The sequence below is a fragment of the Cucumis sativus genome, chromosome 5 (genome assembly GCF_000004075.3).
Source record: "Cucumis sativus cultivar 9930 chromosome 5, Cucumber_9930_V3, whole genome shotgun sequence".
NCBI lineage: Eukaryota > Viridiplantae > Streptophyta > Magnoliopsida > Cucurbitales > Cucurbitaceae > Cucumis > Cucumis sativus.
Genome location: NC_026659.2, coordinates 9,796,313 through 9,862,043, shown reverse-complemented (window position 1 = coordinate 9,862,043; position 65,731 = coordinate 9,796,313). Strand labels below are relative to the sequence as shown.

At 32.8% G+C, this 65,731-nt stretch overlaps 2 protein-coding genes and 1 non-coding gene across 3 annotated transcripts; all 3 read right to left on the bottom strand.

The window, feature by feature from the left end:
• Positions 1-8,715: 8,715 nt before the first annotated feature.
• LOC101207827 (SEC12-like protein 2) lies at positions 8,716-24,788 on the bottom strand. The gene is made up of 10 exons (XM_004140383.3): positions 24,381-24,788; positions 22,688-22,782; positions 21,906-22,056; positions 21,372-21,463; positions 21,143-21,236; positions 11,097-11,172; positions 10,902-11,022; positions 10,175-10,291; positions 10,019-10,086; positions 8,716-9,155 (listed from the first exon to the last, which is right to left on the bottom strand). The coding sequence occupies exons 1-10, from the start codon at positions 24,672-24,674 to the stop codon at positions 9,082-9,084; spliced, it is 1,182 nt and encodes a 393-aa protein (XP_004140431.1). The 5' UTR covers positions 24,675-24,788; the 3' UTR covers positions 8,716-9,081.
• Positions 24,789-42,766: 17,978 nt separating this feature from the next.
• TRNAS-AGA lies at positions 42,767-42,848 on the bottom strand. Its single transcript has one exon. It is a non-coding gene; the product is annotated as a tRNA-Ser (tRNA).
• An 18,880-nt stretch (positions 42,849-61,728) lies between these two features.
• LOC101219637 (ABC transporter G family member 34) lies at positions 61,729-64,031 on the bottom strand. Its single transcript, XM_011657892.1, has 4 exons — positions 63,923-64,031; positions 62,854-62,915; positions 62,086-62,340; positions 61,729-61,998 (listed from the first exon to the last, which is right to left on the bottom strand). The coding sequence occupies exons 1-4, from the start codon at positions 64,029-64,031 to the stop codon at positions 61,729-61,731; spliced, it is 696 nt and encodes a 231-aa protein (XP_011656194.1).
• Positions 64,032-65,731: the final 1,700 nt, after the last annotated feature.

The following is a 65,731-nucleotide window of genomic DNA, read 5'->3' as shown; positions in this document are numbered from 1 at the left end:
CATTTGAGAAGTCTATCATTATTTATCACTTAAAAAATGATAGAAAACTATCAATATCTACGATTGGCAATTTGTTGTTTAGGATTATCATTTTAATTACTATTTCGGTAACTTGCTTCTATAACTGTAATGACAAAAGTGTATAACTTTTCATCGGTCATAGACAATAATGGAATTAATACTAATGTCTACCAATCATTAGTATTATTTTTCATCGGTAGGATTAATACTAATGATTTACACATAAACATTACAAACAATCATTACGCATAGAACTTTACTTGAACCATAGCACAAGCTTCTTTTCTTTGTGATTATATGTTTATGAGATACCTTTGTTACTCTGTGATAGGAGTAAGCTATGAGTTAATACTCCATTGTTTTTAACTGTGTGGTTTGTGATTTGTGGTGTTGATTTATTGCAAGACGATGATGAAAATCCCAAGTAACTTGTATGATGTTGGTTAAGTGTGAATCCCAGGTTTAATTAGGTGAGGGGAGAACCTCATATCGGGACAAGTTGCGATGATGTTCTTGATGCTAGACACTCGTGGAAGTCCCAGGTAACTCACATGACGTTCGTTGAGTGTGAATCCTAGGTCTTGACGAGGGAAGAATTCTAAGTCCAAGCAAGTTGGTGATGAGACGCTGGTTGAATATGAATCCCTGCTCTAAGAAAGTTTGAATGTGACGAGGTGTTGGTGGAAATCCCAGGTAACTCGCGTGGCGCTGGTTGAGTGTGAATCTCACATCTAGGCGAGGGGAAAATCCCAGGTCTTCGTGATGAACTTGGTTGCGAGATGACTTAAGCACACGGTGCTTGTTATGTTGGTTATTTATTTGTTGTAGCTTGATGTGGTATGATTTATTTGATGCGGTTTGACTTTACTTGTGATTCCATGTGTTTTTCCCAAAAAGGTTTTCTCAAACCTATCACTCACTAAGTTTGTTTGACTTATGTTTTAAGTTTTTCCCTCTCCAGGTTGCCAGACATTGAAGCCATGCGAAAGATGGTTCTCAGACATTGTATCCTAGTTACGGAGGGAAGATAGAGTAACTTTGTTGTCTTACATGTGCTAGCCATGGCATGTCATCATGCATTTAAGGAGCTAGTTGGTAAGTGCATCACTCCTTAGCGCGGATTACACGACTCGAAAGAAAGGTGAGAGCAATACCCAAATTGGTGAGGTCAAACCCAATAAGCTAGAGTGCCAAGGAATCGAGTCAGGTAAATGATAGCCCGAAATGCGGTCAGCTAGCTAAGAGAGGTGGTTGGGCAATCGCGAAGGGTGAGGTTACACCTTTAGCCTCCAAGTACCAACCACAAAGAGCAACGTTTAGCAGGGAAGAAAGAAAAGTAAGACCTTAAAGGATGTCCTTGGGTTGGATTGAAGGTGACAAAAAGGAAAAAGAACAAGGATCAAAAGTCTTATACACCCAAACATCTTGGCGCGAAGAACAACACCTTGGTGAGAAGAGGAACGTGAGAAGATCAAACTTGGTTTTATTTCATGCAAATTTCTAATATATGAATTATGTAAGTGTTAAGTTAATAAAGACATGAAGTTAAGTTATTTCGCTGTTTTATTGTATCTCTTTGAGTTTGTCGACTAAGAGTGAAAGTTAAGTCATGCTTGTAAAAGTAGTAGGTAACAGAGTAAGGTTTAAAAAGTTATTATTTTTCGTTGTGTTTATCTTGTGCTTATCGCCTAAGTTGGATTAAGTAATAAGAGTAAGCGACAAAGCTATGTTGAAAAATTGTTTTCCGCTGCAAAAGTTGTGAATGTTTCTAAGGTTCAATGGAAGAGCTTTGCAAAGAGACAAGAAGAAGAGTTGTTCCGCTTACTAGGCATTTAGTGCGCAATGGATGTCTAGGTGGCACGCCCTCATCTGGTAGCGTGGTGTGACATTTGGGACGGGGCGTGACATTTAATATCCTAATTTTTACACAAAACGGACAATGGGCTTCAATTTTTGGTTCAAAAGCTCTATTTGGGTTTTTGTTGTTCTCTTATTGGAACAACATACAAATGTTATTTGGGACTTGGTCTTAGTAATCTAACATCAACGCAACTGCAATAATTACTAAGTAGGTTCACTACCCATAATGCACTCTCCATGTCACTACACATAATGCACTCTCCATGTCTTTCTGTATTGTGTGGTTCATTCTAAGCGATACGTCATGGGTCATGACATAGCATAAAGTGCTCACTATGTACCTCTTTATCACATGAAGCCTAAGTCATCGTTGAATCTAAACTTTTTTACTGTTTGTCCAAGTGCAAGTAAAGTCGTAGGTTTACCTGGGTGATCTAGGATTGAACACGAGGAATTTTTTCAAGATATTAGTTCTAGGGTGTTACTCATCCTTCGGGCATTATGCTGATTACGGTAAAAGAATATATATAAAGTAAAACTAAAGTTATTTACACTCACCTATAGACTCATGCACTGGGGGGGGAGATAAAGTATAATAAAACGGAAGAATACGTGAACTAACTTGCATGCGAGAAAAAGTGGAAGGAAAGTCTACGCACTATTAGGCAATTAAGCAATTGGATAACCTCAATGCGATTTAACTTACGTAAAATGCTCATGATTTAGGCGACCCTCTCTCGAAGTGTTTAGATGCCACACTTGCTAACCTTTCAGGATGCAAATGACTGCGCTTGATTAAGCAAGATATATTTAAAAGGTGTCACTTATAGAACTTCTCGTTTAAGGACAACAATCTCTCAGTGCCTAATGTTCGCACTTGTTCGCCTTTTGGAATATAAATGTTGGAAGTTATGTCACTAAGGTGGGGTTCGTTACCAGAAGATATATGGTGCAGTTTTTTTTTTTTTTTTTTTTTTTTTTTTTTTTTTTTTTTGCAAAGATTTTAGACTCAACTCATACATGACTTAAAATATTCATACATATTTTATAATTTTTTTCATATTACCGTTGTACTTGAGGTAGACAAAATACTCTTATTTTATATTGATAGTACCTAAGTGTGCTATTTGTTTAGTTTAATTTGGGATCATTTATTGGTTTTACATGTTTATTTCATAACTTTACAAGTTTCAAGCGTAATTGAGGTAAAACAAGCTTTAGACTTGCATGTGGACCAAATCGAAATCTCAAAGCATGAGTTAGGGTAAAAAAAAAAAAAAGAGTAAAAAATTCCTCAAGGGCTACTAATATGCATCTTAGCGTGGTGCAACTGGCAAAATGCAAACAAGGTAAGGATAACTACAACGTGATGTCATTCACAAAATAGAGATAAACCATGAAGAGTCGAAGCTCCACAATGTTCGTGTGGCACAATGCAAGTCAAGTGGACAATGTTGTGGTGCAACCCTACTTGAAGGAAGCGTTGTGGAACTCAAAGTTGAAGGTTGGATGTGCGTGCAAAAAGCCATGTAGAGCGATGCTACAGTTCAAGTGTATAAGCATCGCAACACTAATGCGATTATCTATTTAACTGCCATATTTGTCGTATCAATATGATACTATCATTTTTCTTCATTCTCCCTATGCATCTTCCTCCACCGGTCTTTACTCAATCAGACTTGTATCAAAGAATTTTAAGTCTAGGGGACGATCGTTATGAAGAACAAAAAAATTTCTCAAAATTGCAACTTTAGTAATTAAGAGAGAATTTGATTTGGATTTTTTTTTGGGAAGAAAATTAATTTGACAAAAAAGTTTTTAAAAAATTAGGGATTCTGTTATTGAAAGTAAAATTAGCCTAATATGAAAACCTCTAACTTAATTAACTCAATTTCAAGGTCCAATGAAGATGGATATGATGAAGACGAAGATCATGAGCTCGAGGGAGATGGCAGCTTTTTTTTAGTAACTTAATCATTATGTCTATGATGATGTAAAGTTTGGGAAAGACATATTCATGAGCAAATAAGAGTACTATGTCTACGACACATTTTTCTATGGTTACAGTGAATACTAACTTTGAGCTTGATTCCAAAAAGGGGTCTTTACAATTGACAAATCCAAATGGAGGGTTTCAAATTGAAGGCATGTGATCTATTTAGGATTTCAAAATACTCCAACATTCGTTTACATATATTATGCAAGTATGAACAATGTTGAGTCATGAATGTAGACACTAGCCTAGCTAGAATATAACTTCTCAACGTACGTCCTCACATTTCATACTTTGTATCGTTATGTTATCTTAGTGTACGTCGTTTCTCTAAATCTATTGCTCACAATATTTATTCTAATTGAATTTAATTGTGTGTCTAACACTTGTGATAGTTAAGGTCATCGACAAATTTAGTATAGGTCCAAGGGAGCTCGAGCGCCTCTCAACTTTACGTTTTATAGATTTAATTGAAAAAATGCTAAGAAGTTAGCCTAACAATAAAACACTCATATAGCTCTCTCTAACCTCATGTTTATGCGTCACTTTTTTGAATTCGACCCCTATTAAGGCCAAGCTCTCTCTTACCAAATGAGCATTTTTATTAAACAATTGAAAACTATTTACATTTAATTTTCTCTGCTCTTAGTGAATTTGTAAGAAAGCAATTTGTTATTAAATATTATGATTGTATGGGCTAACCAAAGTATAAAGACACAATATGTCTAAATATATGTAATTTGATAGAGTTTTAATTTGTTTGAACCTTAATATATGGTTTTACGTAGTTGAGGACAACATATCAATGCAAAAGGACAGGCCTTGCTAGCGTGCCTCACGCATCCCGCTTGGCCATCTTGCACGCGCCCAATGCATCTCGCACAGCCTTTGCGCACGCGCAGGGCTTGCCTTGTGTGTAGGTCGTGCGTCCAACACATGCTCAACTACCCTCGTTAACCTCTTCCAACCACATTCCACGCCCATCTTGCCAAACACAACACACTTCTCGACCAACAATCTCCACTGTCCATAAATCACTGTTTCGGCGAGAGCCTTACCTCCACTTTAAAGTTTAATATCTTAATCTTCATAACTCAAATAAAAATAATTTCTTCTACAAAATTGTTGCAAGTTTTCTTAGCTTTCTTGCCTCAAAATTTCAGCTAAAAACGTCTCGTGATGAATTTCGTAGCCTCGTTGTATTGAAGAATGCCCATATTTCTCATAGGAGTGACCTTTCGTCCTTCTTTCAACTCAAACCCAATCTTCCTCTCACCCAGTTGAACCGGAAGCTCCAACTTAAAAAATAGACTTCATTTTTGAACATTTGAGAGCAATTTGAGCAAAACTACACGAGTACTTTGGGTAAAATTTCAATCTAAAGTGACCTATTTATATTGAGCCTTGCATGAATCTTTATTGACAGCTCCTGTTTACTGAAATTTAACTTATGCATGCACAACCAAAACACCTCCACCTCTTCATCACCTTGCCTAACCAAAACGCCTAACCCTAAAACAAGGAAAACACCCTGCTAACCTTTTGTCATGGTCGTGGGCTCCCAATCGCATGCCCATGCCAAACTAACCTCTAAGAAAGTATTCTCACCAAGCCAAAAACATCCCAAGATAACTGTTGGTGATATATAATTAAATTTGCCTTCAACCACAAGCTTAAGCTTTTGGATGAATTGGTGGTTTAATATGGTATCAGAGCAGGTGGTCCAGGGAGGTCCTGTGTTCAAGCCCTTGCATTGTCGTTTCCTTCCCAATTAAAATCAATTTCCACTTGTTGGGCCTTTCAGATATTTCAAGCCCACAAGTGAGGATGAGTGTTGGTGATATATAATTAAATTTGCCTTCAACCACAAGCTTAAGCTTTTGGATGAATTGGTGGCTTAATAATAACCTCTTTGAAATCCTTCTCGCCTAGCCCACGATAAAAAATGCCAAGCACAACTTTAGAGGTTATTTCTACCTTCATGGTCACATACACACAAGCTTGTCATCTAGCCTATGTCCAAAACACCAAGATAACCTGTTTAGAGGTTATTTCCTCTTCTTTTGGTTGTCCACCAAGTCCAAAAACGCTAAACCCATGGGCTTAGCCAAATTTATCTTTTAAACCAAACCACAATAGCTTTCCTTCCTTCTACCCACCATGACATACTTTTCAAGTCCACTTTCTTGTCTTAACTTCACTTAAAACTAATCCTTTCAAGCTCTTGAGAAGATCCAAGTTCAATAGGGGTTCGAAAACAACATTGTCCCGACAAAATATCATACATAAATTTGAATATTTTAATAACATGAGAGGAAGTAAATAAATATCTTCTACAACAAAAAAAAAAAAAAAAATAGACAACGTTCTTCCACCAAATAGAGGGAAATCTTACTATCTACCACCTCCCATCCAATAAAAAGGTCCTTAAGAATAAGAAATAGAGCTACACTATCATACAACTTGAATAGTATCCTCTAATCAGCAGAATTTTATAGTTATAAAGAATACAAGGAAGATAATCTATAAACTCCAAATCTTCAGGGTGATTGAATTTTGGAATTATAAACAATATTGTACGAAGTTGCATCAGAATTAAAACGAAAATAAATGTTTAGTCTCAATAGAAACTTATGACCTAAAATCCAAAAGATAAATGTTCTTTAATTTCATAGCCTATTTGCTCCATTTGTTAGTATATTTCAAGTAATAATGCAGAACAAGGAAGAAACCTTTAGTTCAAGTAGAATTTTCGAGTCGGGCAATTTACATTAAGTCCCACGTTGCAAATAATCAATCATACTCAAACTTAATAAAGTATCCAATTAAAGACAATTGGACAAACCTAGAACATAACATAATACAAGTATTCCTAGCTCTTAAGAAGATTACCTTGTGATACTTCAGCCACTCAAGAATACCCAATAGGCCAATACAATATCATTTAGGAAACAAAAACTGGAGGCCTCAGAACACTTGGTCCAATGGGTAATCTTATTGATTTTATCTTTCGGGGATGATTTCAAATGAATTTATTTATACGTTCTTTCTAGATACATATACATGTGTAGTTTTTTTTAAACATAAATAAAAAGTGTTCAAAACGTTTAAAATAGGTCCGTATAATAGACTAGTGGAATTTATAATTACGAAGCATATGTATAATAGTCATCATCGTATATCTCCTACAGGGTGAGTACGCACGAGACCACCTTGAAAAACCAAGTGATTCTAATTGTTGTGTGTACCTGGCGCACCTTATTCCAACAGACACATCCCATGCTCAAAATCTACTAGATCATAAGTTTTGCCACATGCGTAAAATACAATATCAACTATTCTCTTATACTTCACCTTTAGGTTTCTTAGTAAATGAACCATGCACATGTAACACATTAGAAAATACTACCTATTGGCTTTTTATTTTGTTACATTCACTTCTTTTTCTTTCTTAATTTGTTTTTCTTGTGCCTTTCATTTAGATTTCATTGTTTTTTTTAGTTGATGTTGCTTGTTTCTTACACACCATTTATTTATAAAAAGAAGTTAGGATTAAGTTACATAGAATAAGAGTGATTATTAAATTAAATAAAACGAACATAGATTATGATTTCTTTATATTGGATATAGATCGAGATAGAATGGAGAGAGATCGAGATAAATGTGGTTGTGGAATCAAAATATTGATCAACGACCAGAATGTCGGAAACAAATTTCCAAAGATTGATGGAGAATCGAATGTGAAGAACAAGATGAAGAAGATTTTCAAAAGTTTTGTTGAAGAAGGTAGGTGAAAATGAACGATTGAAGAAGATGTACGATGAAAATTATGTGAAGAAGACAAAGAAGTGTAAAGAAGAAGAAAAGTCTGAACAAACGTTTTCTCCTTTTTATAACGTGTTGATTTTGGTGGTATTTTTATAATTATGAGTGATTGACTTCTCTAAATGATCGTTTATACTTGCACAAACAATTGTACATATATTCAGAGTTTATTATCTGATCGTTTAAATTTGGTCCTATTTCGTCGTCGTTTATGGTAATCTACAAGATCATGTATTAGTTGTATTATTGTTTACACGAGTGTATGATGATCGTTTAGTACAAGATTACCCACACACATGTGACCAATTAATCGCATGTTGATTGAGTTATTTTTTATATTTTTCATCGTGGGCTTATAAACATTTTCAGTTTTTAAAATTATTCTACTTTTGATTTGCTATATTTTTATATACTTTTGATTTGCTATAGTTTTTAAAAGACTTTTATTAAAAGACTTTTATTAATATAAATTGTTTACACTGGCTTGCTATACAGTGTACTTACACAAGGATTATTGCAGTTTTTTATTTTTATTTTTGGTAAATTTAAATTGTTTTACAAAAGATGGAGGGAGAGCAATAAAAGGTGAGTTTAATGAGAAAAAATATAATGAAAGGAATAAATGTGATAAGACTAATATCCATTTACGTTTTAAGAACCTTTACGGCAGACTATCCTAATTTTAAACCATAACTCATCGAGGTTCAGACTGTGTTCATGTCTGATGGTGGGATCTTCCCATCTGGGCGATGGTGGACGATCAATCAAGTGGGTTTCAAAGCAATTTCTCAGAAGTAATAAATCAAAATTCTTGGAGGCATATCAGTTTCTTGAATATAAAGTTCAATTGACGATGATGGAGCATGTGATCATTGTAGAGTATGTTGCTTAAAGGTACGCTCAAACCTTTGTGCATTTTACTCATTTTCAGATATTTTAAATACTTTTCAAAAGCAATCTCTAAAATCTGTTGTCAGGCTATCTATAAAAAGTGACAAATAGAAAACAGACCATCGTTCTAAAGTTCACTTTCATTTTCTTGGTCATTGTATCCAACTAATCACATTCATAGGAGTTGTAAACAATACTTTGACATTCACAATTATTCTTTAATGTTAGAGAGGAGATAAGAAATCCAACTAAATTACAAAGTAAATGTCAAAAGATTTCAATTTTGAACACTAACAAAAATGTGGGAATTTTACATGTAACATAGAATTGGGATACTACTTATTTGAATTTGAATATAACTAGTCATTGTCAAGGGAAAGTAAAAGAAAAAGAAACGGTTTCAATTCAAACTGTTAGGCTCTGAGTTCCTCTATATTCCCACCTTCATTTCAACCATTAAAAAGGGTGGGAACCTCAAACTTATGTGAAATTCAGGATTGTTGAATGAAAAAATAAGCAGCAATAGCAATTAGCAAGATGAATATGATGATCCACATGTTCATTCCTGCACCCAAATCCATGCTAATTTAGTGATAACCAAAGGGTTCCATTGGCTAAAAAGACTGTAAAGTTAAAAAACGGTGAGCCTTTTATTCTGATAAAACAAGTCTATATACTACATGAATTAAATATCAACTAATTATATTTTAAAAAGAACAAAAGTCAATAAACGAGTCCCTATACTGCATATCATTGAACTTTTAAAAAATAAAATAACAATAATTTCCCTTCAAGTATAAATGTCAAAAAAATTGTTCTGATCAGGTTGCATCAAGCACATCACATCTTCCACCATTAACAACCATGACACCAAACAATCAACATACCCTTCGATTAAAAGCCCAGAGTAATATTTTGCTGTTTTCTATCAAAATTGAAGCATCATGCTGTTTTAAACCTAAGCTTACTATTAGTGACGTGGTGTATCGTTACATCTTCACCCTTAAACTTTGCTCTTTGTTTCAAAGATATCCCTATACTTCCAAAAGTGTCAACTTCACCAATTAAAACTGAATTTACTGTATATATTTTGGAGTTTTAGACAGATGTAAGACGCTATGTGGTGTAGCAATGACCTGGATTGAAAATTTGAATCATTGGATAAATTTTAGGTCACCACAACTCAATTTAATTCCTAACATCTGTTTGGAATTTCAAAATACTTATGTTCCGGTGGTAGTTTTGAAACATTTATGAAGTTTAAAAGGTATAGGGGCAATTTCGAAACGAATGACAGTTTAAGATTATTTATCTATTCTTTATCTCGTTTTTATAGGTCAAGTGCAGTGTGGTGAAAATTGACAACTGATCATGGCATGTGACGATATAAGTTTGAATTATTAGACAAAAAAACAAGGATACGACTACCTTTTTTCTGCTCCTCCTCAATTACAGTCACCCTAGCACTGGAGTCCATTGATGCAGAAACCAGAGCTCTGGATTCAAAAAAAAAAATAATGTTCATAATTGATATTTTATTACAGTGATATCAAATTATGCTAAACAGAGATGCTCTATTAAAACCTTGAATCGGGGGAAAAGCTCAATGCCGTTACAAAACCAAGGTGTGCCTTTTTAACTATCTTTCGAACTTGCAAGCTGGTTGAATTCATGATCAGAACGTCACCCTGAGTTGTACCACTACACCAATAATGAAGCAGAAACCATTATTAAATGTATTGAAGTACTAAACCCATTCAGACACAAAAGTAACGCATATTGAAGACTAGCCTAGAAAACAAGGTAACAAAAAGAAAATGTCATCCCGATATTTCGAATAGAATAATTAATAGCAAAGGCATAAGTTCAAAGAACCATGAGAATAATATTTTTTTAGTCTTCAACTACATCTCATTTGCAATATATCCTTTGCAAATGAGATAATTAACCTCATGGACAAACAGTCATAGATAATTAACCTTGAGCTAAACAAAAAAGGTGAGATGAGATAAGTTGGCACGAACCTATTGAAAGCCTAAAAGTAAAGTCCACAGTTTTCTTCCAACTACCTAATACATCTTATTCTCTCAATCATTGGGTTCGGATAAGAAATCTCACAGTGCACCCAGTAAATGCCTAAGAAAATCATGACAGATAAGAGCCTACAAAATTAGAAAACCAAAGTAGCTGGAATTTCACCTCCCATTTAATGGTATTGACATTTTCTAAGCATGAGCGGCGTACTACTAAGTTCAAGTGTCAAAATAATAGCAGATCCTTGCAAGAGGAAAAAATTCACATATTTTAGTACCAGGCAAGGAGTCTTCCACTAGATGAAACATTGAATGCAGTAATATTATCACGAGTTATGAGCTTTGAGGCTACCCTCCTCCAAGTGGTTGCATTCCAAGATACAATGCTTCCACCTTTGCCTATCACAATCCTCAACAAAATTAGATAACACTTCGATTATAGGGCAAACACAAGTCAGAAGAAATATCATTACCAGTCACTGCAGCAGTGTATAAAACCATATCCCCATTGTTGGTCAAAGAAAATTTGCATGAGATAAAAACCTCATCCTGCAAACCACAAGTTTTTTTTTTTTTTTTTTTGAAAAACAAAATTTATTTGTTAGTGAAAAGAAAATGAGTTTTCAAAAAACTCTAAACACGGGGAGTTCTTTCTTTTACAGCAGAGAACTTGTTATTGGTATATCAAAAGGAATAAATGTTCAAGGGATATTAACGCCCAAAGGGAGTGCAAATAAAAAAAAACAATTAAAAACAAAAATTAGCAACTACAACCAAGTAGTGATTAACCATGAAAACATTTAAAGAACAATACAATCCCAAATCCTGACCACCTGAGAACCAAAATAACACACTGACATCCTTAGTCCTTACATACCACTAATGATAAATTAATGACATCCACGAAATGCCCGACTTCTCACAAAACCATTATCCTCTGATTGGTTGGTAAATTTTGTACCGATAATACTTTTGGAACCCAATAGAAGATAACCAACTTATCAAAGATTTGCATGTTGGTTGCATCATGGCATATGGGACAGCTCAAAATATCCCAATTGATCTATCATTCGTGCCCACATAATCCATTGTGCGGTAAACTTTACTTGCCTCTCCACCAGATATCAATTTGTTTCCTTTCTCAAACGGCTCATTATTCAAACATGTAGTTTTTGGATAAAAATAATAATCTATTATTCAAAGACCAAGTCACGTTATATAACACATAATATAGAAAAGGAAACTAACAAATGTAATGTAAGAGAACTGCTCATTATTCAAACATGTAGTTTTAGGGAGAAAAATAATAATCTATTACTCAAAGACCAAGTCACAAAAAGTTATATAACATGTAACATAAAAAAGGAAACTAACAGATGTAATGTTTTTTTTAACAAGAAAGAAGCCTCTTCATTAGGATAATGATATGAGACTAACAAATGTAATGTAAGAAAGACTAATGTAAACTAAACTAAATAAAGATAAAATATTTCACAGAATGCTCGAGGTTGTTAGGATCAACACTTCTATTGCCATCCTTCCTTGCATCTGAATTCAAGGCACGTACCACAAGTTCATTCCAAATTATTTGTGCAAATGACATTATTTGTACTAAAAACTTGGAGACTTCATTTTTTTTTTGGAAAAAAATCAAAATTTTCATCGATATAATGAAACGATTGAATACAAGTATACATAAGACAGCAAATATAAGACACAATAAAATGATCAATAGGTGCACCTCGCCATTTCAACTAGTTCAAGTTGCACCACCTTAGCGCCCTCATCATATACCAAAAGATACAAAAGGAAGATAACAAAGTTTAACATAAAGGGAAAATAATACAATCCGTAATCTCTTTGAACTAAGAAATAAAGTAGCCTCTAATCTAGGGAAGTAAAAGCTTTCCAATTGAGGCAAATGTCTTGCACCAAGAAGATTGAGAATGCCTTAGAAAGGGAGCTCCAGGTGGATGCATCGAGTCTTGTACCTTCAAAACGATTTATCCACAATAAATCCTTATCATGAAGAACTCTTTGGTTCCTTTCGAACCAAATTCCAGCAAGTAAACACTTCACTGCATTTATCCGAAGTATATAGGTTCGCTTTTCCAACTTACAACCCGATATTTGAACAACGTTATCTTTGAAGGAAGCATTGAAGACCCATTGAAGATTGAAAATGTCAATAAGCTTCTGCCAGCATGCCCTTGAGTTGAAGCTTTTAAAAATGTTTTCCATTTCAAATCATGGGAGAAATTTCACACATCTCAAGACCACAAGCTTCACTAAGAAAGAAACTTCACAGGACACTAAGGAGGAAGGAGGAAAACTGACTTCACAAAATGCTATTCAAGCTAACTTTAGATTCCACGTCAGAGTCATCATAACAACCCGAAGGAGATTGAGAAGGTTAGATGATCTTTTGTCAAATGGATGACTGTAGTGAAGAAAAAATTAGGATCTGCAGAAGAGTCCTAATCTGGTTGGACGAAGATAGGAGATAGAGACTGAAAATTCCATGTTTGTAACCAAAACCTTCAATTTGGAATCAATATCCAAACGTATTGACGCAAGAGTCATTCCCAGCTGTGAAGTTATAAGCAATAGAAAATAGGAGAGACTAGCTCATTCAATCACCTCCAAATCACTAGGATTAAAAGGTTTAACCGTAGCAATCCCCCAAGTCAAACAAGGGTTATGCCAAAAGGATGAATGGTTACCACGTTTTAGACATCTTTGAGCACAGTCAGCAACTAGATCAATGGTAGAACAAATAAGAACCAAGTACCAACAACATTTGTAAGGACCCCTCGAGGTATGCTTTGGCCAAAAAGAATTAGCCTCTAGATGATACTATTTATCAACAATGATACTCTCTTCTAAAGGTCCACCTCAGAACAAGTTTCTAAAAGAATTAGCCTCTAGATGATACTATTTACCAACATTCTTTTGCTTCAGAAAATTGTTTCAGCTTCCTTTTCTTCTTCCTTTCTCCTTTCTCCATTCAGCCTGCTGTTAACTTGATTCCAGGTTTTTAGATCATGGAAGTTGAAAGTTGCGAAGTTGTTAACTCTTTCTATTGTATCTGGTTCGACAAAGATTTTTTATTATTGAAGGCGTGGAAGCACAGAAGATTCTTTCTTTATCAAAGTCTCAACTAAGATGGTTCTTGAAAGAGATCTCAAATTCCTTAAGTGGCCCAGGGAATGTTTTCCTTCTTCGAAACGGTTATGATGAGAATGGAAGCATAAGGCTCTTAAAATTTATGTCAAATACAGATTGGGTGATGAAGTGTGTATCTTGGGAGAAGAACAATGAAGAATCCTACATTCATATTTGTCCTCCCGACATGGCTGGAAATCCTTCTATAAAATTTTGGAAATTTTTCTCATGAAGCATGATTATTTGAACTGGTACCGGAACAATTCACAAGAGAAATTATCTGAGGCATCATCTTTAGAATTCCACACAGCTCCCCTCCAAGTCACATAGGGCAAGTTATGCTAATATGGTGAAGGTTAAATGTAATATTGGTTTCTCTGTTCAGCAGCTTGTAGAACAGAGCACCCTTCCCCTGTTCCAGTTTCAGCAAAACAAAGTGCAATTCAACATTGGGTGATAATAAATCAGGAAGTTACCAAAGAAGATTTTGATAACCTATGGATCATTTAAAGATTATTTGTGTTTGATGATTGGAAGAAAATTAGAAGTGTAGAGGATCTTCAAACAAAAATAATCATTAATCCTTTCTTTGCAAAGAACTCTGATTAAATTGACGAAAGGATCTCTAGAAGTGTTTATCGGTAAGGAAGAATCATGGAAATTTTTGGGCCCTTCTCATATGAAGTTTGAAAAATGGAGCAGAAGGAAACATAGCCAGCCTTCATTTATTGAAGGATATGGAGGATGGATTAAAATTAAGATCCTCACTCTAGATTATTGGAACAAAAGGACGTTTGAAGCTATAGGGGTCTAGAGAATATCGCAACTGAAACACTAAACCTCCTAAATGTCTTTGAAGCAAAGATTCAAGTAAAACGAAACGATGGTTTCATGCCAGTAACATTAGAAATAACTCACTTCAACAGAGGAAATTTTTTCTTAAACTTCGAAGATATTGAGTCGATAGATCCTCCTTCAATAACCAAGGGCTATTTATCACTTGATAATTTCTCAAACTAATTTGACTTGCAGAGATTAAACCAGGTTATGAAAGATGGAGTATTGAAGGTTCTTTCTTCTGAAGGGTGTGGAATTTCTAAAATCATTACAAAAAACCCCTTCTTTCACAAGAAATCCTTTTGAAGTGGTAGAACAGGGTGTTTGTCAAAAGCATCCCTCGCAGGCACCAGAAAAAAGGTCTTCCATTCATCCAACGATGATACCTAAACAAGCTTCCTTCAAAATTAGTGTGAACACAAGCAAAGAAATCGAAGAGTCACGGTTAAGGAGGAGAGAGGAAAAAATAATCAAATGTGAAAGGACTAAGGCAAGTGGAGCTTCTAGGGAGAAGAAAAAATTTCGAGTAAGCTACCGTCATTGCCCAATGAAATTCCACGATTCTTTACTGATGCAATCATGATCTTAAACCCTACTCAGCCCATTTATTTCTATACAGCTGTAAAATCTATCCAGCCGGATTGTGACCCCCCTCTTGTTGATCCAATGTCCTCCAATGGCAAGTCTTTTCCCATTACTCCTCTAAAAGCTTTGACTCCCTTCTCTAATGCCAGTTCAGTGCCCTCTAAAACTTCTTCCAGAAGAGTCCCAAATTCTAAATCTTACTCCATTTTGCATTCTTCTTCTTCCATTTCTTCCTTGGCCAAATTAAGTTAAGAAACAAGTCAAAGAAACATTCAAAACCAAAGGAACTCCCGCGTCGCTTGACATTCCCAAAGCACTTTGATAGAAGAAACAGATTGAAGGAGGCCTCAAAACAAAAGGCTTCTAAAAGCAAGGTTGTTGCTAGACTAGAATCTGGATTTGTTAAGGCAAAGTGTGCCCTTTTTCAAGCCCCATCTCACCCAAACAAACCAGACCCTTAGAGTTCTAGCTATCCTCATTTTAACTACTCTGTACTTCCTTTACCTAACTCAAAGGTTAAATTTTTTAGAGACTCCCAGTCAAACTCCGTTCTCTTTGTCTAGAAAGAAGTGCGTTTTAGTTTTTGAATCTCCCTTTAGTGTAAGCAGTGAGGAAGATGACCATTTGTTGAAAACATCTGAGAAAGAGGATCGATTGCTAAAGGACCCTTTAGATTCTGATTTAAATGTCCTGTTCCAGATTGAGGAAGTTGTAGGTTTTGAAAAGCTGGTCCTTATACAATTCCCTCTCAAGCTCAGCATTGTGAAGTTCCAGAGCATTTGAAGTTTTTTGTTGAAGAATGTGGAATAGTTTTGGGTTGAGCTCTCGAAAGTAGATCTGTTCTCTGCTTCATCAGTTAATTATCTCTGAATTTTGTTTAGTGGATTACAAGGTTTTCTCAGATACTTCAGTAGTTAGGCCATAGACAGCTTCTTGGTTACCTTAATACAGATCTAGACTTTCTTTCAAGTTTTAAAGGCTCTTTAGGAGGCATGTTGAAGCAAGGTTCCTGCTCGGCTCAGTTCCTCTATTTTTCAAAAGTTATTTTTGGCAGTTCAGAGCTTTGGTTTCTTGTTTCATCATTTCTCGTTGGGCACAAGAATGGTTTCCTCTTGAAAGAGAAATTGAATTTATTTTGTTGTTTTTTGGGTTGAAAGTTGTTTGTAAGACTTCTCGGGTTCAACATTGTTTTTTGCCTTTTCTTGTCATCTTCTCTCCTTTCTTTTTGAACCTATTAGTGTGGAAGTCTGCTGCTGAATCTAGGTTTCTTATTGAAAATCCAGTACTTTTGCTTTGTAGTTTTTCCTCTCCTTTTTGGCTTGAGATTTAGAGGAGTTTGGCTTGTTTGTACTGTGGTTTTTATTGATATTTTAGTCATTTTACTCCTTTATGCACCTAGTATAATTCTCTTGTACTTTGAGCATTAGTCTCATTTATGATAATTAATAAAGAGGCTCATCTCTGTTTTAAATAAAAAAACAAGTCTCTAAAAAGTTAATCCACAGATTTAGTAACCTTAGTTGGAAGATGATAATGATATAATGAAAGGTAGTAAATTGGCATACTTGATAGAATAGCTTGACCCAACACCTTTTGAGATAAAGGCAAATTTCCAAGTATGAAGTTTATGTTGGATTTGCTCAATAAGAGTGCCAAAAGAAGGCATTTTTGCATTTGCACTCAATGGAGCACCAAGACATGTAGTGAGCCAAGAATCTTGTCTACAACCAAAAATCATTGTCAACGAACTCAATCTGATTCACTAATATTGATCCTAGAAGCTCACTATTGTTAAAGTTTCTTTCAGTCTGAAAGTCAATTAAAAAATTTTGATAATATCACCAACGCTGTTGAATTAGGGAAAAAATTAATAAAGTTTCATCAGCAAATTGCAAATGATTCAAACAAGAAGAATTACCAACAGGATGAGCACAATTTTACCAAAATGAGTGCCCTATGTAAATAAACGACTAAGGTAAAGACAAGAGTGGGTTTCCTTGCATAAAACCCTGCAATGATGGAATGATCATCTCGAGGCTTACCATTAATGTCTTTTCTCAAGGCTTACTGTTAATGTCTTTTCTCAAGGCTTACCATTAACGTCTTTTCTCACAGCTTACCATTAATGATTGTTGAGTAACTGACACTAGAGATACGACCACAAACCCAAGTCCTTCATCGTATACAAAAGCCTTCAAATTGCATCCAAAAAAATCCAATCAACTTCATCAAAAGCTTTTTCCAAATCAAGTTGAAGGAGTACACCTTTCTTCTTACACTTTTTTTTTTTTTTTTTGAAAAGGAAACAGCCTCGTATATTGATAAATAATAAGACAAAAGCTCATAGTACAAGAGGATCCATACAATGAGCAAAAATGAAAACCAAAAAGGATCAGGAGGTGCACTCGAACATCTCAACTAGGTTGACACCCCATAGCACCCTTATCACATCAAGAAAATAAAATATCAAAACTAAAATAAATAGTCCAAGTGGGGGCTACACACAGCCAATACCAACCAATAAACCAATAATAAAACATTCAAACAAAATAACGATACTAGGGAGAAAAATCTGGCAGAAAGGAGCTGCAAAGAGGAGAATCTTCAGAAGACAATGCTCCAATATGGATCTTCAATCAAGGAGGAAGGATGAAGGCCTGCCAATTAAGTAAGATGTCTTGCATTGGGAAGTCGTTGAACTGTTTGCTTAGAGAGCACCACAAAGAGCCATTCAGCTGTGTCAACTCGTACCTGTCCTGCCAAGAGCAAAATTTATAGTGGAAGACCCGTTGGTTTCTCTCGAACCAGATTTCTGCCAAGATTGCCTTGACAGCATTGCACCAGAGCAAGGATGCAATTTTCCCCATAGGTGGACCAATTAGTAGCTGTCTAACATTATTCTTGCAGACTTTATCGAGGTACCAGCTGAGATTAAAGGTGTGAAAGAGCTTACTCCAAGACTTGGTGTCGTAAACACGACGAATAATATATGCTGCAGGTCCTCATGAGATCTAAGACAATGGACAAATATGTGGCAAAATATAATGAGTGGAAAGTTTCTTTTCCATAACTGAAGCACAATTTAAACTCCCAAACAGCAAAAACCCATATAACCACCCTCCTCGGACTTCTAGATTTCCAAAGGCATTTTGCCAGCTGTGGGTCCAAAGGGGAGGTAGGAGCTAAGTGTCTTCTGAAACACTGTTAAATTATCTATCACCTCATTTGCAATGCAAAAAAGCGTCCAAAATTTGCCTATTGGCCACAAAGGCTATTTAGTTTTCACCAATAGTAAAAGGTAGAAAATTCTTCAATCAATTACTTTTGAAAATGATACCACACTTTTCATTAAGAGAAGATACAAGGACACTCTTCAATCGATTAGACATAACTCTAGCAATAATCTTTTGTAAGCACGAGCAATGAGGCTAATAGGGCAACAGACATAAACCGATTTGGTGTCCCATTTCATTATTAAGAAAATACAGTTTTCATTTGAGGCACATTTATTTGTTTTCTTCTTGACCATGGTGTGTTGTGGTAAGAAGTGATTTTCGATTTCAAGCAACTGCTGCATTCTGAGATTCCACTAGCTACGGCTGCTCAACTTACGAGTGGGGCTAGTATTGCTATTATTGCATCTGAGGAGGTTGTTTTTTTTATATCTGATAAATCAGTCTATTCATGAATTTAGGAGGTCATTGGAATACCTAGAGTCATTCTCCAAATGGGCAAACGTTGTTGGATAATATGCCTTACTACCGTTTTTGGTTATGTCAGTTTTTGAAACGGAGACAAGCTTCTTTATTAATAAAGAAAAATGAGACTAATGCTCAAAGATTCTTTTTAAAACACAGCCCATTATAGTTTGTTTTGAGTTCTTTTTAAAACTTCCGTTGCCAAAGCTCTAAATCATCTTAGAGTTTGCAAATTTGCCTTTGATGGATGTTGTTACAGACGAAAGGATCTTTTTGTCTCAAGATTTTTTATGCAATATTGAAGCCTCAGCTGGTTTTGAAATTTTGATCTTTGATCTTTGGTCTTAGATCACTAGTTTGCATTATCCTTGCTACACATTGTTGTTCTCATAGTTTCGGATTTAGTGGTTTTCATTCAAGGGCCAATTTATTCTGATATGGGTTGTATTTGCTTTTCTTTTATGGTTTTGTCCAGTTGACTTCATCGTATTTTTGTTATTTTGCTTACTCTGTTTCTTTTTATTTAGAGCATTAAACTCTTCATTTTATCGATGAAAAGCATTTTCCATTTAAAAAAAAAAGTGTAGCACCAGAAATAAATAAGTCACTAAACATGGTCATGATGTTGGATTTTATCATGGTCAAGTGTCAAAAAAATTCTGCAGTCAAACCATCAATCTAAGAAACTTGTCCCAAAGAATTGACACCATGGTCATGATGTTGGACTTTATCATGGTCCAATAGTGTTGAAAAAGTTTCAATCAAACCATCGTCTAAGAAACTTGAATTGACAGCAAGGAAGAGGAGACTTCCTCCTAAGAAAACTCCTTTTCCAAATCATCAGCCAATGTCTCATTGATTGTCCCTAATCTAATTTTGTAGAAAGAAAACTGGGCTACTGACCTTAGGAAATAAGGCCTTATAAAAGGGCAATGAATTTGTTTTCAACATCCATGATGCAAAACTATGACCCTCACGAGAAAGTACTTTAACAAATTGAGTCCTTCCTCCTACTGGCTGCCAGCCAAAAGCCTATGGAAGAAGGTAGCATTTTTGTATCTCAAACCATTACAACTTACATTATTACCGCCAATAAGGATAATCTTTCACAGTCAAATCTTCGATCTTTCCTCCTAAACGAAACCTCGAAACTTCAACACATTCTAATTAAACGTTGAGAAACCCTATCTTCAAGGCTGCCAAATTCCTCAATTCCAAGATGAGAGAAGGGAGCTGAGATGCTATAGCGGTGTGTTCCAATTTTAAAGAAGAAATTCTAGTCCCTTAAGTTTCATCCTAAAATCATAGCCAGCCATCCCTAACAAGGATTTTGAGTAGAGCCCACCAACGGTCTACCATAGCACAAACGGAACTATTCTGTAACAAGTTTTCAAACCTAATAGGGGTGATGTTCCCAAGAAATGTCTCCAAAAACTATAGTCAATAGGTCAGTTAAAAATCAGTCAGTCAAGTATACAGAGATGTGCACAAAATCATGTCATTAAATAAGAATGAAAATAAATATGAATTGTAGTCATTGGCTTGGTGGTTGAGGGTTGAGATGACATCAAGATGGAAAGGTGGTCATGTTTTCAACGAGTGAAAATATGAGAAAAAAGTTTCTTGATGTAACTTGAAAAAAAGGAAGTGGACCATGCTTCTTTCTCTCATGGATTACTGGGGTAGAACCAGCCATAGTCAAGCCAAGTAACTAATTAAAAAAATGTTCACTTTACCATGCAGTCAGTCAGTATGAAGGGCCTAGGTCAAGCCCAAGGAAATACTCCATTTCAAGGCGGACATTTTGCTTTTCTTAAATATATATGTGTGTGTATAAAAGAAAACTCCAGGCAAGGAAAAAAGTAGAGGGAAACCTCCAAAAGAACCCAGCACAATCAAACAGCAAGAAAACCAAAAAAAAAAAAAAGAATCCCTCCCCATGCACTCCACCCCACCCCAAACACAACCTATGAGAAAAAAGTAAGTGTAGTAAATATCAGTGGGTCCATGACACACGGGTCCAAATATCAAAGGCATATAAAGAGCTTCTTCAAATATTCCTTCTCTTGAGAAAAGGGACGTCCCCTAAGATGTTTCCATTTGTCCCCTAGAATGTTTTTTTGGCTCCATTCTTGAGCGAAGTTAACCGTTTTCTCAAGAGCTTCTTAACATATATGCAAGTGCATATGATACAACTAAAATCACTACACCAACAAATAAAACTATTTGCTCACATTTTCTTTCGGAAGAGAGGTTACTAAAGTCGATGAAGTTATATCCCACACTCTACAAGGGCCACCTAAGGAGACAAGATATTTGCCATCAGGACTGCAAAAATAAAATGACAGCTATCACAATAACTTCATTACACAAGAGACTTTAGATAAACAAACAACATACACATATCATATTGTCTAACATATGCAAGAGCTATCAAGAAAAATAATTTATAACATTGCAGACCTGAAATCCAAGTCCTTGACCGAAGAATGGGAACTGGGCTCATTGAGAACAATGTCCAAGCTAGGCCACTTTAAGACCCTTAAATTGCCATCCTGTACTGTATTCAAATCAGAAAACAATAATGCAAGCTACTTCTCAATAATTATTGAGCATCCTATAGTATTTAACCAATGTGTTAAATCACCATTCAACCCAAAAACAAAAAAAAACTTGAAGTCATATTATGTTAATATTTGAACACTCTATCACTTATGGGCTTGGAAATTTGTCGAAAGTCCAATAAGTGGAAATTGGTATTTATTTCAAGAGAAAAATGACATTATAGAAAAGGTCTAGGGTTAGAAACGGCTAGTAAGTTGAGAAATGCATTGGCAATAAACATTAAGATTGAATTTGTAAGCTCCTTTTGCTTGCCTGGGAGAGTACCTTGCCTTCACCCTTCTCAAAGTTTAAATTATGGGTGGATAAAAAATTGTTTTCCTATCCAAAAGAAATAATAGTAATAGTAAGCAATCAAATCTTCAAATTTCCTACCTCACCACCAGTGGCAAGCAAAGAGCCCTCGTTGTTAAATGCCAATGATAACTGCTGTCCAACATCTTCCAAGGGGCTGAGGACCTCCTGAGAGAGTTTTAGTCCAAGTGTCTCATCTCCAGCATCCTTCTCAGTATCCACTTTAAACAGGCTAAATAAAGTGAGCAGAATATTAATTAAAAATCAACACTTCTCAAGTTACACAGTGGTATAATAGATGGCTCAATCAAATTAACCACACGATATGACTATACATTGCAGTTAAATAATCTTTTCTTTTCTAAATAAAATAATAAAAAAATAAAAAAGGCAATACTTCATTGATAGAATTAAAATAGACCAAGGAACGTGCAAATTTATTTCAAGATTGAAAGTATTATACTCCAATCTTATTTCTCAATTGAGAAGTTAACCAGTCATATTTCATCCTTCACAAAATGGCGCCTGTTGGAGGACCTTAATGTGAGAAACATGGATCTAACACATCAAATTACTGGAACTTCTTATTCTATGCCATAACATATCAAACAGTTTTGTGGGAGGGGGTTTAACACCCCCCTGCCCTTAGGCTGTTTTTCTACTTTTTTTTCATTTCTTTTTTCTTTTTTTTTTTTTCACTTTTCATGAATATAAATCACATTTCTTATATGTATAACCATATGTGCCTACCTAAAACATTTACTAGCATATTGAGACTTGAAGGTTCATCCAAGAAAGAACTATGATCCTCATCAACAGTTCATATTGATTTGCTGTGGAGTTAACAAAGGAAATGGTAATACCTGCAACTTTTTGGTAGAGAACAAATAATTCCATCTCCAGCTGGATGAATAGCCATTCTGTACGGCAAATCAGAACCAGTTCCATATTTTGCAACCTGGAAGGATAAGTGGACTAATTAGCGCACACAAGGAATAAAATGAAATGAGGGGGAAAAATGCAAAATGATAACAAAAGATATCACGGAATAGCAAAAAATATACTTAAAAATGTCCATGCATATGAGCTACCATTGAGAGTGAAAATAACAAACAAATTAATGAGGGATATGAAAGCCCCCCACTATTGCAATTCATATAAAGATCACTTTTAGTATAAGAACACTGACAAATTATAAATAATTAAAAATAAAAAAGAAAGAAATAACCTAAGGCCATGAGGGAAAGAGAGCTCCTCATAATAACTAACAATGAAATTTTAAACAAATATCATTAAAAGAGTCATTTGAAAATAAAGGAGAAAGAGAACACCAATGAGAAGTTTAATCTTGACACAAGCTAAATGCTCATCTTAACAAGATCTCTGATTTTTTTCAAACCTATCCTGGGAAATGATAGCCTTGATGGCATTAATCCAAAAGCTCAATCGTTTTAGCCAAGGATAATGGATTTGATGGTAATAGCCAAATGTACTGTTAACTTCATTCATTTGCAAGAAGGTATCAGCTGGTGGAAGAATAGAAGGAAATAAGCAAACGGTTTGATTATATTTATTTTCTACGCTAATGCTCAAATTACAAAGACACTATAAGCATAGAAAGTAAGCAGAACCAAACCATAGACAAAACAACAACAAAATAAAGTACCATGGTGGGAAAATAGAATGGGAGGTGTTTACTCACCAAGACAGAAATTATATATTAGCAAAGAAATGATGTTGGAATGAACTATAGAACTCAAGAACACAATTGTACAACCTCTAGAACAAATCATGTTCAAGTAACACCGTCTGATCTCTTGAGCAATTTAAATAGTCAGATAGCGATCCGTATAAAGCATTGAACATACATCTCCCAAATGATCCTTGATCATTCTTTTAGAGATATCAAGATACTTTTAATGCTTGCTTGGCTATTTCATAGTTGTGTATGTTAGGGAGGAATAGGAGAGTTTTCAAAAGAACCAAGGATGTATAGGCTTTTATTAAATCATAAAATGTAACAAAGACCTTATTAATTCTATTGCTTCTTCTTGATGTACCGAAGCCAATTTGAAATCAGAGAGAACCTTTGTTGTCTTCGGGGCTACACTACGAAGATATCTTAACTTCATAATTTGTAACAGTTCATCACTTTGCTAACATAAATTTCACATTTCCTCTTTAAAAAAAATAATAAATAAAGAACATCAAAATGTAGTGTAAAATCACAGGGTCAACCACCAGAACCGCAAGACAGTGTGGGACAATTATGCTGCCGGGAGATTTGAGATGGCAAAATCAATGTAAGTAGGCAACACCCTAGATTTTCAGATTTTCACCCAATTCAAATTTCGATACACATGTGAAAAAGAAATCACCAAAACAAACAGGATAATAAAATTAAAGAAACCTTCGGGTAAGCAAGAGAATGAACAATCCAAAGACAAAATTATAACCCGCCCCCATTTCTCCTTCACTCAATAACATAGACAAAATGACAAACAACGACAATCATAGAAATAATCAGGGAAGAACAGAGAGGGAGAGAGAGTTTACAGGGTGATCAGAGAGCGAGCGGGATTCAAAATCGAAATGAGCGAGTATGAGGGCATTGGAAATCCCACTCCGACCTTCTCCGCCACCGCCAGCGGCAGCTACGTAGTAACTGGCGGGATGAGATGGAAGTGATTTGTTGTCGGCGGAGGAAATGTCAGGATCAGGGGATTGATGTGGAGGATCTTGAGATTGTGAAGGTTGGTGTTTGGATTGGAGAGAAGCTGAAGGAAGCCAAGCGGCAGCATAGAAAGGAACGCCATACTTGCGGGAATTGGAAGGTTCGACAGTTCCCATTCGTTTTCTCTTGAAGCTTTCTTGTGTGTCTCTCTCTGCCTCCCTTGTGGTTTTGTGTCTGATTTTGGTGCAATGCAAATTAAGCGAGAATCTAGTCTACTCCTTCGCCTCTCTCTCTCAATATTTATTTCGTAATTTTAATTCCTATTTCTTACTCGTTTTGACTTTTTTATTTCTTTTATTTCTTTTATTTCTTTTATTTCTTTTATTTCTTCTATTTCTTTTATTTCTTTTTTCTTTTTTCTTTTTTCTTTTTTCTTTTTTCTTTTTTCTTGTTAAGGATCAAATTATGATTCCTAAAGTTCATCAACCCTACATTCAAAATCACAAGATTTATTGTAATATCAAATCTTACATTCCAATATTGAAATCCTTGTTTCAATCCATGAATTGATCGATTAAGCTTGCAAAACATTTGCTCTCGATCTTGTTAAATGAATCCTTCTAGTTGTTTCATGTAAATGGTTTCTTCAAGATTATGATTCAAAAAGATGGTTTCGATGTCCATTTCACATATCTCATTATCATAATATGAGCCAGTGGACAAGAGTATCCAGACAGACTTATTCATGGCAACAGTTGAGAAAGTATCTTCATAGTCTACTCCCTAAACATAGGTAATATTTTGCCATCAGTCTAGCCTTAGAGATTTTCACCTTTCCATCTATACTTGTTTTTATCTTGTAGATCCATTTGCAACTTTTAGGTTTCACCTCATTATGTTGATCTACAAGACCTGACACTGAATTAAAGTACATAAACTTCATTTCTAGATTCATGGCTTGAACTCATTCATCTTTGTCAATATCATTCATTGTCTGATTATAGGTCGATAGATCATCATCATCTAATATGATGTCTTGAGTTTCAGTTAAACCCAAATAAGTGAGTAGGTGGGCTAATAACTCTCCCACTATGTCGAGGTTCTCTCAACTTTTAAGGAGCATGTGATTGATTTGATCAAGCCCCCATCCACAAGTTCTTCAACAACTATTGATGAAGTTTGAATAGTTTCATTAGAAAGTTCATTTAACACCATTTTTTTGTGTAGCTTATGCTCCCTAACGTGATCTTCTTCCAAAAATGTAGTACTTATCGATACAAATAGTTTGTTCTCTTTTGGATCATAGGAGCGGCCACCTCACATTTCCTTGGGATAGCCTACAAATGAGCACACTTTTAAATTGTGTTCCAATTTATTTAGATTTGTCTCAAACTCATGCGTTGGACAACCCTAAATCCTAAAGTGTCGTAAACTACATTTACAACTTTTTCATGATTTTAAAGGAGTTTCTAAAACACTTTTGGAGAGAACATTGTTCAAAATATAAATTGTAGTCATAGCCCCAAAACAAATTAGGTAAATTAGCATAACCCATGTTAGAAAGTTGAGTATCATCCTCAAGGATCAAATTTTGGTTTTTGACTTAGCCATTCTATTTTATCCAAGGAAATAGTAATTGAGGTTGAATTTGCTTCCATTTATATTGAATAATAAAACAAGAATAAAAGTGAAAATTCAAGATATGGAATGTTATAAAGTGATGAATCTTTTACTTATTTCATTGATTTAATAAATTGACATTTCATGGAATTTATAATGTAAACATAATGCTTAAGTTAGAACTTTAAACTAGATTATTTTCTTTCAAAAATAATATTTTCTCATACAATCTGAATGATCAGCAACCTTTTGAACTCTTACTATTCTCCTAACTATTTACATGATAGGCTAATATCTTTTCAATATTATAGTTCCAATTAAACATGCAATCTTTCAATTCAACATTCAATTTAACAATTATTGATGGTCATTTAGTAATAATTAAGCATAATAATATTGAAAAGCATAGGATTCAACAATTTCCATGTAAGTATCAAAATATCAATTCAACTTCATAACTAATTTCATCAACACCCTAAAACAACATAAATTAGCTACTCATTGTTTTAAAAGACGTATTCTCATATGAAATATCAATCATAATAGTGAAAAAAATAGAAGAAATAATTGAAGAAGAACAACTCTCGAACACTTTATCTTTCGATGTGGAGTTGTCAAGATTGATGGTAAGGGTGTAAGTCCAACCCGAATAATCCAACAACCCAGACTACCTAACTCACATTATATGGATTGGGTTGGGTTCAAATTTTTGGTTCAACCTAACCCAACCCAAATTAATATATATATATTTAATAAAAGTAAAGTTATGAATATTTTGTTAAATGATCGCGTAAAAACTTAAACGGTTGTATGGAAATTTAGTCGATCGAATAAGAATTAAATGATCGTTTGAAGGTAGAAAGCTAAACGATCGCGTAAGAGGGTAAACAATTATATAGAAGGCTAAACAATCGTTAGGTTGGGAATGAAAAAAAATACAACCCGACAACCCAACCCAGTTCAATCCATATTTTACGAGTTGGGTTGGGAAATTAATTCGGGTTGCAAATCCAACCAACCCGAAAATATGGGTTGGGTTGAGAATGTCTCCCAACCCAACTCAACCCAACCCGTTTACACCATTAATCGGTGGATCTACTCTATAACTCTAAGAATTCTCCGCCATAGTGGAAATAAAGTCTCGTGCCTTTGTGTCACACCCCACCCCGAGCATCTGCTTGTTCGGCTTGAGATGTGGCGTGATGTTAACTAAAGTCGTTCACCTCCGGAACAACCTCAATTGACACTTGACTTGAAAACGTGAAACATTTAAACAGCGAAAGACTTTATACCATAAAAGATAAAACATTTAAAAGCAAAAGTTCCTAAATTTTGAAATACTTTTAAATCGTAGTGTAACATATTTGAAATTCCTTTTATAAAGGTATAAAACATATGGATCTAAACTTTTAATATATACAATAATACTTTTAACAAATTTATTCTTTACATGATTGGAAATTTGATTGGCTTTGGCAGCAGAAAGTTCAACACACGAAGATTTTACAATCTATATCTGAAAAGTGAGAAAACATTTTGAAAGAGTAAGTCGAAAGATTTAGTGAGCAACGGTTTTAGAAAATAGGTTTTCATAAACAGTTTTTTTATAAAACTGAAGCTTAAATAAATTTGTCAATAAACACTCATCTCATAATATGATACTTGAAACATTTGCTTATCTTTTTTGAAGACAATGTTCCATAGCCACAAGCAGTATTACCCCTTCATCCGAAGACGGAATAATCGTTGATTATTCTTTCCCTTTCAATCTATCTCCAAAAGTCCACTATCTAGTATGTGAAGATGGAAACTCATTTGAAGATGATCGAGGGCATATAAAGAAAAGGTAAAGATAGAAATGCAGTTAATTCTCGGACACCCTAACTAAGCAAGCTAGCTATGCATACTCAAGAACAAGACTGTCTTATTTACTACTTGTTTTTTTTCTTATTTTCTTAAGTAACATAGGAAATAGAAGATGATGGAGTGTGTTAGCTCACATGTAGCTAACATTTTTAATTTCTATGAATATATATTTCTTTTTCTATAGTATATATAAAAGCATGGATGAGGAGACATTTTTTGTTCCAACTTTGTTCTTTCGTTATAAGGATTTTCATTACTATTTTGGTGGCAATTATATCATTTAAGTACAAAAACTAATGTAGTTAATTGCTAAATTAAATTATTTTTCTAAATTGTTTTATTAATATGATGGTTGAATTTTATGATTATCTATATTTTACTTTTATGTTATTTAATTAATTAATTAATTATTCTCTCCTTCCACTGCTTCTCCCTAAGTGTAAGAAAATAATTGTTCGCACAAGTAAAAAAATTCACTTTTCTCTCTAATTAATTAATTATCTTATTAAAACTTCTCTTTTCCTCATCAATTCTTTTTCATCTTTCTCTTAACCTTTTATCTTCCAACTATTCACATTCTCTTCTCTCTTATTAACTCTTCTCTATCTCTCAACCTTTCAATTTTCTCTTCTTTGGAATTTTTTAGTATAAATATTTTATTATTTTCTTTCATTCAAGCTCATAAGTCACAACAAAAAACGAAGATGTAAAGAATAAGTCAAATGATCATTCTTATGTTCTCTTTTATTTTTCATTTTTGTTGTATTTATTTACTTCTATATATAAATATGTCTGTTTGTGTTCCTTCATGGATGTTTGAATGTTTTTGTGTATTTCTTCATGAGATATGTTTGAATCATGTAACCATCAAAAATTTTTCTTTTTTAGAATGCAACAACGGGGAATCTTGGACATTGTAAAAGAATACATTCTTGGCCCATGTTTTTTTTTTTCCATTTAAGTAATTTTTTTCTATTAGAGTTGTTTTATTAATAAGATGGTGAAGTGTGGTTAATACATTTTTTATTGTGTTTGAATTATGTAACTTTTATTGGAATCTAATTATTAATTATAGTTAAAGGTAATACAACGTGTAAATGTAGAAATATGAAAGTAGCTTCTATGTTTCGTTCAAAGAAATTCATTAAAAATAATAAAAACTTTATTTAATTTATTTTAGAATTTTAAAAGTTTTAGAAGTTGATTAGTTTTATCAAGTAATTAATAAAAGGTCATAACAAATCTATGATTTTACAATAAATTTTAAAATTTGAAAATTTCAACAATTTAACGAGATTACTCAACTCTTGAAATTAAATAGACATCACCTTAGGGTACCTTTTTCTATAAAAATTTTGTATGTGTATTTGTTTTATTTTTTCAAACTCAAACCATTTTTCAAAAATTAATTGTTTGATGTATAGTGTGCTAGAGCATAATAGATAATCACATTTTTCTATAAAAAGTCATGTAGGTTTATTTTTTCTTCTTGACAACTAATTTATTCATTTGATATGATATGGGATATTAGATAAGTCCACTGAGTTTTTTTTCTTCCTAGAATAAATCATAAAGTGCTTTAATAAATAATGTATGGTTATATTTGAAAAACTAATTTTTAATTTGATTTTAAAAGTCAACAAGTAGATTAAAAAAATTATCTCAAGTGCATATACTAATCTCTTCCCTCCGATAGATGTTTTCACATTTTCTTTAGAATACAATCTTCTTCCTAATAAGAAATGATATAAACTTTAAAAAAAAAATTATATTTTTAAAATGAAAGTAGCATGTTTTTGCTAAAAACAAAGTTTTGTTATAATTCAAGAATTTAATGTTGATTGCAAGATTATTTTCTAATGCATTATATCTTGTAAAATACATTAAACATGAACATAAAATCACTTTTAATCTTCTCCATTTTCCACTTTCATTTTGGAATACCTTGTTTTATCAAACATTTTTTCTTCAATAAACTCATTATCAAATAACTTCAATGACAACAATAGTAATGTGTATGTTTTATACCTTTTTTTAAAATGATGTATCTTTTGTACTTTTGAAAATTAAATTTGTTAGTGATCTTTTTATTGATTTCGTCATATTTTTTACATTCATTTAATAAGTTAAAAGAGTCCGGTGTTATGCACGTGTTGAAGGACTAGTAATATAAAGTATGGTGATACTTTATAATATAAAGTCTATCTAAGGTTAATTTTAATAAATATAATAAAACACCAAAATATTTATGGTCAGTATAACAAAATCAAAAAGTCCATGAAGCCGACCATTTTTTTTTTATAAATATTCTAGGTTTGTCATTCCTTTCCATCTTATTTCTTCTCTTCTTCTTTTGCAATCTTTCTTTACATTTCCATCGTCTTTCTTCTGCAAATTTTCTTTTATATATTTTTTTCAATCATGATTTTTATTTTCAATTAATCATAAATATTGTATTTTTTCATAGTGTTATTTGGTACATGTTATTTGGTTCAAGATCATGTACAAATATAAAAGATCTTGAAAAAAAATCGTTGAGATATTGGTACACGATCGTTTAGATTTAGGTAGATCTAAACGATCGTGTACCAAAGAATCTTGAAAAAAATAATTTAGATTTGGGTAGTCAAATCTAAACGATCGTGTATCAAGTAATCTTGAAAAGAAATCGTTTAGATTTGGCTACCCAAATCTAACAATTGTATAGTCAAATCTTGTAGCCAAATCTAAAAGATCTTATACCAAATATATTACACGTGCGAGTGGCGAATTAATCGCGTGTTGGCTGGGGCATTTTTGGTATTTTTCATTTTGAGCATGTGGGTTTTTTCTAATTTCAAAATTGTTTTATACAATGTAAATATTTTGTTGGTTTCTTATATATTTTTAAAAACCCATTTAATTAAACTTTATTATATAAATTTAATATTGGATATGATTCAAAATTAATTTACAAGAGAGAAATATTTGAATGAGTTCAAATATTAATTTAATGTGAATTAGATTCATACTAAAACTATAGGTTAAAATTTAATTTGTATATGATACACATTGAAACCATAGGTTATGAGAAAAATGTATACTTAAATATGATTCAAATTAGATTAAATTAAATATTTAATTTAATAATTAATTAATTGAAGGATTAATTAATAGTTTAATTTGATTTGATTTAATTAAATTAAAACTAGGGATCTTTGAAAAAATATAGCAAAACGGCAAAATATTTACACCGTATAGAACAATTTCAAAATCAGAAAAAGCCCACAGACCCACAATGAAAAATTCCAAAAATGTCATGATGAATTGACATTCAGCGTGCGTAATATATTTAATAAACGATCGTTTAGTATTTGAAAAACGATCATGTATATTTGGCTATTCTATTCTTACACGATTGTTTAGATTTGATCTTCCCAAATCTAAATTTAAACGATTTTTTCATAATTTTTTGGTACACAATCATTTAAATTTGGGTTTCCAGATCTCAATGATTTTAGATTTTTCGGTATTAGTTTATATTTGAAAAATAATCATTTAGATTTTGTACACGATCGTTTATATTTGAAAAACAATCGTTTAGATTTGATCGTTTAAACTTGTCTACCCAAATCTAAACTATTTTTTTAAAGATTATTTTTACACGATCATTTAGATTGAGCTATTTTGGTACACGATCATTTAGATTTTGCTATTTTGGTATCCAACGATTTTTTTTCACGATCTTTTATATTTGTGACAATCAAATAACAGTTTGATTTTTTTTATAAAAAAAATAGATCTTTTATATTTGATGCATAATCTTGAACCAAATAATCGTTTGAAAAAAGAAAAGAAAAGAAAAACGGTAGAAGAAGAGAAAAAGACAAAGGAAAGAAAAAAAAAAGGAGAAAAAGACGATGGAAAGAAAAATCGCAGAAAAAGAATCGCAGAAAAGAAAAAAGACGATGAAAAGAAAAAGTAAACCTGGAATATTTTTTTAAAAAATGGTCAGTTTCTTGGGTTTTTTTTATTTTGTTACACGAATCATAAATATTTTACCGGTTTGTTATATTTATGAAAATTAACCTTAAAAATATAGGTTATGTAAGAGATATTTATTTAAATATGATTTAATTGAACATAATTTTATTAATTATTTTAATATTAATTTAATTTAATTTAAATTAAATCAAATTAATAAGAAACAGGTGTCGTTCTACACGTAACTCAAAATCTCTTTTACTCCCTCTTCTTTAGGATGAATAAGTGGGAGGTAAGGTACAAATAAACATAGCAAAAGTTTTTTCTATGAATAAAAAACTTTGGATTCTTAAGGAGGTCTCTAGGTGGTGGTGTCCCAACCCCCAATATTGGTGATCGACAGATACATGGTCGTTAACGAGAGTGAATACGTTTTTCTTCTTCTCTGTATTTCTTATAAAATGGTTAGCAATAGAAAGTTTGTTTCTATACTTTTGCCAATGTACTAGAATTTTTAGATCATTTTAGATCTTAATTAATTTGAGTTATGGTTCTATTTAAATTTATTTTGCTACGTAGGATTTTCATCCATTCAATTGGTATCAGAGACATCTCAATTTTTAATTAGGAATTTTAAAAATTTGCATTGGTTTGGCGGGATCTCTGCATAATGTGGTTTTGTAATTGGATATTTAGTGTAATTTGGCCATATATTTACTCTTTTGATATGATGAATTGTAAAGACCCCATGTTTTTCTGGTCATTTTATGTTGTAAACCTGATAATTTAGAGTCCAAAATTGAATTCAGGATGTTCTTTTTTTTTTTTTTTTTTGTGAAAAACGATACCAAATTCGTCAAAAATAGACTACCAAAAAGCCTCTAATTGTGTATTTTTTGGTATTGTGCGACATAATTAAAAAAAAACCAGCATCACGTCTGGAGGTTGAAGAAGGGGTGACGTCCCAATTTCGTCAGCAAACACTAAAAGGTAAACTATTTAAATGAAAACAACCGTTATTACTTAAAATTACACAAAGGTAAATACACAAAAAAAAAAAAAAACATTATGATTTGATAATTATAGTGCAACTATTATTGCAAATATATAAGTAATAAAATTTCAAGTATATATATAATCAACATAATAAAATTTATAAGAAAACAAATTTCATAAGTACTTGCCACATAAAATTGTTGAGAATTTCAAACAAAAAACACTCTCATGCATGAATTGAAGCAACAAGAGTCATAAAATAATATTTAAATATGTCATCATCATTTACTTCTTGTTGTATATGTACCTATCAAAAGTTAAATAAAAAAGTAATCATAAGTAAATAAATTGTATAATTACGATTTAATGACAATGTAATTATAATGTAAAACCTGCTTGAATTATTTTCGATCAATGCATTAGAGAATGCAAGCAACAAAGCATAGATGACTCTGAAACCCACGCACTAAATTTAATGCACTCACGAGCTTTCCAAACTTCATTATCATAACTGACATCAACCCCATGTTTCTTTTTCATAAAGCTTATTACATCTGAGAGACGACATGAAGTCGTGGAATTCATATTGAATAATGTCTTCATACACTCAGATACTATCCACGAAGTCTCCTGACTATCTAAGAAACCATTGACAAAAAGTGTCTTTGCAAGAAAGCTCAAGAGAAGTTTGATAGAAGCGGGTAGTCCTAGATTCAAAATTATGTTAAATTGCAAACAAATAAATAACTTTCTTTAAGGCATTTTTGCTGTTAAAAATTCAACCTTCTTTTATGTAGAAGTTTACAACACACAAATCTAAATATTACTAAGTCGACGACGTCATTAGATGTGCAATTGAAACTTCTTGATGTAAAACCAAAAATAGGAAAATTTGATGAACAAGATGGTACATGATCAACAATAACAAAAACATCAGAGGAGGAGGAATTAGAAAGAAGGGACAACATACAACCATAACACATCTTTGTCTTCGACAATAGAAATAACATTAGGATTGCTGCAACCATCACGATACAATGTAAATCAAGAAATTAAATATTCAAAAGAGTAAAAAAGTTTGGATTGAATTAGATAAATAAGTTGGTTGAAAGATGTGTTATATCAAAGGGACATACACTTCAAATAAATGGAAGTTATGATAACGGTTGTTTTCATCCCATCTACCATTGAACAAGACTCTTAAAAGTTTAGGTTTCATGAGAATAGACTGTTCAATCAATGAAATGAAGGTGTATTGGCTATGAGTTAAAATTCAAATTTAAAAAATAAATTAAGATCTAATATGAAAACTAATTTTAATTTCCAAATTATTAAGAGATAAGATTCAACCAATTAAGGTTATTTTGGAATAAAAACAAGGGTTGAGATTCAACCAATAAAAAAAGATAATATGATTATTTTTAAATTAAAAAATTGAATAAAGTTGTTAAAATCTTCAACCAAATTGTTAAGTCTCGAGATATTAGGAAGAGAGTTATGATAAGGGTTGCTATATCTCTAATACGTCGAAATTAATTACAGACTCATAAATGCATAACTTCTGATTAAATCGCAAAAATTTAAATAATTACCGTCCGCGAAAGTAGGTATTTTTGTATTTTATAAAATAGCATGCATGTGCCATGCATGGATTTTGCTAAAAGTAAAATAAAATAAGTCGGTTTTGCCATTTTGTCCTTAAAAACATTATTATATCTCTTATTATCCCTAAATTTATCTAGAACAAAATAGACAAAATTGAAACTTCAAGCCCTTTTGTTTGATACTTTTTTATAAAGTTGAAGAACATAAAATTGAAAGTTTAAAACTTGGTAGAGATAAATATAGAATTAAGTTTCACAATTAACTTCTAATTTAGCTTTCTATTTATTATGAATCTTATCCAAACAAAGAAAAAAATGAACATAAAAAGGAAACAAAAGAACATTTTTGGTTATAACAAACAAAAAAAAGAACATTAAAATAGAATCTACCTTTCTATTTATTATGAATATATCCCATTAGAACAAAGAAAAAAATGAACATAAAAAGGAAACAAAAAACATTCTGTTGGAATAAATGGTTATGATTGTTCATGAATGGATTCTTCATGAATGGATGCATCATGAGTGGATGCATCATTTCATGAAAAATGTTATTAACTAAAGGACATGACTTTTCGAAGACCACGAAAAGTCTATAAATAAGTCCTTTTGGTTGAGAGAAAAGTACACATCAAAATCATTTGTTTTCTATTAACAAATTTCTTTCCATATCTCAATCTAGATGTTCGGTAGATTCACAAAGTTTCGTTCTTAGATCTTCTATATGGGGTGCTACACATAGAAGAAAGTTGATATGTTCTATCCTGGGAGGCAATTTCTCTAAATTCTTAAACACTATGGTGAGTAAATTTGTGTTAAGGAGACAACGTGAATTTGTTGGGCCCAGATCTATATTTATGTATGATTTTATGTTCACTGTGATAATAATTTACATAACAATTTGATAATCTGTATAACAATCTTAAGACAAATTTAATTTACAAATGTTTATGTATGGTTGCTTTTACATGCTTATGTATTTCTTCAATTAACAAGATTAATTTTTGCATTTGAAGTCTTTTAAGATTATCAAGCACCTTTAAAATCATATTCGTATAAGTTTAAAATTAAAAAAAAAAAAAAGTTAAATAAAGATTACTTTGTTTGGATTTTTTTTCCTTTCACTGCCTTATTTTATTTCACACATATAAATATTAGTTTGTTTTATATATACATATTGTTTATATTGTTTTTTTCACAGCAAGCCTATTAATTTAAATGTGTTAAATATTTTTTGTTAAAGTATCACAGTAAGGAAATTAACTTGAGTGTTTTAAATATCAAAGTAAGCATACTAACTTGAGTATTTTTCAATATATATATATATATATATATATATATATATATATATATATATATATATATTTCTGCATTAGTTTGCATGTGAGATTTCATCTTTAATTATTTGTTTAAATTTATTTGTTTTGAAGATATGACTTCAACAAATTTTAATTCTTCTGTAATTGGTGTTGCCCATGGGGAGAAACCTGAAAAATTTAGTGGTGTTGATTTCAAACGTTGGCAACAAAAAATGTTGTTCTATCTCACCACTTTAAATTTGGCAAAGTTTCTCACAGAGGATGCTCCCATTTTACCTAAGGGAGAATCTGACAAAGAAAAGCAACTTGTAGTTGATGCATGAAAACATATAGAATATCTTTGCAAGAATTACATTTTGAATGTGTTAGACAACACACTATACAATGTGTATAGTAGTGTTAATTCGGCCAAAAATCTGTAGACTTTATTAGAGAAGAAGTACAAAACTGAAGTTGTTGGTGCAAAGAAATTTATCGTTGAAAAATTTCTAGATTACAAAATGGTGGACTCTAAAACTGTAATCAGTCAGATTCAGGAAATCTAGGTAATTACATGATATACATGCTGAGAATATGACTTTGACTGAGTCTTTTCAGGTTGCATCAATAATTGAAAAATTGCCACCCTCGTGGAAGGACTTCAAAAATTATCTCAAGCAAGTGTACTATGGATAATACAATAGATCCCAAGGCCAACATTATGGAAAATAGACCACAAAGTAACAAGAAAATGAAGTTTTCTAGTGAAGGTTCAAATAAAAAACCGCAATTCACAAAAAGGTTCAATGGCAAGTGTTACAACTACAACAAAATGGGACATCAATCAAAAGATTGTCGTAAGTCAAAGAACCTTTAGAAAAAACATGTCCAAGCTCATATTACAGAAGTTGATGAAGTATCAGATGTTGTTGCAGATATTGACCTTTGTGCAGTCATTTCAGAATGCAACATGGTGAGCAATTCCAAGGAGTGGTGGGTAGACACTGGGGCTACTCATCATATTTGTGCCAACAAGGATATGTTCACATCATATGTGCCAATTTCTAGTGGAGAACAACTATTTATAGGTAACTTCTCTACTTCAAAGGTTAAGGGACAAGACAAAGTGATTCTTAAGATGACCTTTGGCAAGGAACTCACTCTCAACAATGTGCTTCATGTTCCTGACATTCGCAAGAACTTAGTTTCTGGTTCATTGCTTAGTAAGAATGGCTTTAAGTTGGTACTTGTATCTGATAAGTTTGAACTTTTCAAGAATGAGATGTACATTGAAAATGGTTATTTGAGCGATGATCTATTTAAATTAAATGTACTCACAGTTGTACTCAAAAGTATTATTAATAACGTATTATTAATAAAGTATCTACTTTTGTTTATATTGTTGAGTCATTTGTTTGGCATGGCAGACTAGGACATGTTTATTTTAATTCTTTGCGAAGGCTAATTAATATGAACTTGATTCCAAAATTCACTTTTGACACAAATCATAGATGTGAGGTGTGTGTGGAATAAAAAATGACTAAAGCACTTTTTCATTCAACTCAGAGATTTACCAAGCCTTTAGAGTTAATTCATAGTGATATTTGTGACTTGAAATTGTGCAAACTAAAGGTGGAAAAAAGTACTTTATTACTTTTATCGATGATAGCACAAGATATTGTTATGTTTATCTGCTGAAAAGCAAAGATGAGGCAATTGAAGTGTTTAAGCTTTATAAAAAAGAGGTTAAAAATCAACTTAGCACAAACATTAAGGCAATAAGAAGTGATCGAGGTGGTGAATATGGTCCTCCTTTTGAACAATTTTGTTCAGAACATGACATTATTCACCAAACTACTACTCCTTACTCACCTCAATCCAATGGAATTAGTGAATGAAAAAAGCGAACACTTAAGGAAATGATGAACGCAATGCTTATAAGTTCAGGTTTACCCCAAAATTTGTGGGGAGAAGCTTTGTTGACAACAAATTATTTATGAAACAGAATTCCTCATAAGAAGTCACAAAATATTCCTTATAAAAAGTGGAAAGGAAGAAAACCTTCATATAAGTTCTTAAAAGTGTGGGGGTGCCTAGCAAAGGTTGTCGTGCCTAAATCTAAAATGGTTAAAATCGGACAAAAAACTGTTGATTGCATATTCATTGGTTATGCTAGTAACAGTTGTGCATATCGATTTATAGTTCATAAATAAGATATTTCAGATATACATGCTGATAAAATCATGGAATCAAGGAATGCAACATTCTTTGAGAATGTTTTTCCTCATAAAATGTCTTGTGAAGAAGGTTACAAAAACGTTCGTTTGATGCTATAACAAGCGAATCTCATAATAGATCAAATGTTGAGTTAATGAAGGATGAGGAACTCAGACGAAGTAAAAGGATGAGGAACTTAGACGAAGTAAAAGGATGAGGATCTCAAAATCATTCGGGCCTGATTTTTTAACTTATTTGTTAGAAAACAAATCTCAAACATTTAAAGAGGCCATGTCCTCTCCCGAAGCTCCATATTGGAAAGAGGCTTTGAATAATGAAATTGAGTCCATTATGCATAACCATACTTGAGAACTAGTTGATCTTCCATTAGGAAGTAAACCACTTGGTTGCAAATGGATTTTCAAACGAAAATTGAAGACCGATGGATCAATAGATAAATATAAGGCAAAACTTGTCGCTAAAGGTTACAAGCAACAAGGACTTGACTATTTTGATACACACTCACTAGTTACTCGAATTACTTCCATTCGCATGCTCATAGCAATATTAGCTTTGCATGGATTTGAGATACATCAAATGGATGTCAAGACAGCATTTTTAAACGATGAGTTAGATGAAGAGATCTACATGCAACAACCTGATCAGGTCTGTTCATGAAGGGTTTGTTTCTTTCGATCAAGAAAAGAAAGTTTGCAAATTAATTAGGTCTGTTTATGGACTAAAACAAGCACCAAAACGATGACATGAAAAATTTGACAATGTAATGATGGCCAATGGGTTTAAAATCAATGAATGTAATAAATGTGTATATGTCAAAAAAGCAATGAGAATGATCATGTCATTGTGTGCTTATATGTTGATGATATGCTAATTATAGGTAGCAGTATTAACATTATTAAGAAAACCAAACAAATGTTGGCCAATAAATTTGAGATGAAAGGCATGGGTGTCGTAGATGTTATTTTAGGTATCAAAATTTCTAGAACCCCACAAGGGTTAATGCTATCTCAATCACATTATGTTGATAAAATATTGAAGAAATATACAAAACATGGCAATGTGATTGCAAAGACCCCAATTGATGGAAGTCTCCATTTAAGTAAAAATAATGGAAGTAGTATAGCACAATTAGAATATTCTCGCATCATTGGTTGTTTGATGTACATCATGAGTTGTACACGTCCTCATATAGCGTATGTGGTAAGCAAGTTAAGTTGCTATAGAAGTAATCCAGGTCATGATCATTGGAAAGCTATCTTGAGAATTTCGGAATACTTAAAGTATACTAAAAATTATGAATTATACTATACTCGATATCCTGCTGTACTTGAAGGCAATAGTGATGACAATTGGATATCGAGCACTAAAGACTCCAAATCCATCAGTGGTTACATTTTTACCCTTGGAGGCAGTGCTGTTTCTTGGAAATCTTTCAAACAAATATGTATAGTACGATCCACAATGAAATCTGAATTTATAGCTTTCGACAAGGCTGGAGAAGAAGCAGAATGACTTCAAAATTTTTTGGAAGATATTTCCAATTGGTCTAAACCAGTGCTTGCAATATGTATACATAGTGATAGTCAGACAACTATTGGAAGGGCACAAAATATTATGTATAATGGTAAGTCTCGACATATACGACGGAGACATAATACAATCATGCAACTACTCTCTAGTGGAATTATCACAATTGACTTTGTGAGGTCAAAAGATAATATAGCGGATCCACTTACTAAAGGCCTAACTAGGGAGTTGATTGAAAATTCATAAAAAAAAAATGGGATTAAAACCTATAATATGAAGTTATCCAGAGAGGCAACCCAACCTAGCTGACTGGAGGTCCCAAGATCTAGGTTCAACGGGAAAATCGATCTCTAAATAACACAACGAGCACCGCATTAAAAGATTTTACCCATTCTAGAAATGATGAGATAGTGCCAGTATGGTTTTAGGGTAAGCTTTATGCTTTTAATGATTTCTGTTAGTGATATTTATTAACAAAAGAACATATATGATGTTCTGTACGGGAATCACCTATGTGAGTGTGAAGGGGCCGCTTCTGTGAGAATTTTCAAGGCAACATTCTCTAAAACACTCATGAGACCAGGCGATGTTCAAGGCTAAAACGAACACAACCATGAAAACAAACTTTGTTATAATGAGAAGATGTGTGATATCTACTGTTTTAGTTTACTCTAGAACGGTTGACAATTCAAGGCATCATGTCCACTAATTGACCAAGTAAACTCGATTGATTTTCACTAGGAAAAGTTCAAAGTTTATACTACTTATCTTCATGCAGGTTCTCCATTGGAAAATATCGAACGCTTATTTTCTCCCATTTGTCAAATTACCATTTATGGGGGGAGGGGGGATTGTTGGAATAAATGGTTATAATTGTTCATGAATGGATTCTTCATGAATGGATGCATCATTTCATGAAAAGTGTTATTAACTAAAGAACATGACTTTTCGAATGACCACGAAAAGTCTATAATTAAGTCCTTTTGGTTGAGAGAAAAGTACACATCAAAATTATTTGTTTTCTATAAACAAATTTCTCTCCATACCCACAATCTAGACGTTCGGTAGATTCATAAGGTTTCGTTTATAGATCTTCTATATGGGGTGCTACACATAGAAGAAAGTTGATATGTTCTATCCTGGGAGGCAATTGCTCTAAATTCTCAAGCACTAGAGTGAGTAAATTTTTCTTAAAGGAGACAACCTGAATTCGTTGAGCTCAGATCTATATTTATGTATGCTTCTCTATTTATTGTGATAATAATTTACATAACAATTTGATAATCTGTATAACACATTTTTGTTTAGAACAAATTATTAGTCTATAAAAAAAATTGGAGAGGATTTCTAGTAATTGCAGAAAATGCCGATCTAGCTTTCTGTTTTCTTCTTTCCATTCGGTGTTCTTTGTGTTTGATTATGAATTGCTCTATATTGGTATTTTGATTTTGACTTTGATTTTGAAAATCTCAAATCAAGCTAGCTTTGTGTTTGATATCAAAAGAAAAGGCTCCTAACTGAGAAAAATCCAATTGGTTGATGCATATGAATTTGAATTAGGTGCCAAATTCCTCTTTATCTCAATCTCTAATCGTTAAACAGTGTAAGTACTTTTTTTTCTTTTATTTTTCCTTAAATAGATTATCATTTTTTTCTTTTTTTATTCATTTAGTCATGCATATAGTTTAATTAATTGATGGAACAAATTGACGATTTGTGGAATCCTCAACAAAAGCTTTATGGAGAAATTACCAACAATTAATTCCCTATGTTGTTGTTGTTAATGGAATATATGCAATCACAAACGTCATCATGAGCACGTCCATCACTTGTGATCTGCTTCTCCGACGACGATGGTGTTAGCTTTGATTTTATTTTTTTTTCCTTTTTGGTGTGAATTTGGAATTACGAAATCTGAAAACCTTAGATTTGGGATGGGTAATGGGTAAGAACTTATTTTTTCTTTTACAATCTCGTTTTCTTGTATGATTTTTATTTTGGCCTATTCTTTCTTTACGATTTATGTGTTCTATGTTGATTTATATGATTTTGGTTTCGATTGCTTAGTCTTTTTTTTCTATTAATTTAGGACTTTAACTTTTTGAGTAATAGCGATCAACTTCTAGCACATGTGATGTATGTTATGTTAGATTATATTTACAATAAGTTAATGAATAGATAATCAAATGAATTAAAATGTAAGTTAATAGTCAATCTACTTAATTCACAACTTTCATCAATCCTTTTTCATGATTTCTTTTGTTGAACATTCCCCTTTTAAAAATTTTCTTCATCTTTTTTTGTTTTTCACTTGATCTTTTTGATATTCCTCTTTTTTCTTAACAATATATATATGTATATATAAGAGACTATCACAAACTAATTAGATATATCACACAACTATTAGATCTCTATCATACATATATAAAAAACTATTAAAGGACTACTCAAATTTAAAACTACATATATGTATAAGAGGACCATTACAAAGTAACTAGATATATCAAATGTCTATCAGAAAGCTACCAATGAAATATAAAAAACTATTAGAGGCTACCCAAATTTAAAACAACATACATGTATCAGAGAACTATCACAAAGTAATTAGATATATCATACGACTATCAATGAGCTATCAAACAAGCTACCCAAAAACAAAACAATACATATGTAACAGAGGGCTATTACAAACTAATTTAATATATCATACGACTATCAAACATATATAAAAAAAAAACTATCAGAGGGGTACCCAAATTTAAATTAAAACATATGTATTAGAGAACTATCACAAACTAATTTGGTATATCATAGTATCAGAGATCTAGTAGACATATATAAAAAACTATAAGAGAGCTACTCAAATTTAAAACAACATATATATCATAGTTTTACCACACACTAATTAGATATATCATACGGCTTACGGTCTATCCAAATTAAGATGAAGAAGGATTTACGAAAAGATTGCGCGCAATAAATTTGAAATGAGGATAGTTTCGTCTTTTGACTGAACTTTTAAATTTTCTACTTTTATAATTTAAAAAACTTGATATTATAATTTTTTTTTCTTTTACTATTTTCATGAGTTGGGTATTTTTTTGGTCAAAATAAAAGTTAATAAAAAACAAAAAAGAAAAGAAGAGGAAGAAAAAACGTGAGCGGCAGGATTCGAACCTGCGCGGGCAGAGCCCACATGATTTCTAGTCATGCCCGATAACCACTCCGGCACGCCCACTTTTGTTGATCGATGACTTGGGAATAAAGTTCTTAAAGAAAATATATAGTTCTTTTTCTTTTACAAAAATCTTTTAAACAAAACATTCCATACTTCTCTACACTTATGAGTTCAATTCAATTCTAAAATATTATTTTTCTTGGGATTAACAAAAATATAATTATTTTTTTTATCGGTATTAAAATTCATTGCTAATTTTCCCTTATAATTATTTTGAATTAAATAAATGAAATTTAGTGTTAGCTACCGGATGTGGATAAAATTGGAAGATATTAACAAATGGAAAGTAGGCTCAAAATCCAAAAGTACTACTAATGTAATATTTTGGAACCCGGATCCAATAATTTTATATGGAACCTTGCGAATGTAATTTAAATGTTTGCAGGGGTCTTTTAAAAAATAGAACAAAACGATAAAATATTTATATTGTATAAAACAATTTCAAAAACGAAAAAAATTTATAGGTCCACAGTAGAAAATTTCAAAAGTGTCATCAATTAATTGACATCCTGTGTGCATAATATATTTGAAAAACCATAGTTTAGTATTTGGAAAACCATCGTTTAGTACTTAGAAAATGATCGTAAATTATCTAAACGATTTTTTAATATATTTTTTTTGTATACGATCGTTTCGATTGATCGTTTAAATTTTGGTTGTCAAATCTCAATGATTTTTTTTCAAGATTTTTTGGAAAAAGATTGTTTATATTTGGTACACGATCGTTTAAATTTGAGCAGCCAAATGGTGCTTTGCTAAGTCCTTGGTAGGTTTTGGAGTATTTTTGTTGAGTTTTCTTAGAGTTATTGAATGTCCATTAACTTTAAGCGTTGAAATTGAGTTACCTATGCTATTAGGGTCCTTGAGTTGAATGAGAAAGGTTGAAAATGGACTTTCCTTTAACTTTAATTTGGAGTTCGCTTGGGTGTTACTTCTAAAAGGTTCGAAACATAAAATGGATTTAGGTGGCCTCAAATCAAATTACCTTGGTCATTTTTCGAACACCAACTAACAAGGTTCAGAGCCTTTTTGGTATGTTATAATTAAGGATCATTGCTTTAATAATTTATACTAATCCTTGAAAGTTTTGCTCTGTTATAAGTATTCAATATTTTGTTTAGTTGCAATCTATTTGAAAGTTTCATGTTGAAACGTCTGGTTTTTATTTTGGTTTGAGCTACGCAAGAAAAATTAAAATACAAGGTTGGATTTGTTTGAAAGTAAAATCAATTTCTAACAAGTTTCATAAATAAAGCTTGAACAAATTCTGAGACTAAGTGAAGGATTTTTTAAGAACAAAACAGGTCACCGACTTTTAACACAATTTTGAGAAGTCTCTGATTTTTTTAGTATCCTAAAGTTTACAGATGGAACTAAAAGCTCTATTGGATATGGTTGGAAAGATTATTCAATGTCCTATAAGTTTCATGCAACACTCATTAGTCAATTTTGACTCAAAATATGTTTAAATTTAGGAGGAAAGTAGGAGGTTACAAACAATATGATTTTAGAGTACCTATTCTTTGGAATAATTCTGGATAAATTCAGTGGGGATCTCACTTTTATCTCTTTAAATATGTTGTAGAGGGTTTCAAATTGAAGAATTTGATATAAAGTACATTAATCTTTATTAAATATTGAAGAAGTTATGAGTGGTTAAAGTTTGCCTACTGAAGTTGGGAAATTCTTGAAAAGTATGAATTATGATTTTATTTGTTAAGTGTAGAATTTACGAGCGTCATAGTTTGTGCGTCATGTTAAGTTATTTTTGAAAGACAAGACTAATTAAGATTGTTTAAGACAAGTTTGGATAAGTTCCTAAGTATTTGACTCATTAGATTTATATTTAGATTATTAATGAATCTAAATCTCCAAGGTATGGATATTGGGTATAATAGCGTATTGAAATGAAAGACCCAATGAGTTGGACTTAAGTTTGGACATCCATTTTACTAAGGATCTAAATTTTAGGTTTAAAGGTTTGGAAGTGGATTTTTAGTCTAGTCCAAGGAGATTTGATAATGTAATGCTCTAGAAATGTAAAATAGTTTGAATGCTCATAATAAAGTGTTTTTAGAGATTGTTATGTTGTCTTGCTAAGTGAAGATAACTAAGAGTCCTTAATCTATATTTAGGCCAAATTGAAATGGAGAAAGCGTATAATTCTGAGGGATTGAGCCACTGATGGTGAGTGACTCACTTTCAAGTTTTCTTTGTATTTATACATGTTGTTTTATAATATCGATTAGAAACTACTATGACTTAACATTTTCATGACAACGTTCATTTATGTTTTAACAATGTGTTTACTCATGATGATTTTAAGAATGTGTATGGTTCGAATTTTTATAAAAATGTTATTCTAAAAGTACGTGTTAATGACTAAGGACTAAAACTACTTTATGAAAATGAGTTTTCTGACCATGTTTGGCTTTTAAACATGAAACATGTGATTTTTATGAAAGAAAGTTGGTGATTTCCCTAAAGGCTACATGAATGTGTTTCTGTAGCACCACCTATGGTCGTTAGAAGATTTTGAGGTTGAAAGAGGCCATGATTGGAGATCCGAGAACCTGAGCCTAGGTGAGGACATGGATGGTGGATTGTGTTTTGGCTTTGAGCCTAACTTATCCTATAGTGAGTGGCTCTGTGTGCATATAGGAGCGGATATGGAGGTTGTTATTGTGGTAGATGCTAAGTATGCGGTGAGCTCCATTTGGTCGCGTGTTTTCTTGTGGGTATGCATCACGTGTGAGCTATTTTGGGTTGTGTATTTAGTATTCTACCATAATCTGATCGAAGGAGGTTGCTATCATAGAAGGTACTAAATATGTGTGAGCTAGTTTTGGCTGCATGATTCTTTGATCATGTGTGAGCTATTCTAGGTCGTATATTTAGTCGCCTTGTCATGGTTGGATTGGGTACATGTTTGTTAACTTGACTCGTGGTTTATAGTATGATGTAATGATGACATTTTAATTACTGCTTCATTATCGATACATTTAGACACATTGTTTTAGTATGTTTTACGAAGTTTTATTTTTAAAAGGTTGTCACTCACTGAGTTTTAGCTCACATTTTCAATGTTTTTCTCCCTTTAGGTAGTTGTCAAGGTTCAGGCTTCTATTGAACTTTTCCTCACCATTTGTAGTTTATCATTTTCGTATGTATATACTTAAGTTTTGTATTACTTCACGAAGTAGTTAGAAGTAGCGAGATTTATGTTATGGATACGTGTTTTGAGAGATTTATTAGGGGACTGTAATTCTTTGATAACTAATTATCTAGTTTGGTTATAAAATTTGCTTGAAACTCTCTGGAATGGATTAGTATGTGGTGAGACACACTTGAGGTGTTGTTGAATATGAAGATTGTATATATGCATATAGAAGCGAAAAATTCTACCATTTTCAGGTTTGACTACCCCAAATTTTATGGGAGATGCTGTCGAATTTTTCGTAGAATTTCTTAATATGTGGTTTGTAGAAGTTGAAGTTCGAAAATGTTGTTTTAATAGTGTTTTATCATGCCACAATCTAGGTCAGAGAAGAAAATCTAGATCGGGATATGATAGCGCGCGCATGGCCCAGGGCCGGCTTTGTCTCATGCTAACCTCATAATGAGGGGCGTACACGATGTGCAAGCCTCGAAATAAGGGCCAACGTGCACACATGGCCGCACATCAGTGACCACCGCATATGCTTGTCTGTGTGGTTCTGTGTGCCCTGCTTACTGCCTATTAACCTATTTTCGCAAGTCATGCACGAAGCCTGAGCACATGCCTCTATGACCAAAACACCAAGCCCATATCGCCTAGCATGCATGACATTGACCTACAAACCATAACTTCAATTTTTGTCCATAATACATGATCCAACTTTGAAATATCATAATTTAAAATTCATCTCTTTTCACAAAACTTCCTTCTACAAAGTTTCTCTAAAATGACTTAATGTTCTTACCTCAACATTTCATAATCAAATTCCAAAAGATGAGTCCTAATGCCCACTTGGAATGCACCTTACTCATATTTAAATCAAGAAATGACCTTCACGTCTCTCTTGACCAAAATGCAAATCTCCTTAAATCCAAATGTAACGACCCAACTATTTATACTAAGCTGAGGTCATTACCACTAAAACAAATGTAATGACCCAATGCTTCAAATATTTATTTATAAAATATAAGTAAATTGTGTACAAAAAATAATTTATAAAATATTGCAGAGATGAATAGTAGTAAGGACACGCTTACTAAGATCCATTTAAATACAATAATAATAATAAATATTATTATTATTAATTTTATTTCCATTTCCTTTTTCAAATAACCTATATCTTTTCTCTTTCCTCCATTAATTATCCATCAAATCAACTATCTTTTTATCTTCCCAAAATAATACTAAATAATTATATTTTTTGGATAGTTGCAAATTTAGCAATTAGATTCAAAATAATTAAGTATATAGCAACATTTAAAAAAATTGTAAATATAGCAAATTTTGTCAAATTCTATCAATGATAGAAGTCCATCACTAATAGACCATACGAATCTATCAGCGATACAAGTCTATCCGCGATAGTTTTGCTATATTTGCAATTTTCTTAAAATGTTGCTATATTTGTAGTTATTATTCCTAAAATAGCCATCAATTACAATTACCCTATATTTTTTTCCAATAAATATAATTATTATAAATATTATATAAGCTACTTAAATACACAAATATAATTCACCAATATCTTTCAATCTCACAAAAATCATTCATTCTTTAACAAATCCAATGTAACAATACCAAAAATTCCAATACCAATAATTAATTAAATATCCTTCCTATAAATACTTAATTAATCTTAATTTCCACAAATTCAAACAATTCTCAAATAACACCCAAATTTCAACATAACAAAAATTAAAATTACCTTAATTTTTGGGGTGTTACAATCTTCCCTCATTTGAGAAACTTTCATCCACGAAAGTTCTCATATTTGAATAACTCGAGATGATGAGCTTTCATGTCGTCCTATCTCTCCCAAGTAGCTTCTTCAACCTCGGGGTTTCGTCACAGAACTTTAACCAATGCAATTCCTCTGTTACGGAGTCGTTTGACTTCCTTTGCCAAAATCTCAACTGGTTGCTCTTCATAGCTCAAGTTCTCATTAATTTGCAATGGCTCATAATCAACTATATGTCACTAGTAGAAAAGTGGTCTACGGCGACAGTTATTTACTGTCGTAAACAAATTTCACGACAGTTATTTTCAGTCATAGAAGCGGGAGTCATGGAAAGTCCTTCGACGATAATTTTTAAAAACTGTCGCAATAGGTTATTTTATGACATGAAATAAATGTCGTTAATCAACATTCAACGACTTCAAATAACTGTCATATTTTATTTTATGACAACAAATAACTATCATCATTTGTGTATTAACGACGGTTAAATAAATGTCGCGAATTCATTTATTGTGACATTTTTTAATTGTCATGAATATGTTATTCGCAACAGTTTTTTTTTTTTAAAAAAATGTCATTACTTTGCCATTGACGACATTTTTTTGTAGTCAAATATATTGCAATCGTGACAGTTCATTTAAAAAAAAAAATTGTCATTGTTTATCTATTGACGACATTTTATTCCTGTCACATATAGGGCAACTGTGACAATTTATTTTGTTAAATAACTGTCATCGTTCTCCAATTTATAAGTAATAACTGTCACAAATTCATTTATTACGTCATTTATTTCCTGTTGGACATTTCTCAATTTACTATTGTTTTTTCCTGTTGTCCTTGCCGCTCCACCATTACACGAACCATTTGAATGACAATAATGTAGTTGAGAATGACAATTTTGAATTTATAATATTGACACCCATGTAGAAAAAAATAGCCAACACTTTAATATATACACTATAATACAATGTATAATATTTGTACATCTCCATACAAGTTTCAACAATTCACATGTACGGAATCCTAGCCCTTAATCAAAAAATATTTTAAGTAGCATTAGAATACATCTAACAAGATTTTGTGCAGAAGCATAAACGACCAACCGAGAATGTTCGTCTCTGGAAATGTTCTTTGAAAGAAAACTCATGAAGTTGTCGACTCCAATTGAACCTACAAAGACAACATGAATATAAGCATCCATGATAGGACAAGAGAGTACAACTCTTATAGAAAATTTCAACATTGAGCATTACTTATCATTGCAATTCAATAGTTTGTTTTAGTATATATAACCACTAAAATTGATTAAGACAAATCATCAAAGAGTGAAAAATGGAAAGCCAATATCACAAATATATCCTTATTCCTAGTCCTTACAACAAAAAAGCTAAGACAATTCCTAGTCCTCAAAGTTCAAGAGTTTGTATTAGGCAATCATCACAAATAAAGATGAACTATGAATAATTATGCACAAATTCTCTCAGATTATTAATATAGAGAGTAAGATTATAGCAAGTACTCAGGTTCATGACAAAAAAAAAGGCCTGAAATGCAGTTAGCCAAATTGCACTTCAATCAGAGTTTTGCGCAACTACGATAATCAAGGAATAGCTTTTCTTAACAAGCAATGAAGGAGAATATATACCAGTTTGTGGAATGCAGATGATTGAGCAACTGAAGGAGTTCGTGTCAAAACATACATATATCAATGTACCATTCATTGCTGGCTTGCAACAATTTAGGGCTAGAGCTTGTTACTGGAGTGAAGTGCCCAACATTATCCTATGTGGCACGTGACAAAGAATACCCTTGTAAGATTCTCCATTTGTTCAGTACAAATTGAAAGGAATAGAAGAAAAAGTTGTATATAGTTTTTGCATCATCAACAAGTAAGGAAGTCAACTGACTAATTACTCAATTCTTAAGTTACATGTGAGACTCCTAAAGAGACATAAATAATTAAATGCTTCATTAGCTTCTTGAAGTACACTATTATATAGGTATCCTAAATTTTGTATCTGGATAACTAAGTATTATGAGAAATTCGTGCAGAGTCTTGTAACTTAACTCAATCCATTTACCTGACTTGAGTGGTGGAAATGAAACAAACAATTTTTTAAAAGTGAGAGGCTAAAAGAAATAAGCAAAACATTACAACCATTAAAGCCATCAAATTAACAAAACAAATTAAAGCCACTAAACTAAATCAAACAAATTAAAGACTTTACTTACATACAACCAACAAAATTATTACTTCATTTACATGGATAAGTAAAACGCCGTTACAAACCCGAAACTTGTCTTCATCAGAGAGTTCATCAAGATCTGCTAGAAAGGAATCAACCAAAGTAGCCTACAAACCCCAAGAAAAGAAATTGGAAATTAACAAACAAGATAAATGACATCTACCTAATGTTGTAATTTCATGGACATGGAAGTCCCAAATGAGCTTGCATAAGTTACCTCTTGAAATTTCTTTTCCTTTCTATTTTGCTGCATTTTTTTTCTTCAATATGGTCTTGGCACAATGCAATAATTAAGTGTATAGTTTTTGCATCATAATATTACGAGTTGAGTACATTGGCAAGAATTTCCAAAGAAAATGAAGATGGAAAAGACAATTTGAATGAATAAAGCATAAACTACCTTAATAAGTTCATTAGATGCAACATATCTTATCACCTTCTTCAAGACTCATCTCTGCATTTAAGTTTAAAATTAGATGTTATTGTGAGTAATCATACTTAGGAAAAGCTAATAAAGTTTTTCAGCCTACTCGTGTCCTGACGTTCTAGAGCTGAATTCTACATCTTGGATACCGAATTCACAATAACACTAAAATATATACAATTGGAACTCAATGTAGAAATAACATACAAGTCGAGGTGGAGATAGCTTCACATTTTCATCTTTGCAAGCAAAACGGATATTGGTAAGTTTTCTTTAGTTCTTACAAGATTAACCTGGAAAAAAGAAAACTGCTTACGATGTAAATCAAGTAGAAATGCCATTACGAAAACACCAGAACATCCATTCTCCAGTTGGCTAAAGGAGGGGAAAATGTCATCATTCTTAATTTCTAGGTTTTCAAACTTGTTGGTGACTCATTAATTAGCAGTAAGCAATTGAAACTTACAAGAGCGAGGATATGTTATCTGGCGGAGGTAAAGACTTATCCACATAGGAGGTAGTCGCTGAAACTGATACCACCTCACATCCAACAAGTTGTTTACAAATACAAGAAACTAGCATTTCCAAATTAAAAATGTCATATCAAGGATGGTGCCATCGGAGAGGGAACATAAATGCCATGCATGACTAAAGGTGATTTTTTTTTCTTCCACAAATCAGAGCCTTTGCGACAGTCACGCTTGTAATTCATCACCACCTCATCTTATGTACTTCAGACTTGTACTGGTTTTATAGGTTTTGTCAATTTTGAGATTATAAACATTTTGGACTTAAAGAAGAGCAGAAACAGCAATGGTTAATCAGTGGGCAAGTGATAGCCATTAGGATATAACTCAAATATTTTTCTCACAGGAAAAAAGTTTCAAAGGCAGTTACCATCCGTAATCCAGCAATGAAGTGTACGCCCATATCCAGAATGAAACCACCCTGACACAAGACATATGTTGTCAATGAAAGATAAAATTTAAGAATACATCATCGGGATAAAAAGAACAAAAAGAGAGAGAGAGATAACATAGATATAAATGTAGAGGTCTTGTTATTGGGCATTCCATTATACAATAGTTCCATCTATAATAAGAACATCATATTCTTCCATGAAAAAGTGTAAAAGTGGCAATCATGAATCATGATTTGTGTTGTGGTTGTTTACTAGAAGAACACTTACAGCGAAGTCCCCCGCCAAGAGCTTGAGAAGTAGGGGTTCGAACTATTCATTGATCCTTCAACAATCACTTGGACGCTCATCATATCCCCAACGTCAGCAATTAAGTTTTTGCACTGCAAAACAATAAAGAGCATTTTGCCGAAGTACTAGAAAGAATAAAAGAACAAGAATAAAAAATAATCTAAAAAAAGTACCTCAACAAATGCATATTCCAACTCGCTTGTGGCTGCATTACGACCATATTGCCAATTTAGAAATTGCTCTTTGTAATATCTTCAACTTAGACCCAAGCCATTTTGAATGCAACTTTTTCAGTGTACGTAAAATGACTTTATGGGGTTCATGGTTGATGATATTGATTTGGGTTTTTCTTTCCTTTTTTCCTTTGCTAAAAAAGGTTAAGATAAGAGAGCCACTACCTTCAACTTAATATAACTTATAAGATGAAATAATTTTTCTCTGTGATCTATAAAGTTGCATCATTTATATCCTATGTCTCAACTGGTCCATTAGAACTTTCATTGTCATATCAGTTTCATAAATAGTGGTAATAGGAAGACAACATCTAGTCTCGATAAAAGTGATATACATTGGGATCTATACTATGGGCAATTAGAATTTATACTTCCAGATCAATATTCTCATTTCTCAAGAGAGAGACTATTGGGATCATAAAATAATACTAACAAAAAATCTGGCTCTTGACATGCATCTTTGGGAAAAATATATTAGGTAATGAATCACCAGGAACAATGCTTGACACCGCTAAGTGATCCATGTTGGGGGAGAACCATAAAGAGGATCTCAATTGAAAAGAATTATGTTAAATCTGTGAATCTAACCTTTTACAAATGGATCTTTTCCATTCTATTGGAAAGAGACAGATCTAAAGCTAACTAACTGAAAATGTGGCCAGAATAATTAATTAATCAACAACGCATAAAAGAGATAGAACACTCATACACGACATATATCTTCTAAATCACAATCCACCTGAATGAGTTGCATTGTCTTCTTCTCTATTATTCTTTTTATTCTTTTCACCAAAATTGTTTAGACAAAAATAAGCACAACTAAAAAAAAGTCGCTTATATAAGAAAGAAAGGAAGACAGAAGAACTACGTGCTATAAATTTGGTAGGACTAGAGTGTTTCTACTTTACACCTTGGTTTGTACAGCTTTGAAGCCCATCAACCATGCAGTAATATGTAATTTCCCATATTTTCCAAAATATTCCCAAAAAAGAATGAATAGTTAGTTATAAAGAAAGCTAAAGTTTAGACAAAAGAAGTGTCGTGTTTTTAACATTTTTAATACATAACACATATATATACATATATTGATCTAACTTTTGAATTAGAGGAGTATATATATAACAAGATCAAAATAAATTAGGATTTGAAGTATCACACCATATATGTACAAAATAATCAAACAACAACAATATTGTAATTAGAATTATATATTATATTATAATCACTATCAACTCAAATGATTTAGCATCTAAATTTGTTTATAACATAAAATGAGTTTCACAATAGAGGGGAATTAACAATTATTTACTCACCTATGAAGAACAAATGACCGTTAAAAAGGTCAAAATATCCAATTATACGTCTTTAAATCTTGTTCGATCAATCTAATTAAATTAAATTTACAAGCATATATACATATATAATAGGGAGAAATTCAAAGTTTAAAACATAAATTTAATTAATTAAAACAAGTTTTTCAAAAGAGTTTACAACAAACTTTACCTTTAAAAGGAGTTTGATAAAGGACTTCAAGCGTGAAAGTCCAAAATCACAAACCTAAATAAAATACCACCAGATATGTACCGCATTAATTGATCAAAGCAAACACACACACTAGAGAGAGGGAGTAGGGAAATGGGAAGGAACTGTCACCATCATTAAAAACATGATTTATGTATGAACAAAAAGTCAATATTCTCCAAGCAAAAACATGATAACTAATCATAAAGAATTATGATTATGTTTTAACTAATCAAAATTTTATTCAAATGGTCTTATCCCCTACCTCAAAAGAAAGTTAACTAATAAAATTAGAACCATTAAAATAAAATCTAGTTCACCAGGATTCCACTATAATAACATTCTAAAATGATTTCCTCCTATGTACATTCAATAATCAAGATTTCCTCCCATGGGCATTTCATCAAACAATTGGTGGGCAACACAAAAGAAAGAATATTCATTTACTTAGTGGCAGCCAGAAATCTAGAAAAATTAAGGAATAAATAGAAAAATTTGTGAAGAACATATCTTAGATGCAATGTTGAGAATTGAGTTTCAAGTTTAATTGAAAAAATCAGCAGGAGCAAGAACTCGATTCTTCTGAAATTTCGACCATGAGATTTTGTGTCCAGAAACCACTTTGCAATCTAGCAAATAGCCTAAAGCTTTATTCAAATGCTATAAAACTATCTTTTTTAGGATGACTTACTCAAAGAAAAGTACAGAGAGTAACGATTCAAAACCTTTCGACCCTTTCTCTTAGAGACCTAAACTAACATTCATCCTTAATTGGAAACTAAACAAAGAACAAAAGAAGAGGTAAGAAAAAAACAATAGTAATAATAAGGGATGAAGAAATTACAATTGCCTTTTGGAAATGAGGATAAGAGGTGGAACGAATCTGAGAAAGGCGAGATTTGGAGGCTTCAATGGTAGACTCCAAAGAGTGGTCGTAGCCCGTTCGTCGTGTAGTAGAAGAGGTACAAGCGGCGTTGGAGTGGGGAGATGGCCACGAGGGGGCAGTGCCGATGATGGACCTCGTCATCGTCTGGAGAACGGAGTTCAAGGAGTTCGGAGATTGGGAGGCGAAAGGGAAGAAATCTGAAAGGGGAGGCGAAAGGGGAGAAAGCAGAAAGGGGAGGCAAAAGGGGAGAAAGACGAAAGAAAGGGGGAGAAGGGAATAAGTTAAAAATCCCTAAAAAAGTTATTATTTTTTTTATATTAAATATATTATTTTATTTCTATTTTATGACATCAAATAACTGTCGCGAAAAATATTTTCCGAAAATTTTCGTCTTTTCCCACCAAAAATGCATTTTTTTCCCTTTCGTGACATTTTTTTTTCCTCCCTCTATTTTGTGATATAAATAAATGTCATAGTAGAGGGTTTTTCTTCTAGTGTGTGTCGAATCTACTACATATTTCCTCAGCATTGAGACATGGAATACATCATGAACTGTAGACAATGACGAAGGCAATGCCAAACGATAAGCTACGAGGCCAATCCTCTCAAGAATCTCAAATGGCCCTACAAAACGTGGACTTAGCTATCTCTTATTCTCAAACCTCAAAACACCCGCCATAGGTGGTACATTCAGAAAAACCATGTCTCCTACATCAAACTCAAGATCTCTACATCGTTCATTAACGTATTTCTTCTGTCTGCTCTATGATGTCAACATGCAGGCTCTAATCTCATGTAGGGTCTCATTGATGGTCTGAACTAGCTCGGGACCTAACATCCTATGTTCACTAACCTCACCCCACAAACAGGGGATCTACAACACTTACCATACAGAGCTTCAAACGGTCAATACCAACAATAGCCTGATAGCTGTTATTATAAGCGAACTCCATCAAATCCAAGTGGGAGTTTTAACTCTTTGAAAACTCTAGCAAACAAACTCGCAACATATCCTCTAAAATTTGGTTCAAACACTCTGTTTGACAATCAGTGTGAGAGTGAAAAGTTGTAATGAAGTCCAATCTCGTGCCCATGGTAGCTTGAAGTCATTTCGAGAACTTGAAAGTAAAACGAGCATCTTTATCAGAAATTATCGACACGAGCACTCCATGTAGTGTCACTATCTTGGTCATATACAATTGTGTCCACTTACTGGCAGTATAAGTGGACTTCACTAGGATGAAATGTGCCGAGCCTGTCAACAATAACCCAAATCACTGTATAACCCTTCACGTCTTAGGCAGTCCTGAAATGAAGTCCATAGACACATTCTCTCATTTCCACTCTAACACACTCAAAGGTTGAAAGAAACTTGATGGCTTCTGTCTTGATGCCTTCACTTGCCAACACACCAGACACTTACTGACAAAGTCTGCCACTTCTCTCTTCATATTTCTCCATCAGTATACTTGCTTCAAATCCGTATACATGCTTGTACTATCTAGATGCATAGAAAATGGAGAACTATGGGCCTCAGCCAATAACTCTGTCCTAACTGCATTGTCTGCTGGCATACATAACCGTCTTTAAATATAAGTCGATCATCATAGGATATAGAGAACTCCTCAACTTGCCCTGCTTCTGTTAAGCGGCGTTTATCAACCAAATAAGGATCAGTGATCTGAACAATCATAATTCCCTCCCTCAAAGTGGGCTGTACTGACAACTGAGCTAATTGTGAGGTGACCTCTCCCACTAAAACTTCAATCTAACTCTCTCAAGTATTTTTGTGGAAAGGAACCCGACTGGTAATGAGTGCTGCAAAATGTGATATCTTCCTACTAAGAGCATCAGCTACCACATTTTCCTTTCTTAGGTGGTATAAAATCTCACAGTCATAGTCCTTTACTAACTCCAGCCATCTGCGCTACCTCATATTTAACTCCTTCTGAGTGAAGAAGTATTTCAAACTCTTATAGTCAGTGAAGATCTGAATCTTCTCACCATATAAATAATGGCTCCAGATCTTGAGTGCAAAAACTATTACTGCCAACTCTAAATCATGGGTACGATAGTTTTGCTCATGACTCTTCAATTGACGAGAGGCATAAGCAACCACCTTACCTTGCTGCTTCAATACACAACCCAATCATTTCTTAGAAGCATCATTGTAAATCACATAACTTCCAGATCCATATGGCACTGAAGGAACTGGTGCAGTAACAAGTTTTTGCTTAAGATCCTAGAAATCAGTATCAGATGTTGGGCTCCAAACAAAAGGAGTCCCCTTCCTGATCAACTGAGTCAAAGGACTAGATAAATGAGAGAATCCTTCCACGAATCTCCTACAATAACCTGCTAACCCCAGAAAACTTTGAACGTCATTGGCTCTAGAATGTCGAGGCTAATTGATAACAGCTTCGATCTTTGATTGGATCCACAGAAACTCCCTCACTGGATACTACATGGCCAAGGAACGACACGTGCTTCAGCCAAAACTCACACTTAGAAACTTGGCATATAGCCTATTAGCTCAAAGAGTCTCTAACATCCAATGCAAATGCGCTTCATGCTCAGCCTCTGTCTTATAGTAAACCAAGATGTCATCAATAAAAACTATCATAAAAGTGTAAGAATTCTTCAAACACCCTGTCATCAAATCGATAAATACAGCAGGAGCATTTGTCAAGCCAAAGGACATCACAATAAACTTGTAATGTCCATACTTGGAACGAAAGGTGGTCTTGAAAATATCACTGTCTCTAATTTTTAACTAGTGATATCTTGATCATAAATCGATTTTAGAGAACATAGTGACTCCCTGCAGTTGATCAAACAAGTCATCAATATCGGACAACAAATATATGTTCTTGACTGTCACCTTATTGAGCTCTCTAGAATTAATGCAAAGACGCATCAACCCATCTTTCTTCTTCACAAATAATATTGGTGCTCTCCAAGGTGACATACTAGATCGAATAAAGTCCTTGTCCAACAATTTCTACAAGTTGACCTTCAGCTTCTTCAACTCAACTGGAGCCATTATGTGAGGAGCTCTTGATATGAGACCAGTGCCTGATTCCAGCTTAATAGCAAAACTTCTTTGTGAGGCGGAATTCCTGAAAACTCTTATGGAAAAACATAGTAGTATATTAGACTGTTATACAACAAATACTATTAAAATGGTTAGCATCAGTTAGTTTCTTTTAGTTTCACTTTATGTTATTTTATGTTACACTCTTATCAGTAGCCTTCCTTGTATATATCACTATAAATACTGTTTCACCTTTATAAATAAAATTTGAGTGAAAGTATTATACAAAAGACTTGTTTGATATGGTATCAGAGCAAGATTTTTTCCTCCCAAAATTCCTTCTTCACTTTCGCTGAATTTCACTATCATGATGACAACCCCACGGTAAGTCCCTCACACAACTTGCTGAAAAATCAAGAAAACCCACGTTCCAGTCAAATCGATACCTCTGCTCAGAACACTTCAGATCAAAGTCAAGGTTATTTCTATCCTAACTTTCTTCATCACAACGACAACACAAATCTGGTCTTAGTCACAGAACAGTTGATGAAAGATAATTATGTTTCTTGGAGCCGAGCAATGACCATTGGTCTTTCAGTGAAGAACAAAATTGCTTTCATCGATGGAACCATTACCCGACCAACCGGCGATCTTCTTCCGGCTTGGATTAGAAATAACAATATAGTTATTTCTTGGATACTGAACTTTGTTTCAAAACCAATCTCGGCAAGCATTTTGTTCTCGGATTCAGCAAGAGTCATCTGGATTGATCTCAAATAAAGATTTCAGAAGAAAAATGCACCAAGAATATTCCAGTTGAAGCGATCTCTTGCGACTTTGGCACAAAATCAAGATTTCATTGGCATATATTTTACTAAATTCAAAACGCTTATTGATGAGCTGAACACTTACAGACCAGCTTGTACTTGTGGAACTTGTAATTGAGATGGTGTAAAAGAAATGGGGAAATTCTTTCAGATTGAATACCTTATGGATTTTCTTATGGGATTGAATGAGAAGTTTTCTCAAGCCCGAGCACAACTCCTTCTCAAGGAGCCCCTTCCTTCAATAAGTCGAGTGTTCTCTCTTCTTCTTCAAGAAGAACAAGGATCAATTGGATCTTTTTCTTCTGCAAGTTCATCAATGGCTTTTGCAATAGCTTCAAATCCACCTAAAATCAACAAAGGAAGGACAGAGTGTGCACACATTATAACATACCTGGACATATAGTGGACAAATAATACAAACTTCATGGTTATCCTCCTGGATATAAAACCAAATAACAACGAACTTATGCTGTGACTAATTCGGTGGTGGCTCCAAATGATGAAAACACAACTCAAACCATTACACAACCAAATCAGTTGGTGAATGCAACTAATACCACAGAAGCCTTGATGTAGTGCCAAAATATCCTTAATTAACTTCAAGCTCAGATCAATGCTTCTACTCAAGCAACCAACTCACATATAACAGGTACTACTTGCTCTCTTCCTCTATGGATAATCGACTCTAGAGCATCTACTCATATTTGTTGTTGCAGATTTGTTTTTAAATCTATTGAAGCATGTTCAACAACCATTCGATTGCCGAATAAACAAATATTTGAAGTAAAAACTGCTGGCAGCATCAGATTATCTGAGTTCATAGAGTTGAAGAATGTATTATATGTACCTAAATTTTCATTCAATCTCATATCAATGAGTGCACTGACAAAAGACCTATCAACCACTGTTAATTTCTCCACTAACTGTTGTGTGATTTAGGACAAGTGCACTTTGAAGAAGATTGGTAGTGTTGAACTATTGTGTGGACTTTATGTGTTCAAGTTAGATAATTCCTCCACTGTACACCCTTCAGTTTGTATTGTTACTAATGACAATAGTTTCTTATGGCATCAAAGACTTGGATCCCCTTCTCTTGACACTTTAAAGTCTTTACGAGACTTGATGCAACTAAAATTTCTTAGTTACCATCACTGTACTACATGTCCTTTAGCAAAGCAAATAAAACTTTCTTTCCATTCCAATAATCACTTGTCTTCTAATGCCTTTGATCTTATTCGTATTGATATATGGGGTCCCACGTCTATTGCAACGCATCCTGGGTACTCCTATTTTCTTACTAAAGTAGATGATGCTACTCGTTTCACATGGGTCTTCATGCTTAAGCAAAAATCTGATGTCAAGACTGCCATACCTCAGTTACCTTTCTTTCAATGTTTCGCTTCGAATGTTAGAACTCTTAATTAAATTAAATTTTCTAGTTAAGTTTTAATTGTAGGTTGATGATTCTAAATTACTTTAAATGTTTATGTCGACCAAACTAATCGTAATAAATAATTTTCGTGAGCTTTCACTATCAACGTAATAGTAATAAAGAGAACCATTCATACATATTAATTATAGGAATAAACCACTAAAGTTGAAAATTTAATAAATATATAAATTATATACGTTATATATGTTATATATGCACATATATATTATATACAATATAAATACTTTATAATCTGCAGTGCTGTTTTTATAGAACACTTCCGTTTTTAAAATTTCTTACACAACTTACCATTGTGCAAAAGATAAAGTTTAATTATTAAACTTTGGTGTTGATGTCTTATGTGATTCATAAGCTTTATAAGATGATGAAAATGTATAGTTCTTATATTTTGTGTTTAGTTAAAAATGATGTATTTATTTTCTAATTGAATTGAGGAAGATGAGATATGATAAAGAATTCGTCACAACCACTGATAAGTATTTGGTATGTGCTATTTGATTGACATTCTCATAAAAAGGGATTTAAAAGAGGATGAGAGGTTTTTTTAAAAAATTAAAAGAAAAACAAAGAATCACTTATACTTGTATAACTTCAAGCAATAGAAACGCATCGTTCTTGTAGACGTAGGTCATAGTTTGTCGGACTACGTTCATCCTCGAGTTATTTTCTTCTTCTTTTTCATATCCGTAACTGCATATAATTTTTTATTCTTTTTGCTGTAAATCACCATTGAAGATTACAAGGAGTTGAGAGTTTTTCTTTAAAAATTAAAAGAAAAATAGAGAGAGATAGAAAGTTTTTTTTTTTGTCAAAACAAAGTACCAAAGAAAGAAAAAAAATCTTCTAAAGTGTTTTTCCCAAGTGGTAAACGTGGTCTCTCCCTCCTTCAAGCATTTACATAAGTTATGTTACCACTTGGTGTAAATTTCCTGCATTAGACCAAAGAACACAATGTCAAACAAATACCCGTTTCAATTCCTTCTTACGAAGCTCCTTTCGGTAAGCATCTGTAGGGTTCTTCTTCTTCTTAGATCGGTAGTGTCGCAGTTCTTCGCTTTTCCAGATACGATAAAAATCTCGAAGCGGAGACATTTTAGGCGACAGAGAAGAGGAGAAAGGCGTCCATAGACTTCTCTTCGTCGAAATTCCATTTATTGAACTCGAGCTTTGGCGTGGATGTCCGTTAGAATTTGGGTTGGTTGGTTTATGTGAATGATTATTTGATTTTTTTTATTATCTAATTAATATTTTCAAATTTTAAAAGTTTCGTTACAAGGCTTTAGCGTGGATTAAGTGTCCCTTAGAAACATTTTGCTTTTTTTTTACCAAGAGAATATTTGAATAGAAAATCTCCTTAAACTTAGCATGAAAAAACTATATTTCTCTCTCATCATTTACGACATTTTGCAAAAATAGCAAAAGAAAAATTATGATAATAGAGTCTATCAACATTATTTAAATTTGTAAAAAAGAAAAAAAGTTATATTTCTTTTCATTTATTTCTGTCACACCATTTTTTAAATTTGCAAAAACAACAAATTTAAAAGTAATAATCCTAAGATTACCTTATGATATCAAAAAAATTTCCATATTTGCAATATGCTAAATGTTAGTGTCATCAACTGTTTTTCTCTAAATATTTTTGTCATTTGATGCAATTTTTCTTTAATTATCATTCCGACGTTTCTAGTAATTTTAATCCCAACAAAGATGGATTAATATTAAGAGAGAACATTTTAATAAAAAAAATTATTTTAACATATTTATCTAACGTAACATTATAATTAATTGTTAGAATTTCAATTTTAGTAAAAGGTTATATTTAAGGTAATTTCACATTTAAACTATTTAATAAATTGTTTTGCATCGAAAGAAAAGAAAAAAAGAAACATATTTTACCTTCTACAAGAAAAAAAAAATAAATAAATGATCACATTTCATTTATTATGCATATAAAGGTTAAAACACCTTTCTGCGTAAATATTTATCATGCACGTAAGACGATAATCTCATTTTTAGCACTTTCTTTCACTCATTTGTAAATTGATCCATGACCCAACCATCTACTATAATGACTTACAACACAATCTTTTATCTCCTTTGGAAGTTAAAAAATTTGATTCCACATGCAAAAACAAAGAAGAAGATCAACACCCAAACGACATGAGCTGCGACCACAGCCGGGATGAAGTCGTAGTTGTACCCAAATCGTTGCTTAAGGACCATCCGTAATGCTGCATTTCCAAACCCAGGTATCTCAATTTCAACATCTTTGTCCCCAACTTGAGAAGCCACAAGGCCATATATTGTCCAAGCCACATGAGAAGCCCAGTAATACCATCTCCACCATATAGGAATTAGCTGCAAAAAGAAAAAATATTGGTTTCAGGTTATGTTATGAGTTTAAAATGCTCCCAAATTAACAATATCTTTCGATACGTCACATACTGGTCGAGGAATAAGAAAACCAGCGAACAAGTTCCAGAGGCTGATGAAGAATAATACAAAAACAGATGCAATATGGTGATTTGGAGTCATCGCTACAACCATCATCCCAAAAAAGGTGAAGTATATGAAGCACATCAGAAACAAGTAGTAGAACAGCAAAAACTTTCCCAACTTCCACTCAAATCCAATCATGCTATAAAGAAGGAGACAGTAAATTAAAGCTTGAACTGAAATATAAATCGTCTCAATTGCCACCTGCAGGAAAAAAAGGGAACAAAGTTTCAGTTCGCTTTTTCTATGTTTAATTAGAACAACTAAATGCTTGTTTAAACCAAAGGCTTAAACAGAGAGTTGCCACTAGAATGAACTCTCGACATATCTCTCTAAAATGGAATTATTCGACACACTTTAGATACAAGCCTAGGTGGCTTTGATATCGGGTTTACCTAAACGGACCTGCAACAATCGAGATCTTGCCCGTCCATTATATACCATGGACGTATAGTTGTTCCATCAATCACTTTGAGAACTAGCTTGAAGAGATTTTATTAAGAGTAATATCTAGGTACAAATTACACTTATCAACAAAGTAATATGTAATCTACAATTTTACCGTCAACCAAACACCAAGATATTGAGAGACCCACGTGTCGACTATTGCCTCTAATATCGAGACACAAAACCCATTGGAAATTGCCTCCTCTGACCATAGCCACGGCTAAAATCCACTTTTGACATCTCAAGACCTTGACTAAATCAACCGCCTACCATTCGAAACACACTGTAAAAAACGTTGCCAACGTCAGATGCCATAACTCGAAACATGTTGCCTGCAACCATAAAAAAATATCGAACGTCGAATGATAGTCACTGAACGTCACCGTCAATGTCTTCCTCTCCGTTAAACTCATCGGATGTCGTTGCAAACACACAACCAATGTCTTTGTATCTCTTGTTTGCAAGAAAAAACTCTATCTACTGTATTTTCGCATCGACTTCCCCTCTCACCCTCTCCTTCTTTTATTTTCTTTATAATAAAAGACCTAAGAAGAAGACGTGAATATTTACAAAAACAAAGTCATTGAGCCATAATTACAATTATACCCTCAATATAAAAATCATTTTAAACCACATAAATATTTGTCAATTTTCAACCATTTGAAATCAATTGTTCTGTTCACATAAAAGTCCAACATATCCTAAATATATATTTAGCACTTCCTTTATAATTAGTTGTTCTATTATATATATAGATTAGTTAGATATAAATTTGAGTTTCATATCTAATAAAACTACTTTACAAATTTATTAGATACAATATTTATAAGACATTGAACAATTTTTTAAAAAAATCAAGATATATTATATATAAAATTGAAAATCTAAAATCCTATTGGATATAGTAATTAGTCTACAAATTTATCATACAAGTTTGAAAATTTTATTTGAAACTCTATGGAAAGCTCCAAAGGTTTTTCGGACAACATAATAGAGAAGGTTCAGAAAAAATTGAGCAACTGAAAATACTCTTACATTTCCAAAGGTGGGAGAACCACTCTAATCAAGTCCTTTCTATCTAGCCTCCCCATTTAGCAACTATCTGTTTTCAAAACCCCATTACACACATGTAAAGTCATCGAAAAGTATTGGAAGAATTTTCTTTGGAGAGACAACTTCGAAAATATTTGCATTTCAAGCAACCACAAAAACAATTTAAATTCGATCAAATGGTCAACGGTTACAATCTCTCTTGACATTAGAGGCTTTGGTATCTCTCCGATCTCTGCTACAAACTTTGCTTTACTTACTAAGTGGCTTTGGACGTACCACAATGAACCTGTTGCTCTAAGGAGGTCTATCATTGATGCTAAATATTCAACTACTTCTCTAGATGATTTGTCCACTATTGCTAAATAGAGTAGTCTCAATGCTCCACGGAGATCCATATACAAAGATGACTGGTTTAACTCTCACTTGGGCTAGAAAATTAATGGTAGGATGTTATGTTTTTAGCACAGTAACTGAGTTCTTTTAGTCCTCTTTACAAATATTTTCCCAGATTATATGCTCTCTCCACTCAGCAAAATGGCTCCCTCAGAGACATGTAGAATTTTGAACAATGTGGGTGGAATTTACACAACAGAAGGCCCCTAAGAGAGAGAATCTTCACAGTGGAGTAACATTACTACAAACATGCCCCCTTCAGAATAACAATCTTTTGGTTGCCCCTGATCAATCTGCTCAATCTGTCATCCTTGTCTCTACCCCTCTTCTCCTACCTTAGATGAGACATTTCATTTCATGAACATATGGAAATCAAAGATTCTAAAAAAATGCAAATTTTTTCTATTGTTTGTTATCCACCAAGGAATCTTTACAAATGAGTTGATTCAGCACACACTAAAAAATCTTTGCCTCAACCCAAATTGGTGCATCCTATGTAAAAATACTAGTGAGACCACATATTACATCTTCATCCATTGCTCTTTTGTCAAAACTTTTTGGAGCAAAGCAAAGGAACTCACAGGATGGGAAAATAATGTTGATAACCTTAATGCTTTATGCAATCACATTTACACTATAAACGTTAAGTCCTAAGAGGGTTTGATTATTTTTAACCTTTTGATAGCCATCACTTGGATAACTTGGTTGGAAATGAACAATATACTCTTCAACAGACTTATCCATTAATCTATTGAAGAATATATGCAACCTCACTGGTTCTTGGTCTACTAAAGACAAACTCTTCAAAAATTATTCTGCTTCTACTATAGCTTTAAATATTAGTATTTTTTGTTAGTTTATGAGCTCTTACATTACGACATATTTCTAGCATATTTGTAACTGTTTTGAACTTTGTATCTCCCTATGCTTTATTGAATATAATTCTGGGGATGATGAAAATCCTTGAATGTATTGCAAGAACTCACTTGCGATGATCAATCTCATTGAAAGGTAAAATATGTCATAACTTATATCCTTAAATCAAAATCAAATAGATAATATTTTTTAGTGGACTTTTCTTATTTTAATATTTTTAAATTAAAAATTATTAATATTAATAGAGTTAAATGGTTTTTTTAAAAACAATAACCTTTCAGTACAAATTGAGGTGGAGAATTTGATTGAAAATAATGTCATTTGAGTTAAGTTCCTATTCCCTGTTTCTTGTTCTATGTTCCTAGTTTCTTGTTTCTTCTTTTTTATATCAAGAAACAAAAATGCGTTTGATAATTGTTTATGTTTCTTGTTTCTTGAAAAAAGAAATAGGAACAGAAAATGTGTTTGATAACCGTTTCTTGTTTCTTGATTTTTTTAGATTTATTTTTTATTTTATTCATGTTTAATTCAATTAAATATCAAACAAAAATATATGTCCTCCATTAAATATATATATAAAAAATTATCAAACTTGGATTGAAAGGGCTTCTTGTAATCTTATGGAGAACGAGATGAAGATTGAGATTTGAAAGATAGAGCTGTCGAGAGGAAGACAAAAACCCACGACGAAGAGGAGGACCGAAACCCACGTTAACGAGGAAGAGAAAAATTCACGGCTAAAACACAAATCTGGCAAAAATTCACAAATTCGACGAAAACCCACAACGAAAACACAAATATCACACAAAGAGGAAGAGGAAAACTC

Coding starts and splice junctions, on each gene's coding strand:
- LOC101207827 (XM_004140383.3), bottom strand. CDS start 24,674: ATGGGAACTGTCGAACCTTCCAATTCCCGCAAGTATGGCGTTCCTTTC. Junction 21,464..21,905: donor TGCTTGCCACTGGTGGTGAG/GTAGGAAATTTG, acceptor AATACAGTACAG/GATGGCAATTTAAGGGTCTT. Junction 21,237..21,371: donor GTCAAGGACTTGGATTTCAG/GTCTGCAATGTT, acceptor TTATTTTTGCAG/TCCTGATGGCAAATATCTTG.
- LOC101219637 (XM_011657892.1), bottom strand. CDS start 64,031: ATGGATCTCCGTGGAGCATTGAGACTACTCTATTTAGCAATAGTGGAC. Junction 62,916..63,922: donor AGACCTCCTTAGAGCAACAG/GTTCATTGTGGT, acceptor TTATGGTTGCAG/GCAACATGTTTCGAGTTATG. Junction 61,999..62,085: donor GTTTTCTTATTCCTCGACCA/GTATGTGACGTA, acceptor TTCTTTTTGCAG/CTAATTCCTATATGGTGGAG.